The following is a 55,311-nucleotide window of genomic DNA, read 5'->3' as shown; positions in this document are numbered from 1 at the left end:
TATGTTGCAAAAAGAGTCAAATTTGTTGGGCAAATCATATTTCTTCCAATGAATCAAAGGCAGTTTGATGTTTACATTAGTGCATATAAATCTCAAGAGTTGAATTCTCTGGGCGAGACATCCTTTGTCCAACGAATGAGAACAAGTTTGAAAAGTTATAAATATGGACTTTGTGTCATTGTAAAAATAAATAGTCTTAGAATTAGTTTTAATTTTACTCTATTGTTATACTAGTGATAGAAAGCTTAATTGTTTGTCAAGTCAAAGACTTGTCAAAGTGGAGTTAGAAAAGGATTGACAAATCATCCAATGTCACTCTTTTTCTACTTCTTTTATCATGCTATAATCATTATTAGTAAGTAAGTTCTTGTTAAGGTTTGAATTGTATGTTATTACAACTCATATGCATTACATTTGATCACAGTGTTATGTCCAATTTAGTTATTCAATCATATTTGGAATTTATTATTTTGTCTAATGTATGTTATTTATTGAACATGTGTGTGAATATATCTGATGCTGAGAACCACTTTTAAGCTTAGATTAATGATAATGTAATTACGCTTAAATATAACTTGATCATTTATAATCTTATTTGTGAACTTAGATTGCCATTTGTACTTGCTAAAAAATACAATGAGAGATAACCCTTTATTCTGTAGGAGTATTTGATGTCTTTATGGTGTTTAGATTGCAGGTATGGCTAGCTAGCACAAGGTGGTGAGGAACTCTAAGTGCTATTTATGGGTAAAATTGGATATATCCCTTAATTACGAAAATGAAATATTTATAGAAGTGGTTGAAGACTCATTATCCCTTAATTTTTGGGGAGGTGGTTTCCTTATTGACTGACCTTTGGACATGTCATATCTCGTATATGTTTAGTAAGTTTGTATTAGAGTAATCTCGGGAACAATGCCTCAGGGTGACCTGCATTGCGTGTTTTAGGTAGTCTCTTAGTTCTTAGGATGCTTGGCCAATACCACTGTCCCTGGTTGTCTTACTTTCATATGAACTATCCTTTCTTAGGACCTAATTAAATTATATCAGTACATAGTCCCTCAAGCACGAGGGCTTGTAAAGGGTGTAGTAATTTAACCTAGGGAAATGTTATTTATTTTTGGGAGAGACTAAAATGGTTGAGTTCCTCAGGCGATACTTTAAGTCGAGTCCCTTATGAAAGAATGACTTGAGTATCTCAAGCGAGCCTTTAAGTTAAGTTCATCGAGCGAGACTTTTTTAGTTGAGTCCCTTAGGAGAAAATTTAAGTTAAGTCCCTCACGCAAGACTTTAAGTTGAGTCCCTTAGGCTATACTTTAAGTCAAGTCATTGTAAGGGAAAGCCTGTCTACCTCTTAGGTCCTTGCTTTGTTGCTCCTCTAAAGGAGATTCGTAACATCTCCCTCCGGGATCTCTTTAATGGTCATGTTCAGCCCGTGCGACTTTTTTCCTTATTTAGATTTCTTTTTGTAATTAACTTCAAAGCTTATCCTTTTATGTTGCCCTGGCTAAATTGATTTCTCACTTGGGGTGAGTTCCTCAAGCATTTCTTGTGAGCAAGTTGAGTCTACTTTGGCGAGCATTTCCAACATTTGTATCACCTCTAAGGGAGGCAAGATCTTCCTGTAGAGATTAAGTAATGGAATAAAGTGTGGAACCTTATTTTGTAGATGATACACTTTTAACAAGGACATCAACTTTTGATGATGATGACTAATGTCCAATAACAAGTCAAACACAATCGGTTACGCAGATAAATATGCAAACCTAAGTAGTAGGGTTTGATGGAATTAACTACCCGATGATGGCAATCAAGTGGAATATAATGTAAGCCTCATCTCAGGGGATCTCAAGCAAGTGTCTTCAAAAGAAAGTATCTGACAAAGTCTTGAAGCACAAAAAAAACCTACTTTAATTAGTATGAGTGAAATCTTTGTAAATGCAAAAAGGACATTCTCGTAAAAGTACATGGCTAAAAATCGCACACACACAAACATTTTTCAAACTAATTTTTTGCAAGAAAATATCTTGAAATTGTGTCAGATGAATTGGAAGCTGTCAAAATAGCTTTAGGAAAATATTTGACTCTGCACATCGATTAACACTTTTATCTAATCTGTTAGTTCAGCTAAAAATTTAGTCTCGAGCAACTAAGACAGTACATCAATGATGTGCAACGGCTAGATATCTTTTATTTCCTATTTTGAACTTACAACTGATCATTCTTTGAATGTCTAATTGATTGGAATCATGTGTTAATCGATTGGATTGTAATAAAAAACATTTATTTAAAATTCTTTTTTAGGCCAACCTCTAGCCTACAAATATAGTTCTCTTTCCTCACTTCATTTAATCCAGAATCGTGTTTTAGCACAACTCACTCTCTCCCCTCTCTCTCTAAACTTTTTGTTTATTTTCTCTCACTAAAATTATAGTCGAAGTGCTTCTACGAGAAAGTTCTTTTGTGAGTGAGAATACGTTGTAATTCTGGAAGGGTAGAATTGTAAAATACACCAATGATTTTTTTATACCTTGGTTGAATATTATCCATCTAAGTATTATTTGTGAAGAGAGGACAAACCGCTTCGATTCACCAAGAGAAAACGCACATGCGAAATCTATCGTCTTATCTGTTCTAGTTGGAAAGTCAACCAAATTTCCTTGTTCATGAGCATTACCTACTAAAAGCTCTCAACATTTATTGGATACTCTGAAGATCAATTCTTGGGAGAGGAGTAGGTCCGTTTTTGTTTTAACCAAACCTCTATAATTCTCGGAGTCCTTTCTCTTCCTTATCCTTTTAATTATTGCAATTTATATTTCTCCTTTTATTTTGGCTACTAATTATTTTAAAAAAAATCAAAATCATTATTTTATGAATCACACAATTCACCCATCCGTCTTGTGTGTTAAGTCTCAAGTCCAAAACGAAAGAAAGAAGAAGTGACAAAGAGAAGGAAATAAGGCGTAAAGAAAAAAAAGCGAAGGAAAATAATGAGATAAGTGAATGACAACATCAACCAGAGACTTATACAACTTTGGCCTGACCACTTGGCCTACTTTTGTCTTGAAGAATTTTCTCTTGAGAGTTCCACTAAATATGTGAGCTTTTCACATGTTGTGCCCACGAGCCTTCTTAAATAAACCAAAAAATATATATTTAAATAGACTAATCTCTAAACCAAAAAATAAATTATTTAAATCTCAAAATCTTCTTGTTGCGAGACACAATATTTTGATAGACTAATCTCTAAACCAAACTAGAACAACAAGATCTCACATATATTTTTCAGTCTCAAAGAATTAAGGCAACTTTTGTGAGAAAATAAAGAGATGGAGTAAAAAAGTGAGAGAGAATAGTTCTGAATTCGATTTTTGGTGTTATATGAACTTAGGATAATCCCTCTATTTATCGGAGGAAATTGGCTCAAAAAGGAAAAAGATTGTGTTTTTAATGACATGCTATATTAACCCCACACACACACACAGATATATATATATATATATATATATATATATATATATATATATATATATATATATATATATATATATATATATATATATATATATGTTAATTAATTAAGAGTTTTCAAATGACTACAACCATAATTCAAAAAGGAAACTCTACAAGGATTATGTGAATTAATCGATTAACAATATTTTTAATTAATTAAGGAGTCTTTTCCTTAATCTAATATATTTGACTAGGTCCTTAATCAATTAGGCAGTATACAATGCTTCCCAATTGATTAAGAACACTCCTTGGTCAATTGCACATATGTCTTGATAGTTTTTCCAGGCATTTTAAGGTGTTTTAGAAAATTGAGATAAGGTTTAAATTATTTCAAGTGTGCGTAATATGCCTTAGTAATTCGAGAGTTACTCTTATATATGTTCATTCAACTTATGGATTAAACACAAGACTAAACGAGTTTTCGCACTTTCTCTCATACACGACCTTGAAACCTCAAGTTTCCTTGTTTGATTCATCAATGATTTAACATTTCATATGGAACTTGACTCTTATAAACTTTTGGGTCTTGATATAGCATATTTTATATATGCCATCACTAGGGATTACTATAGAGGAGATCGTTAAAAGACTTCGCCGAACACCGTTTAACTTTAGGTCTTGTCATCATCGAATTTGGCTTGACATCTTGATCTCAGAAAGAACATCTTGATCTTTGCTCCTTCATGACATATAAAGACTTCACTTAATGTTTTTTAACATAGAGTTTTTTTATCATTAAAAATATCATGATCATCTAAGGGTTGCAGATAGTTGTACCTACAAGCATATAGATCCACATAATAGAGGTTGATAACTCGTGAGCAATAACTTCAGTTGTGCAGAAAGAAAAGAAACGTGAGTTCTCAAATTGTCTGCCATGATCAATACAAATGTGAATGATTTTTTCCAATCTCTTCCCCCTTTTCATGTTGTAGACGACGACAAAAAGTTTCAAAAATGGTGAACGTGCCAGTCATCTCATAAATAAAATCAAACCATGTGTATCTTGAGTAGTCATCAACGTATACAAACACAATCTCTTTCCTCCCAGACTATCAACTTGCATGAGAGCCATAAGATCCATATAAAGCAATTAAAGAACACGAGTAGTGGTAAGGTAATGCACCATCTCTTGTGACATATTGGCGGTTAGTACACTAATGCTAAAATACTCAGCTATCTCATCTTTCTTTTTCAAAAGATATGATTTAAATTTAATTAGTTTATCTTTATTTCACAATAATTAAAGGATAAAATTTATCATCCATAAAATCTTTGATTATTGTACCATTGTTACCATATTTTAACCAATATTTAAAATTAGAGTATGACATTGTAAGTTAATTAGTATTTTTTATTGAATCTTTGATCACGACTGATAACTAATTTGTGGTATTTCCTGGTGGATATGTTAGAAAAATACAATATTGTTGCCATATCACACAAAAGATAGTCTTAGTAAATAGTAAAAGAGCCATTATTTATAGATATCATTATTTTCTGTGTAAGCTTAAAAAAACACGCATATCTAAGACATATGACAAATAATTAATATTTATTTGACTTTATACACATAGAATTATAATAATGAAGTTCTCAATTTGTTTTAGGAAATGGAGAGGATTCTTACCCCTTTGATATATAATTACAAAGGACCATGATATACAATAATAATGGTATATTATAAGGCAATGTCGACTCTCGAGTTTTTTATTATGCAAATCTCCATACAGATTGGATCATTATCTGACAAGTTTGAACCGCCAATATTAGAAGATTTATATGCGTTAGCATTTATGATTTAGCTTTATTCTTATTTTTACTATTTTATGACCCTTGTATAACACACCAGTAATCAACAAGTAGTTACAAGTTAGTTAGACACTAACTAAATTTATTTCAACATCTTCCCAAACATATACAACAATTACTTATTTCATAGCTAAGCTTTCTCAATATAGGTAGTTATGGTTAGCAGTTAGTTAGTAAGAAATTGTCATCTATGACCAACTCTAGCATAGTTAGCATAGTCTCTCACTCATGTATAAATAAGCTTTGCACTCTCTTTTCACATTAATGAATACTTTACACTTTAACCATGATATAGTATATAGAGCCTTCAAGAAGAAGTTCTCTCCTTGATACTTTTTCTTCTCTTTTTCGATCCTTTCTTCATTCATTGATTCTGCTGCAAATGTAGTTGATTCCTATTGTTCATCTTAAGAATTCAATCACTTCAATGTTGTTGATTTACATAAGTGTTTCAGTTTGATGATTTATGATTTCATTTTTTCTCATTGTTGTTCTTTGTTCTTCATCTTTCATTCAATTGTTGATCCTTTTATTTGCTCCAATGCCACCTCGCAATGCATATATGATTCTTGTTCAAACTCAACTCAATTTAGTGTATTATGTTCACCCAAGTGATGACCAAAATTCAGTTACAGTTATGCCTACACTCGAACTTTGATGGTTAGAGTAGATCTATGCAAAAAGCTCTTTGTGAAGAAGTTGTTCATCATCAATCATAACTTGGTTTTGATGAATACAAAAGGCTATCTTAGAAAAAGAATCAAAGAAGAAAAAGATTGGAATCAAAGTATCAAGTGTGTATAACTTTTTGGATTTTAATGGAATTGGATCATAGCCCAAGGTACAACGTGCAATTTAGTTGTTATAAGGTTTATGTGTTCAAGAATTAATCATAAACTTGAGTCATCCTAAGCATAAATAATGAAAAAGCCGCAAAGCATTCGACTTCAATCGCTCCACCTTTTCTAAGGCCTAATACTTGAGGGACTGTCTAATGGTATAACTTTATTGGATCCTAAGAAGAAGGGTGTGTGATTGTATACACAAACTAATTGTCCCTGACACTGAGCGATTAACCAACACATTATGATAGACCGCCATAAATGAGGCACAAGGCCGCCAAAAGAAGGGCTCTAGTTTTCTCAAAGAAGGGCTAAGCCACCTTGTAAGGCTTAGGCTAAGATACCCAGTCCAATCCATGTTCCCTTCTCAATTCAACTAGCAAAACATGAGGCACACAAACACACACACACACATACACACACACACACACACACACACACACACACACACACACACACTAAGAAGACGATCAAAGTGAGGTGGAAAAATCATTCTCCCTATTAGTGGGGAATGAACTTCTCCTCACTAAAGAATTAAGGGGAAATATGGAGAAAATGGACTTGACTTTCTCTTTTGTCCAACCCATAGAAGCCCATATAAATACCTCGACTTTATAATTAGGGGATCTCCAATTTCTCTAAAAAAATCCACATACAGAACTTCTTACCACTTTGCATAACCCTAAATGCTGTCAAAATATCCTAACACCACAAACAACCCTATAAAACAGGGCTACCCTCATCGTATATTTTAGCAACGATATTAATAACAATAAAAACCCTTAAATAATGGATTAAACAACGATATTAAATTAAAAAATTGAATTAATAAGTAACCTTGTACATAACTTTGTTCTACAGATGATAAATCCTTTCTTTATCCTTAATTCTTCACACCTCATTCTTATAACTAACCACAACATTCCACTTATATGCATGCACATATATCTCATATCCCTTAACAAAATCTTGTTAACCCTCAAATGGATTCATCGAATGGTATGATAATGAATACATTGAGACTTTTCCTTAGTCATTAAGCCAACCATTGTTAGAATCATTTTAACTCTAACCTTGTCTAAAGGTTGGAAGCTTTACCAATTTGATGTCAACAATGTCTTTCACAATGACATCTTAAAAAAGAATAGGCACATGACTCACCTTTGATGTAAACCTATTGTAATAAAAAAATTTGTTTGTCTCTCCATTCTGATCAATACACTAGTTAATCCTCCTTCATACCTATCTTAATAACATTAATATATACAATCCTAACCTTTTTTTTATAGGATTTTCAACAAAATCTCTCTAGACACTCTATCATATTCATACTCCTTCTTTAAGTTAATTGCTCCATGCTCCATAAGAAACTTAACATATTAATATCTAATAACATTTATTAATTATTTTCTTATGAAATAATCGGTCAAAAAATTATTGAAATTCTAAAAACAAAATAAAAATAAAAATGAAAGTGTGTGTATGATTTATATATTTTAATTTTTTTTTCCAATAAATAAAAATAGACTAATGTTAAATTGTGTTGTGGCACAAGTTTGCAAGACCCACCAAAATAAAATAGAAAAAGATGAAGTAAGGAAGTTGGCTTATAGGCTAAAACCCTTGAGATAGAAAAAGGGCAAAATGGCCCAAATTTTAAACGTTCGTCACTTTCGCTTCTTCCCCTCTCTTCCTCTCTTCTATAAACCAACTCCCACTCATCTCCGAATCCTCTCAACCTTCGCCGCCTCTTCCTCAAAACGACGCCGTAACGCTAACATCCCTCCTCTTCACCTCCGCAGCAAAACCACCCTCCCAATGGAAGTTGAAGAGACCAAATCGTTCGGTAACCCTGGCTTCAACAAGAGAAGAGCAGAGGGAACTGACAAAGCCGATTTCCCCAAGAAGAATCTTCAACTCAAAGTTCGAAAACTCAATCCCATCAACACTATTTCATATGTACAGGTATTGGGTTGAGTTGAGTTGATTATGTTTTTTTTTTTTTCGCTTTCTGTTTTGTTTTTAAATAGCTATGGAATTTTAAAAATTGTATTTTTTTTTGGTTTGATTTTGAGTTTAGGTTTTGGGTACTGGAATGGATACTCAAGATACATCACCTGCAGTTATGCTTTTCTTTGACAAACAAAGGTTTATATTTAATGCTGGGGAGGTAAAGTGTGTTGCATCTACCTATTATATCATGTTATTATTAAAGTGCTGTTTGGATAAATAAGTTATTTTAAGTGGTTATATTATAGACATTTAACATGTAAGTTCTTATGGATAAGCTATGACTGTGTCTGAATTATCTTATTTGAGTTTATCTAGTAGCATATTTGAGTTTATCTAGTAGCATGTGTTTTGTGATAATGTTTGGGATAACTTATGAAAATTACTTATGGAAACAGCTTATACGAAAAACAATTTAAGTTTTTTTTATATCTTTGCTATAGAAATAGGTTATACAAAAGCACTTATCATGATAAGCACTTGTGCTATAAGTTGCGAATTAGCTATTTATCCAAACAGAGCCTATATTTCTATAACCAAAGAAAAAATAAGCTGTTTGGATTGACTTATTTGAGCTAATCTACTCATAAGTTTTGTGACACTGTTTGGGATATTTTATCAAAATAGCTTATGACATTTTTTATATATTTTTTTGAACTTATTTTTATAAATTCTTCAAAGATAGTTAGTGAAAACAAATTATAACAAATATATAAGCAATTTAAATGTATTTTACCTTTTGTTACAAAAACAACTTATGCGGGCTTATTCATAAGTGCTTGTGTTGTTGAGCACTTCTCTTGTGGTATAAGCTGCAAATAAGTTGTTTATCCAAACAGGCCCTTGGTTGTTTTTGGGCATGGTATAAACTATTTTTAGAAGCTATCCTTTAGAGCTTTAGGAAAAAGTTGAAAATAGCTTATTGACGGGTCATAAAGATGTTCCCATAAAGCTCTCACAGATAGTTTCCCAATTGCTTATGACTTATGACACTATATAAGCTTAAGTCAATCTAAATAAACTGTATCAACTTAATGCATTGGTTTATAAGATTTATTAACCTTGTATCATATTTCAATTCAGGGACTACAAAGATTTTGCACTGAGCATAGGATTAAGTTATCAAAGGTATCATGCATCTGAAACTTGTAACACTTTTTGGTTCCAGTGCGAGTTTTACTTATAGTTGACTTGTCATGAGATGATAGTTTTTAACAGTTTTTAGTTTCACACTCTTGCTAATTTTCATCTTTCTTCAGATAGATCACATATTTCTTTCTCGAGTCTGTTCGGAAACTGCCGGTGGACTCCCAGGTTTACTGCTTACTTTGGCTGGCATGGGAGAAGAGGGCATGTCTGTAAGTAGTAGGCTGACTTTGTATAGTCTTCCAGCTCTATCGAATGTATTTCATATAAATGATAACTTGTTTTTATTTTTTAATTTGTAGGTCAACATATGGGGCCCTTCAGATCTTAAGTATTTAGTAGATGCCATGAGATCTTTTATTCCCAATGCTGCGATGGTTCACACAAAAAGTTTTGGACCCACCTTCGGTACCAATGAGTCCCTTGCGCAGTATCAAAGTAACCCTATTGTTCTTGTTGATGATGAGGTGGTCAGAATATCAGCCATTATCCTTCAACCAAAAGGCCAAAATGACACAGTTGATTCCTCAAATGTCAAAAAGATTACAGCTGCTAAGCCTGGTGATATGTCTGTAGTTTATGTTTGCGAGCTGCCTGAGATTAAGGGAAAATTTGATCTGGAGAAAGCTAAGGCACTTGGTCTCAGACCTGGGCCAAAGTACCGTGAACTGCAACTTGGAAATTCGGTGAAATCCGATCACCAAAATGTTATGGTAAGCCTCAAAATTGTAGCACATTGTTTCCCCAAACCAGGGTGGTAGCAAATTTACAAATAGATTTCAATCGCAATTACATGTGATTTAGTTTATGTTTTGTTTGATGTCAAATTTCTATTCATACAAATTTAAAAATAGATTTCAATCGCAATTACATGTGATTTAGTTTATTTTTTGTTTGATGTTGAGTTTCTATTCATACAAATTTACAAATAGATTTCAATCGCAATTACATGTGATTTAGTTTATGTTTTGTTTGATGTTGAGTTTCTATTCATACAATTTATTGTGACTGTTTTCCTACCACAATAGGTTCATCCAAGTGATGTCATGGCCCCTTCTATTCCTGGTCCTATTGTTCTTGTTGTAGATTGCCCAACTGAATCTCACTTGGAAGCATTATTGTCTGCAAAATCACTAGCTACTTATGGTGATCAAGTGGGAAACCTGTCAAAGAGTGTTGCATGTGTAATTCATTTAACTCCTGAATTTGTTGTAAGTAGTTCAAATTACCAAAAATGGATGAAGACGTTTGGTTCTGCACAGCATATCATGGCCGGGCATGAAAAGTAAGGTGTTTGTCTCTGGAGAGTTCTCTTTATGTTTCTCCTAGTTGTTTTATTCATGATTACTTATGGTTGCCCGTGCTGTTTGCAGGAAGAATATAGAGGTACCGATTTTGAAAGCTAGTGCAAGAATTGCAACACGACTTAATTACTTATGTCCTCAGTTCTTTCCAGCTCCGGGATTTTGGTCTTGCTCAAATGAGAATGGCTCAAAACCTGGTTTTCTTGCTTCAAGTGAGGTTTGTCACAATGAGCTAAAAAGGGAAATTTGTTTTCATGGATAATGGTAGTTAAGACATAGATGTATCTAAGTGAAGTGTTTGATTTGTTTCTTTTGCAGGATTCTTTTTCAGCACTTTCTAATGTCATTCATGCTGAAAATCTTCTTAAGGTATGGAAGATCGACAGGCTTGAGTCTTAGGCTATTTGTTTTTAAAAAAGTCTAAATTTTTTGGAATTTGAAAAACTTGTGATTTTCACTCAACTGTTGATGACAATTATTGTTAAGTGCTTACAGCTTAAAGCATTACGATTATGATTTATGCCTTTTTCTGCAAGATAAGCTTAATTAACAACCTGATTTTCAAATTAACAATAGTAGCGGTGTTCTCGTCGAATGGAGAGTGATTTTCTCATGAACCTTGTGTGATTAAAAAAATAAAAAATAATTCAAGCAAACTTGCTGTAAATACTTTTGTAACTCTTTCTTTTCTTAGGTATTCCTCTGTTTTTGCATTTAAAATATCTTCCACCTGATCAACTTTTATCACTAGAGCTTCTATTAATTTTCTATCATGACTTTTTTGGGGGGCTTCTTCATCGTATTCCCTTTAATATTTTCTGCTTAAACTATCTCCCACCTAAATTTGTCACCTTAGGAGTTAGGACTTAGGACTATTATTTCACCTTAGGAGTTAGGACTTAGGACTATTATTTCACTTGTCCGTTCTTTGTTTATTGCTTTTTCCAAGTTGATATATTAATAAATATATTGCTCTATACTGTACAGTTTACTTTGCGTCCCTATGTTAATCTTGGGTTGGATAGATCTTGTATTCCAACTAAAGTGTCTTCCTCAGAAATTATTGATGAGTTGCTGTTAGAGATTCCAGAAGTTGTGGAAGCAGCTCAGCATGTCAGTCAGCTCTGGCAAGATTCCAGTCAGACAACGGAGAGTTTAATTCCCGTGTCTGATCACACGATGGTTGAGGAGCCATGGTTGTGTGAAGATGGTATTCCACCTGCTTGCTTGGAAAATATAAGAAGAGATGACTTGGAGATAGTGCTTCTTGGAACTGGTTCATCCCAGCCATCCAAGTATCGAAACGTGACTTCAATATATATAAATCTTTTCTCGAAAGGTGGTTTACTCTTGGATTGTGGCGAAGGATCTTTAGGACAACTCAAAAGAAGGCAAGTCTATACAAATTCTTATATTGATTATTATCGTACTGCACATGTTTTCTTCTTTAAATCTGACCCGTTGGTTGATATCTTCCCTTGGAAACAGATACGGTGTAAGTGGTGCTGATGATGTTGTGAGATCTTTAATCTGCATTTGGATCTCTCATATTCACGCCGATCACCACACTGGGTTGGCTAGGATTCTTGCTCTCCGCCGCGATTTGCTGAAAGGATTTCCTCACGAACCGGTGCTTGTTGTAGGACCAAGGAAACTCAAGAGATATTTAGATGCATACCAAAGACTAGAAGATTTAGATATGCTGTTTCTTGACTGCAAACATACCACAGAAGCATCATTGGATAATTTTGAGAATGACTTGCAAGAAAAAGTTAATTCTGAGGATCTGAACAATAACAGTGCGAAAATAAATGCATCGAAACTCGATTCAACTTTATTTGCTAAAGGGTCTCGCATGCAAAGCTATTTGAAAATACCAGGTAGTCCTGTTGATAAAGATGCAGTTTATCCCCTCCTAAAGAAATTGAAGGGGGTAATACGAGAAGCCGGTCTCAATTCCTTGATTAGTTTTCCCGTTGTACATTGCCCACAGTCATATGGTGTTGTTCTACAAGCAGAAGAGAGGACTAATAGTATTGGAAAAGTGATACCTGGTTGGAAAATTGTATACTCTGGTGACACAAGGCCCTGTCCAGAGCTAATAGAAGCATCTCGAAATGCAACAGTTCTTATACACGAGGTAAGTCTTTGCATCAATTCCTTCTGCAGTGATGTGTTTGCATAAACATCTTAAATAAACACTTAAAAACAAGTTGTTAATTAATGCAGGCAACTTTCGAGGAGGGTATGGTAGAGGAGGCTATAGCGAAAAACCACAGCACCACGAATGAAGCCATAGAAATGGGAGAAAGCGCTAATGTATATCGTATCATACTAACTCACTTCAGCCAAAGATATCCAAAAATTCCTGTATTTGATAAAGCTCACATGGATAAAACATGTGTTGCATTCGACATGATGAGTATCAATATAGCAGATTTGCCAGTTCTTCCCAAGGTTCTTCCATATCTGAAATTGCTGTTCAGAAATGACATGATAGTTGATGAATCAGACGATGTAGTAGATGTTGCCACATCAATGTCTTGATTAAATGATCAAATTTATTATTTATTTTTGTCGCATAATCTGATTATTACCATTTTTCCTGGATTGCTCATGCAACTTCCCCCACTTCCCCCAATATATAGCTTGTAATTTATTTTTTGGGAGGGGAATAGTTTAGTCATTTCAATTATTGGTTCATGTATCAAAATAATTTTAGTTGTTACAGTAAAGTTATCATATTGAATTTTTTAGGTACTATTTAGGGTTTATGTACTCTAGTGAATCACCATTTTAATTTTAGCCATTGAAATTGTAAGTTATGAGCAATTTAATTTTTAAAATTTAAGAAATGACAACTTAGGGTTCCATTTATTTGATTAAAATATTTTTTATTTTATTTTTTAAAATGTGTTCATGTTAACTTGCTAATAAAAAGGATACGAACTCCTTTTTTAAATTATTATGGAGAGAATATAAATTGTTAAAACAATACTTCCAAAAACTGTGAAAGAAAAGTTAAAATAAATAATGTGAATTAAAACATGAGTGTTAAATCGAAAAGTTAAAATAAATAATGTGAATTAAAACATGAGTGTTAAATCTTCCCTCTTAACAGAGGTTTTGGATTCAATTTTTGTCCAGGGCACGTAGGGAGAGCTTAGTCGCCTATAAGGTCTTGCACGCTTCGAGAGGTAAGTCTCTAGTTGTCTATAAGGTCCTGCATGCTTCGAGAGGTAAGTCTCACGCTTCGAGAGGTAAGTCTCTAGTCGCCTATAAGGTCCTGCATGCTTTGAGAGGTAAGTCTCTGCAGTTATGCGTAGAGTTATGCGTAGAGGATATTCCGATTTATAAAAATATACATCTTTTATCTCCATGTATATATGTTATTATTTTTAAAAAATAAAATAAAATTCAATATTAGTAACATTGAGCGATAGTTGCGGAGGTGAAATGAAATGGTCCAATATCCAACCATAAAATTGTACGGTTCTCCAACATTCATAAAACAAACTTACACACAACACTCTTCAATCCTTAACCACTCCATTACAGTTATTTTTCTCTTCATCTCATCTTAATCATCTTTCATCTTAATCATCTTTCATCATTTCCAACAATAACAAATCGAAACCGCAATCATGATGGACATGAGCCCCGGTGGGAAGGATGGACAATCTCCTCCCAATTCAAAGAAAACTTCCAAGAAACCTAAATGTATGTTTCATTTGTTTTCATCCATGATGTTTTTTTTTTGGTATGAATGTTACTCATAATTTTTGTTTTTAATTGTAGATTCGAAATTCTCGCAGCAAGAACTTCCTGCTTGGAAACCGATTCTAACACCTGGATGGGTATTATAACTTAACATGCAAGCAACATAGTATATATGAATTCATGTTTCTTAGTATATATGGATTCATGTTTTTGTCTTTGTAATTTTGATAGGTTATTGCTGCATTTACTGTCATTGGAATCATCTTTATCCCTGTTGGTCTTGCTTCATTGTTCGCATCGGAGAGAGTAGAGGAAGCTATATTCAGATATGATGACACGTGTCTTCCTTCGTCTGATGCTGGAAATCCAGTTGCATATATTAAAAACGATGCTACTAACAAAACATGCACTCGTAAATGGGTTGTAAGTAAATTCACTTCTCAATTTCACTAATTTTCATTTTCTTTAATACCTTATGCTCCAGTTTACCTCAAGTTTGCGTCACTGTGGCAACGACTACGAGATATTGTGTGAGAATCCTCATGACTTTGTCCTTTAGAAAAGATACGCACTTCGTTGGGTTGAAGTGTATGAATGTTGTATATAAACTACTCGTAGCCTCGATTCTCAAGCAATGCGAGACTATTTTGGTCAGTCTGGATTACCTTAATTGAAATTTTTAGTTGTAAACTTTACAGGTTGAACACAAAATGCAAGCACCAATTTTCATCTACTACCAGCTTGATAATTACTTTCAAAATCATCGCAGGTTACGCGCGCGATTTCACCATTATCAATTGCTGATAGCCATAACGATTTGTTTTGCTCCTAATATGATTAGGGATGATTGATTGTTACAGATATGTTAAGAGTAGAAGTGACAAGCAATTGTGGAATAAGGAAGCTGGAGGAGGGGAAACAATAAAAAACTGTTATCCAGAAGATAAAACAAAAGAAAATGAGCCAATTGTTCCTTGTGGTCTCATTGCATGGAGTTTGTTCAATGACACCTACAAATTCTCAATGAAGAACAAGGATTTAACTGTCAACAAAAAGAACATAGCATGGAAGAGTGACAAAGGTTCTAAATTTGGTCATGATGTTTATCCTAAAAATTTTCAGGGTGGTGGTTTGATTGGAGGTGCTAAACTCGATGAAAGCATACCGGTAAAGTCCTTTAAGCTATAACTGTTTCTATATCCTATTCTGAAGAGTTAATGGATAACTAACTAATCTATGTCTTGTGGCTTGTATCAGTTGAGTGATCAAGAGGATCTCATTGTTTGGATGAGAACAGCGGCACTACCGACTTTTAGAAAACTATATGGGAAGATCGAGTCTGATCTTGAAGCTAATGATGAGATAGATATATTAATCGAGAACAATTATAACACATACGAGTTCGGAGGTAAAAAGAGATTGGTTCTCTCAACCACAACTTGGATTGGTGGGAAAAATCCATTCATTGGAATGGCATACCTTTTTGTTGGTGGCATTTCCTTGTTATGTGCCATAGGATTCATTCTTCTGTATGTGATCAAGCCAAGGTAAGGGAAATATTGTGCTCATCTAATATAGTTCTATGATTCTATATTTACTTTTTAGCGACACTTTCTATAACACTAACTTTGAATACACATGACACTTCTGTATCGGGCGACGCTCACGAGTGCTTCACCAAGGTTGATATTGTAACATTGCTATATTGTTCTATTTGCAGACCTCTTGGGGATCCATCCTACTTGTCTTGGAACAGAAATCCAGGGATCTTAAAATAATGTACTATGACTCTCAACTTTTTTTTTTTGTGACACTTCACTATCTTTTGTCACCAATTCTCATTTTGGAATTGTTTATTTGTTCTTGACTAGGTGACCAACATGGAACATGAGTGTATATAAACCTTTATATAAGTATGTTACAAGTTTTGATCTGAAAAAAGATATCAATATTATATAGAGATGATATTTATAGAAAAACTATCGGCGAACTGTCGACCAGGTTTTTTGACGGTTAAGCATAACGGATTATGGATTGAAAGAGATATAAGCACATTTCGTGACAAAAACAAAATACATCTCAAATCCAAAGAGAGACTAAATGCATATGGAAATTATGAGGTCAAATTATTTCAAACCATTTGGTGAGCTACTTTTATGATTAAACTTGAAGGAATTCCATTAATAGACTTACAATTAATGCCATAAAATAATTCAGGAAACTATTGAAACCAACTTCATTCACCATGATGTAACAGTTTTAGAAAAAGAATCTGTCCTTATCAATTGATTCAAAAGAAATTCATATTTCCCTCAAATGATTCCTTTTATCCATTTGATTTATATTTTTCTCTAAATATAACCTTTCAAATTTATGATGAGTGTTTGGCCTTTCTCCTAAAGAAAAAGATTTTTTCACTCATACCCCTAAAAAATAGTTGTTAATGTAAAAATAAAAATATGATGAGTAATGTAAAGTTACACAAATATTAAAATCAAGCAAAATTGGAAGACTTATCATTTTTTGGTGTCCCTATAATCATAAACATTACATCTAACAACGCATTTGGTTTTCACTAAGTAATCAATCTTGACCGTTAATTTGAGATCAGGCGGTTTCAATAATACTTATAAAATCGGTTATACACGGATCTGACTGTTAATTTACAGTCGGATCTTGACTGTTAATTTAAAGCCGGAAGTTGAGATTAAAAAATGCATGATGCATTTAATGAGCAAAATTCAATTCCTCTAACAATAATGCTTCTTATTTCTTTAATACACATTATGTATTCAGCTATTGCAATAAACCAAGTTATAGCAAATATCTACCACCATTATATTTCATAACCCATTACACCAAACTTCATAACTCATAAGCCACAACTCATCAACATCATGAAGTAATCTTTCTTTAGAAGAAACACAAAATAAGAAAAAAAAAATCAATGGACTCTCCCAACTCAACTGATTTTGCTTTCACATCTTCAACCACAGTTCATAACAACAAGAACACTAACATCACAAGAAGCCATTCTACAAAAGAAACACCTTTCTCAAAACTCTCATGCCCGACATTCTCTCGCAGCCTTCAAAACTCTCCCATTTCATCTCCTCATCATCACTATTTTCCCACTAAGCTCTCCGATTCCGACTCTCCACAAACAACCTACCATTGTGCTTCATCTGTCCTAAGAAACGATGGACAAATCACGTCGATAGCTTTATCATCAACCGGTTTACTCTACACAGGTTCTGATTCCAATGTTGTAAGGGTATGGAAGCTACCAGAGTTCACTGAATGTGGACAGTTGAAGACTAAAGCTTCAAAAGTTGTCGCGATCGAGGTTTCCAATGACACTGTTTATGCAGCTTATGGCGATGGCAGGATTCGAGTATGGACAATAATTTGGGATAATAGTACTAAGGTTTTGAAACATGTTCGGTCTGCTACTATTCCTAAGACACTCGGCTATGTTCGTAGCTACATTGCAGGGAAAGACAAGACAGTAAGTGTACCTTAATTGAGTTTTGTTTTCTGTATTGTGTTTTATGTTTGAATATTTTTTCTCGAAAAAGTACTTTTAACTTGATTGTTTTCGGTTTCTTTCATCGTTTAGCAGACGAAGCACAAGAGACTAATAACATCCATGGCAGTAAACTCGGCTGAGGACATTCTATACACTGCATCTCTCGATAAAACAGTAAAAGTATGGCGAATCTCAGACCTGAAATGCATAGAGACAATCAAAGCACACGCCGAACCGATCAATGCGATAATTGTATCCGACGATGGAGTTCTTTATACTGCCTCGGACGATGCCACAGTTCGAGTTTGGCGTAGAAACTTCTGCAGCCATGATCAACCTCATTCTTTAACAGTAACACTTCATGCAAAATACTCACCTGTGAAAGCCTTAACACTAACCAACGACGGAGGAGTTTTATATGGCGGATGCACCGACGGCTACATACATTATTGGCTAAAGGGTTGGTTTGCAGGACAGTTGCAGTACAGCGGATCGATTCAAGGACACACACATGCTGTATTGTGTTTATCTAGTGTTGGAAAATATGTAGTCAGTGGCTCGGCCGATTCGACTAGCAGGGTTTGGAGTCGAGAAGAAGATGGACAACATGTTTGTTTAGCTGTTTTGGTTGGTCATAGAGGACCAATTAGGTGTGTGACAGCTTTTTTAGGAGGATGTTTTGTTGATGATGATGATAATGAAGATTGTTGCATTGTTTGTACTGGAAGCCTTGATGGTGTCTTGAAGCTTTGGCGTGTTACTCATACTAAGAATTTCAATTTGTTTGTCCCATCATTGGAACAAGTATTTTCATAATAATGATATTTTTGTAATTTGTACCCTAGTATTTAAATATAGTTTATGCCCCGAAAACGATGGTTGAATTTCATTACTTTATCTAAGCAAGCGATAGTGTCTTTGCAGATCTACCAACTAAACAGTTATTGTAAGATTTGGTTTGAAACATTTTCAAGTGGACCAACATGAACAACTAACTATGTAACATAACTAACATTTATATGTAGCATAAATGAAGCAAATTATACATAAGAATACACATAAGGAGCTCTTCTACTACATTGAATTTTGTTGTTCACCATTACTAGTAGAAGAATCTCTTCTCTTTAGGAACCGGTAAAGACCATAACATAGCAAACGTAAAACACAAAGAATTGCTATGGAGACCAAAGCTGATAGAAGATAGGCTACAATGGAATTGGACTGCTTGCATCCAAACAAAGCCCCTAGACACACCATGGAGGAGGAAGATGATGATGATATTCAGAACTATGCTATAGTTTTATATCTATTTTTTTTTCTCGCATACTTTGCATTTTATACATTGTTGTATTGTATAGGAATTTATTTGAAAAATACTTCTCATTTTTTTTTTTGAAAACATTATTTTTGATTAAAAATATGTATATGCTCCTTAAACTATTCTTGCCTTCAATTAGAATTGTTATGTTCCTTGTTTGTAACATTAGGAATAACTTGAAGTTCTATACCTTTTAAGGTATTCATAGAACCTTTCCAATATTGTTCCTTTTAAATAAAAATACATATACAAGTTTAAAAGATGTATTGTATGAAAAAAAGTCAAATAATGTCTCTAATTTGAATAGTCCATTAAAAAAAAGAATATGTATTCAATACATAGGCTTCTATTAGACCAGATCAGGTTAGTACTAATGATACAACTAAGTTTTGCTGGTAGCTTCTGTTTTGTATTATAAATCATTAACAGAATATTCTTAAACCAACAAGCCCGTCTAGCTCAGTTGGTAGAGCGCAAGGCTCTTAACCTTGTGGTCGTGGGTTCGAGCCCCACGGTGGGTGCTTGTTATGTTTTACCTTCCTTTCTTTCTTTTCTTATGATTCCTGCTTGGCATCTTTTTGTGAAGCATCTGCCACATTAAAGTGGTTTCACCAGTTTGTTATCTTTAGCTTCCAAAGGAATGAGTATCTTATTAATGCCAACCAATAAGTGTAGGAAACCGTTTCTGCAAAGCTAGATGTATAGCCTAGTCTGAGTTGAAGATGAGTCTTCCACTTTGGATTGCAGCTTTTGAGCTATGTGCTGAGGGAGTTGTAAAAATCCATCAGTTTTCCAACATTTGACCATTTGTGAGTCCAAAAGTTGATTTGAAAACCATTTCCAACGATCCAACTTGAGTTTGATAGCATGGTCTGAAATTGAGGTCTAACCCCCCATTTCAAATGGATCAGTAAATGCGATATTTGATGCAAGAGTTGTCCCGAATTATCCTATTTATAAGGAATAGTTCCCATTGATTGTTGGAGTTGAACATTTTCCCAGCAAAGCTTAAGCATTAAAGCATCATTGAGGTAAGTGAATGATCTAATACCTAAACCACCATCACTAATAGGAGAGTAGATTGTGTTCCAAGCTAGTGTGATGAGTTTCTTGCTGTGCAGGTCACCACTCCAAGCAAAGTTTCTAAACATTGTCTCAAGCTCCTTCAACATTGATTTAGGCCAGGCATGAATGGTTTAGGGGTAGATAAGCATGCTATTAAGGACAATTTTGATGAGTTGAATTCTACCAGCAAAAGATAAGAGAACAACTTTCCAACTCGCCAACTTAAGTTTGATTTTCTCAATTATAATTTGGAAGTGAACTCTCTTAGGCTCACCTTTGAAAATAGGCACTCCTAGATATGTGAAAGGGAGAGTGCCAATGCTGAAACCTAAAGATGTTGCAATGTGGTTCAACCTGGTATGAGAAATTGAGCCTCCATAAATTGTAGATTTCTGAGGGTTGATGATTTGGCCAGAGATTTCAGAATATCTAGTAAAGAAATTGGATAGCACTTGAATATTACTAGCGGACCCTGTATAAAATAACATACTATTGTCAGCATATAAGGAGTGTGAGGGAATATGATGGTTCCTTAGATGAGCTTTATCTGTTTATGTTGGACCAGTTAGGAAAGACCTATGCTGAAAACCGCATTCGCAAGACAAAAGAGGAGGGGAGAGAGGGTCACCATGCCTTACTCCCCTTGAGTAGGAGATGAAACCCTCAATCTTAGCATTGATAGATATTGAGAGTTTAGCAGAGTTCAGAATTGTTTGGATCCAATCGGAAAACTTGGAGCAAAAGCCAAAAATCTTGAGTACTTTAATGATAAATTTGCAGTCCAACATGTCAATGACTTTGGCAATATCATGATAGGATCAATTTAATATCTAAATAGGAAAAATAACAGAAACAGAATGATATAAGAAAATACTGACTTTTATTTGAAGTTCTCTAGAGTTCAAATGGGATCTAGGGTTACAAATAAAAGTAGAAAGCTGTAGAAAAAATGCAGAAAAGATAGAAACAGAATGGAGGCTCTTAGAGAGGCCTAGTCTCTCCCATGTGGTATATCCACTACTAATTTCTGCCTATCTAACAAACTAGCTGCTGCAATCATTTATTCAGAATCCTAGGACAATTCCCCCACTCACAGGCTGCCAGCTGTAAGCCAGCTGTGACAAGCCATGTGCAGCAAATCTACTCAATATTCTGTTCTCTCTCCTTCCCTTTTTGTCTTTTCCTAACATAGAATTTACCAAATCTACCAATTCCCTCCCCTTCAAAACTATCCTTGACCTCAAGGATAAAGTCTGGAAACTCTTCTTTTATCTTACTCACTAGTTCCCAAGAGTTTTCAAAATCTGGCAATGTTTTCCATTTGATCAACACCTCCAGTTCACCCTGCTTATTCCTCCTTTCTTCCATAACTTTCTCAGGCAAGGGCTCAAGCTGCCAGTCTTCATTCATGCAGGAGGGTAATGGTTGGGGCATAACAGAAGGAATTACAGCCTTCTTCAGCAATGATACATGGAAGACAGGATGTACCTTGGTGTCTTCAGGCAGTTTGAGCTTATAGGCTACAGCACCAATCCTCTTGATTATCTCATAAGGTCCATAATATCTTGGGCTCAACTTTTGGTTCAATCTCTGGGCCAATTTCTTCATTTTGTAAGGCTGGATTTTTAGAAAAACCATATCTCCAACTTCATATTCTACTTCCCTCCTATGTTTATTTGCCTGAGTTTTCATCACATCTTGAGCTTTGCACAATTGATCCTTCAGCTCCTTGATCATTATGTTTCTTTCAGCTGTGAGCTTATTCACCTCATCTACTACTGAAGGAGGAGTATCACCTCTGATTAACACAGGGGGGGGTCTACCATAAAGGGCTGCAAATGGTGTAGTTTTAAGTGAAGCATGATAGTTGGTGTTGTACCAATATTCTGCCCAGGCTAACCACTTGGGCCACTGCTTAGGCTTCAACCCTGTTACACATCTCAGGTAGGTCTCCAAACATCTGTTCACCACCTCTGTCTGGCCATCAGACTGAGGATGATATGCACTGCTGTATTTCAACTGAGTCCCAGCCTGCTTCATTTCACCCACAATCTTCTCTATCTCATTTGTTTGGTAGAAGGGATATCTATAGGGTCTCAGATTAGGAATAGTTGCTCCAGGCTTTAGGATGATAGCATGATCATGCTCCCTAATAGGTGGTAGCCCATTAGGTAGATGGAATACTTCTTCAAACCTGTCCAGTAATGTCTTCCATTCATCATCCTCTACTGCTGCATTTTCTCCTTCAGCTTGCACAGATTCTACCAGCATTCCTCTTCCTTTATCATTCAAGGCTTTCAACATTTCTTTCATAGAAGCTTGTTTGGTACTTAGTACAGGGTCACCAAAAATACAATGTTCAATCTCCTCCTGCTTCCATTTCAGACATAACACGCCAAAATTTGCTTCAATGCTGCCCAAACTGGCCAACCAATCCATCCCCAACACCAATTCAGCTCCACCTAACTCCATTAAGAAAAAGTGTTGATTAAAGTCAGCCCCTTGCACATTGAAACTCAGCCCTTCACAAACACCTTGATATTTAACCCTCTCTCCATTTCCCACCTCTATGACATAGGGAGGAGTCTCCATCAACTGTATGCCCATTCTCTCTACCAGCCTAGCATCAATGAAATTACTAGTTGCCCCTGAATCAATGAGGGTTATCAACTTCTGTCCTTGTACAGTAGCCCAAACCTTGAAGGATTTATTAGAAGTGAACCCTTGTTTGCTCTGCAGTGACAAATGTAAGGTTTTGAGTTCTGTCACTAATTCCTCCACTGCCTCAGTTTGAGTACTAACTCCCCAATTCCCCTCTTCTTCCTCACTACTAATCTCACACAGCTTGAAACTCATATGCTTAAATTTGCATATGTGCTCCCGATTCCATTTGTCACCACACTTAAAGCACAATCCCTTTTTGCTCCTCTCCTCTAACTCAGCAGGATTCAATCTCCTTCCTTTGTGTCTCTCATTTGCTCCTCCACTGATCTTCTCACCATCCTTCTTAGAGCCACCTACTTCTATAGGATCTTTGATTTTCAGCAGTCCTCCTCTATCCTTCCACGAGCTCCCATTCTTTTGGCAAACTTCATTTTTTTCTTCAATTAATAATGCTCTATCCATGAGGTCAGATAAACCTTGACTCTCAAAGAGCTTTAGTTCGGCCTGAATCTCCTCCTTCAAACCATTCAAAAAAATGGAATCTAACATTATTCTTTCCTCTCTTCTTAAAGGAGCTACTAACCTCTCAAACTTCTCCATATACTCCACAACAGACCCTTTTTGTTTCAAACTCAGCAGGGGGGCCATCGGGTTTTGCATCATACCCGGTTGAAATCTTCTCATCACCGCAATCTTAAATTCCTCCCAAGTCCTTAGTGGTGCTTGTTCTTCCCACCACTGATACCAATTCAAAGCTCTATCCTCCATAGCCAGTACCACTGCGTCTAGCTTGTCACGTACTCGTATCCCATTCAAATGGAAGTATCTCTCTACGCGAACCAGCCAACCAAATGCGTCATCTCCCTTAAAGATTGGAATTTCCAATCTTCGTTTGTTTCCCAAAAACCTAGACCCATTTCCGCCACCGTGACGACGAGTTCTGGGTCGAGAATCTCGTGACACAGTGCTTCTCTCACTTCCTTCCTCATCGTCGTACTCGTGCTCGCTCCCATATCTATGTGTCCTTCGTGGTCGATCCTGAAGCAGTTGGCGTATCTGCTCCATCGTGACTTGGGGTTTCGCTTGTTGTTCCAGAACCAGCAGTCTGATTTGATCCAAGGTTCCTTCAAAATTGTTCATTCTCTGCTCCATCGTGTCTACTCTATTTTCCATGATGCTCCTTGTATTGACCATTCACAAACTGATGAAACCAAGGCTCTAGATACCAAATTGATAGGATCAATTTAATATCTAAATAGGAAAAATAACAGAAACAGAATGATATAAGAAAATACTGACTTTTATTTGAAGTTCTCTAGAGTTCAAATGGGATCTAGGGTTACAAATAAAAGTAGAAAGCTGTAGAAAAAATGCAGAAAAGATAGAAACAGAATGGAGGCTCTTAGAGAGGCCTAGTCTCTCCCATGTGGTATATCCACTACTAATTTCTGCCTATCTAACAAACTAGCTGCTGCAATCATTTATTCAGAATCCTAGGACAATTCCCCCACTCACAGGCTGCCAGCTGTAAGCCAGCTGTGACAAGCCATGTGCAGCAAATCTACTCAATATTCTGTTCTCTCTCCTTCCCTTTTTGTCTTTTCCTAACATAGAATTTACCAAATCTACCATATCAATGTTGATTTCCATGGTACCTTTGGTAGATTTATGATGTAACTTGTTAATGGCCTATGATGTGAGACAAATGCAATCTTTGATTTGTCTGAGGTGTATGAAACCCTTTGCTCAGGAGAGATTATTGAGGGGAGTACTTGAGCTAGTCTATTAGCAAGAACTTTGGAGATGTCTTTGAATTCATCAATATAGGGAACCATGGTGAGCATGTTATTGATGTTCTCACTGATAATGTGAGGTATTACTTCATTTAATGAGACCATTATCTCTGGTTGTGGTATACTTGGTGAAAAGAGAGTTGTAATGGTTGATGATGTGACTGAAAATTCTCATAGGATCTGTGACAACTTCATTCTCAATTATGAGAGAAGCAATTTTCTTGTAAGCCTTCTTCAAGGTAGCTGATTTGTGGAAGAAGGTGGTGTTTCTATCTCCCTCTTTATGCCACTTGATTCTAGACTTCCTTGCCAAAAACTTTCTTTCATAACCAAAAAAATCTTCTGAGCTAAGGCTTTTGCTTTCTTTATTAAGGTTAAATTTTCAAAAGGCACCTCTAAGTTAAGGGAAGTTTGGAAAGAGTGTGGAGTGTTTATGTTATTGTCTAAATCCAAGGGGTCAATATGAAGGTCAAAGTTTAAATCAGCAAGGTTGGCCCATGAGTTTCGGAGGAAATAAGTGAAATGTTTAAATAATTATTTTAATTATGAATAAGAAATCACTATTTTTTAAATGATTGTCTTACATTTTTGTAACTTTACTGTAAAAATATTTTTTAACTATAAATAATAAATTGATATATTAGATCTTTTCAAACATATTTGAATTTTTTACTAAAAAAATATATTATAAATCTTAATAGACTAAGTATAAAAACATATTTATAAATTACGCAATATATTAAAAGACATAAATATAGATACAAAAATTAAAAATTACTTTGAACTTGACATTATAAATAATCCATCAATATAGAAGATAAATTTAAGTCATTTCTTTAGTGAGATATAGAGATTCAGAAGAAAAAAAAAATTCAGGACCAACATTAAAAACACGCTAGTTTACAGGAACCGCAAGACCATTTAAGATTTTTTCATCTTTAACTTCAAAAACTAAAGATCCAGCGAATAAATCACCTATATTTGTCGGCAAGGATCCCACTTAAAGATTTAGCGAATGGATCTCCTCTATGGACGACAAGGATCCAACTTAATGATCCAGCGAATGGATTGTCTTTATGGGCGGTAAGGATCCCACTTAAGGATCCAACAAATGGATCCCCTATAAGGACGCCAAGGATCCAACTTAAGGATCCAGTGAATAGATCACCTCTAAGGGCGGCAAGGATCCAGCGAATGGATTGTCTCGATGGGCGGCATAGAACTCACTTAAAGATTCATCAAATGAATCCCATTTATAAGCGACAAGGATCACACTTAAGGATCCAGCGAATGGATCGCCTCTATGCGCGACAAGGATTCAACGAATGGATCGCCTCGATGGACGACATGCATCCCACACAAGGATCCAACGAATGGTTCGCCTCGATAGGCGGCATGAATCTCACTTAAAGATCCATCAAATGGATTCCCTCTATCAACGAGAAAATGAAATATAGAGACTCAGACAAAAAAATTCAGAGACCAAAATAAAAAACACATCAACTTACAAGGACCTAAAGATTATTTAAGAAAAAATGAATAATTGATATATAATCTACTTATATTCTCATTAGTTAAAGAACAAGAAATATAATTAAAAACAATTATTATTTAAGGTTCTCACAAAACATATATATAATTCTTTATGAAATTCTGGTGTAGCAGACCCAGATGTCCTATCGGATGTTGAGATATCCAATCTGTCATGAAATACACAGACAAGATATAAACAATTTCACGCAGTTTTGAAAAGTAAAGAACACAAGTGATTGTTAACCCAATTCGGTGACAAACACACCTACTCTGGGGGCTACCAAGCCAGGAAGGAAGTCCACTATCAGCAGTATTAATTCAGAGCTAAACCACCCCGTTTACAGCTCTTCACTTAATTTCTACCCAATGACCCTTCTACCTAGATCCTCTTTAGATATGAGAAACCCCTCTCACTCCCAATTACCGCAGTAATGTCTAGTAATCTGCACCTCAGCCACTGCATCGACAACTTAGTCTCCTTGTGAAGACCCCACTCCATGACAACTCTGATCACACAGAAAACACCAATAAGAAGACACACTTCCATGACCATACCTAGCCAAGACTCTTAACTAAGAACAATAACTTAGAGTTACTTCAAATCTTCCTCCAAGAATAATACACCTCTTGCCTACGGGCTTTGAGGTAGACACAACGTCTCTTACTTCACAGCTTCGAGACAAACATGATGACCTTCCCACAACCCGGGAGGTTCACCTTCACAAACCCTATATTTCTACATCTTCAATTATTATCAAAATAGGTTACAAACCCTTATGTTTATATCCGATTATCAACTGGATTTGGACCTTCAATCACGGCTAATTTGTTGTTACAAATAAGCAGGAACTTCTGCTACAATCAAGGTCTTCAATTCCCTAGTTTCCGAATATATCTCCATATTAAGAAACTATGTAAATATGTATATTCTTCAAATATTTTGATTGATTCTTCTGACCTTTTAAATATATAACGCCTTGTATGATTACATCATATCTTTGAATATATCTGTGATTGTTAAATCATAACTGATTTAACTTACCCACTTCAGCACAAGCACGATATCTTGACATCTCATATGACATATTATTCCAGATATTGAAATAGTTTAACATAACATGTTCTAACATTCTGATAGGACTTATTGCTGTTCCAGTTCCTGTCTACAAATTAATTCAGCCTATCTACTAAATCTGCTTTATTTGTTTTACTAAAATAATTGGCAATTCAGCCTAGAGGGTTTTTTTATTGGGCCGCTCGAATTGGGTTGGTCTTATTGGGTTGTTGGGCCGACCCTAAAGAGTTTTCCCTAAGTCCTTGCTTTAGCTAGAGTTGTGAAGGAATATTAAGGCTGACTCTTTTGAGCGCCTCATAGGTCGTATGACGGCTATCGAGCATATATTTATTTTTTGGTTAGAGATGTAGATAATGGGAGTAGTTGCCTCAAAAACATGTACATTAAATGCATGATGCCAAAATGTTTTGCAATTAATGTTTTCCACGTTAGTCTAACTTTCAAGTAGGTGATCTTTCTAGAGTACTCAAGTGTTATGGGAGGATCAAGGTCGAATTCAGACCGTTGGTAGTGATAATGAGTTTTCCTTGATATTTGGTCATCGATCATGGGGTCGCCTCTTACAAATATATAAAGGATAAAAAGGGGCATCTAATCTCCTTTTGCATTCTCTACCTCGTAATTTCTTAAGGATTTTCTTGTTCTCCCTGTTGTGTTTGATCTCACACTTTATCGACTATTCCCCTTAGTTTTTATTTCTCTACTCCGAGGACTCTTTCGATGCTCAGACGACTCAAATTTTTGTGTACCAACAACTGTGAATATCAAAGTTAATAATCTTGAGTCCCTTTTTACTGTGCTTACTTGTCATTTGTCAAGATTCTTGGGGTGATTATCATGGGAAAATCAAAAGAAGGTGTTGTTGTTAAAAAATGAGGGGTTGGTTAAAGTTGCTTTGCTCTCATTTTACTACTTAGGATTTTGTTGATTGTCTTATTGGTTATCAGTTACTTTATCCTTTTAGTCATTAAGTCTCATCTCAATTAGACCATTGCACAACTCTTCAAATTGAGCATTTTTATCTAAATCGTATTTCGCATGCATAATTCAAAACCTTGTGTCTAAAGTCGATGCAAAATGGTTCAAGTTAATTAGTCAAAATTTTGGATAAAGAAACTCTTGAATGCATAGTTGCAATCAGACTAGCTCTCAATTCAATCATGAAAACTGCACTTTTCTCAGAAAAATTAATTCTGGAAGTATGATTTAAATAAGAGTTACGTGTGATTCGAATAATGACATAAATGTGAAAATCAAAAATTTCTTCTGTTAGAGTGATTCAAATCACAAGATCCCCGAATCGAATTAGGTGTGAGCTAGGTTCAAATCATATGAAAGATTGATACAAATAATGGTTGAGATTCGATATTTGGATTTTGCTTCTAGTTGTGTGATTCGATTCAAGGGTTTCTTTGAATTGAATTTCCTAATCGAATCATTGACTCGAATCAAAGGTGAAAAATCAAAGTTTTTAAGTTCTTGATTCAAATAATTCTCTTATTTGGCTGGAACCGTAATCGTTGCTCTTAACTCGAATTATAAGGGTCATTTTACTCATTTTTAGTGCACTATCTCTAACACATATATAAATAAAAAAATTTCCTCTCTAGCTAATAACTCTGAAAATCTTTAAAACCTTGAATCTTTTGAACCCCTTTTTAGATTAAAAAATTTCACAACATTAGATTGCATTTGAAATCATTCATCTTCAACCTCTAGTGAAATTACCATTCTTGAGTGGTTGCTTCTCAACTATGAGGCAGTGTGAGATCTATTGAAAGGAGGTTCATTAGGTGCTAACGTTTTGTAAAGTTTGAGTTTCAAATCAAGAATCAAGTTGTGGAGTTGTAGTTGGGAATGACAATTCAGAAAAAAGGAAAAAAAGAAAGGTTTTCTTCTCCGTCAAAGACTTCAGTATAATTAATATAAGGTTGTTATGGATGAATTTGAGAGTTTGTGTTTCTTTAGTTAGACCAAGAGCTTGTAAGGGACTTCTATTAGGGATAAGTGACGACTGTTGTCGATCGAGGCTTGGAGCAGATTTTGGATTTGGGAGGTGAACATTTAAGATGGAGTGAAGATCTTGTGAAATTCAACCTCGCGAGTTGTATACATCAGAAAAGGAAGATTCAAATTGAAGTTTCTTATTATTATTTTAATTTTCATCATTATATGATTCCTTGATTAAACTGCATGATGTAAAAGTTGTCAAATAGTGGAATACCAAAAAATTTCAATGGTTTTCCATTGGAGACTGGATAAGGTGCAAAGGAATGACGAACACACTGAACCAATATAAATATTGGTGCACTCTTCTCTTTCTCCCTCTCTCTCTCTCTCTCTATCTCTCTCTCTCTATCTCTCTATCCCTTATAATTATCCTCCTAATGACATGTCTCAAGAGGATGTATATTTGAAGAATAAGCTTTTGGTCTTATAGGAAGGTGTAAACTTTGTTGACAGTGTCGGGCCCTCAGCTGTTGTGTTAAGGAAATAGAAGAAACAATACATAGATATATATTTACTAGTTGAGGAGGATACCGAATAAGACTTCCCTATTTTATTCATTATTCCAAATTGGGCGTTTTATTGTTTTCACTTCATCTTTGATTTTAAAATAATATGGGTTGCTACAAAATGATGCTCTAGATGAGAAGGGCATCGAGAAATACACCTTCTTCCTCTAAGGTTGTATTTATGCTTACCTTATAGGAGGTTTATCCCTTGTTCACTTTTGATACTTTGAGTTTCCTAGCCCTTCCTTGCTAAGAGCAGGCTAATACATGAGACTCTTTTAATCGGCCTTCCAGAGATGATGTTCTCGGGGTCATCGTTGAGAGTGTACAGTGAAGCTTTGCACAAAATATGTGCTAATGGTGCTTCTTCAGATGGTGAGCCCATTTTAAATGGTGTCAAAATGGGGAGCCATATTCAGGGAAGTTGGGTCATAAAGACAATTTATTGTCAAACTCAACAAATATGTATCTATCATTCCTTACGCGTCTTGGTCCACGGACGTCTAAGAAGCTTCAATCTTTCATTTTTGGATAAGACTATGTAATTTTCACGAGTAAGACCAAAGAGGTTCACCAAGAAGATATGGTAGAAATGTCATATCAAATGCTTAAGGTCTGCACCATCTAGGGTTTTGGTGTTGCAGAGAAGGGTGAAGTATTGGAGCCTGAATTTATCCTAAAGGAAAAGAGAGGCCCGAGGAGCATCTTGGAGCACTTGTTATTGAGAGGGATCGAGGAGCATCTTGGAGCTCTTATATGGGTGTAGAATAGTCTCGAAGAGGGAGGGGTATGAATAATAATTTCCCCTAAAACCATTCTCAAAAACATTTTCTTCGAAAATGAGAGTTTTAAAAATAGAGGGGAAGAGTATAACGGAAGTGAAAGATAGCAGAGTTTTATAAAATAAATTGAATGGATTTCAGGGTTTGTATCAAAGATTACGACAACTGATAAAGATAGATTTGTTTTAAAAAGCAATGCCTTAATCAACAGAGTTCAATTTTCACACAAGGTTCAAATTGAACTTTGATTAACTGAATAGTCAATCTAACATTAACAATTTATACTGTCATAATCGTCAGAAAGTATATTCAAATGACTAAATCTATCACAGACCTACACTTACACAATAAATCACTATAAGTAGATAAAAACATATTAACATGTGATTCTAGAAAGCAGTAAAGCCTAAGTCATTCATATCTATACTGAAATGTAAAAGAGATTAAGAGATTGTACACCAGGTTTACACTAGTTCAACACATTCATCCTTGCTCTCTGCTTAATCCCGTCTTCAGTAGCGAACCACTAAATATTCATTAGGTATTCCACTATTTTGAAAAATAATGTACATGAGTTTTTGTAGCAACAGATAATTAATATAACACAAAACACTTCAAGCCAAAATATTGAGAAAACACAAGTCTAAATTTGGATTTCCCTTATGTTGTATCAGAACACTGAATAACTGCAAAATTCAAAAGATCTTCACTAGATCTTGAGCTTACTTTCTTTCTTGACCTAGAGTTTTGCTCCAAGATTCTGTTCTACATTGGTCTTCACTCAACCCTACTGGACGTCCCTTGTTTGAACCTTTGTTTGAACCTTTGCTCCAAGATTCTTTCTTCTTCTGTTGGTTTACCCTGTAAACGATTATTGTTTTGGATTGCAGCTTGCAGGCTGTAAACTAAGTTGTGAACTCATCACACATTTTCTTCCTTGAGTTGATATAACCATCAGGTAAGATTTTAAACCGCGTCATCATGGCCGCTCCTTTGAGGTCCAAGACAAAAAATTTAAACCTCACATGGCTCTTGGCGTGGCGATAGTCAAGCATGGTGTCTACGTGTTCAATTTGTTCACATGGATCTCTAATTTCGTCATAGCTATCCAAATTGGATGTTTTTTCCAAGGGATTTGGGGATCCTAAGTCAAGGATATACCTATAGAGCAAATCGCTTCTATGGTAAGGGGCCTGGGCTTCGATGCTCTGTCCATTCCTTCCCTAAAAATGACGCGGTAGAGATCTTTGATGACGGCGACCTTCATATGGGTTTGTGACTTTCACTTCTGCACTGTAGTCATGAGAATAAGAATGATGCGCCTGTGATAGACGGCGTTTTGGCGATTCCGAGATTCCTCGGTGGTGAGAGTTAGTGTCACTAAGAACCACCTGAGTCGTGGCTTCGAGATTATTGCCTAGTGCTGCTTCTCATTGCGAGTGACTTCAAGGTTGAGAAACTTGTTGATTCTCTTCTCCTCGTAGGCGCCTTTCAGCTAAGAGGTGCACATTTTGTTGTTGCACCAAGTTGTAAATGTTGGTGACTAGTTTATTTGCTCTTTGCATCCCTAGATTGGCTTGGAGTTGTTGGAGGATCTTGAATATCTCTGGTTCAGGAATTTGTGCTTGCGATTTATGTTATTTAGAGGTTGGACATTGAAGCTGTTGTTGGAAAGGTTGTAAGGTCGACAATACTTAAAAAGTGCCTCGACTGATGGGTGGAAGGATTGAGGCCACAAGAAATGAGAGGATTGAAGACATTATAAGGATTGGATAGGCTTCCCTCTGTGGGAAAAGGTGAGATCTCTTTTGCAGGAGTAAGGACTGGCGCAATGCCTTCACCTTCGACGTTGACGTTGTGATGCACATCTATCCGAGATGACTTGGAAACGTTATAAGGACTAGATCGACTTCCCTCTGGGAGAACGTGAGATTTCTTTTGCAAGAGTAAGGACTGGTGCAACGACTTCACCTTCGACGCTGACGTTGCAATGCACATCTATCCGAGATGACTTGGATGCTACCATTACCAGTGAAAAGTTAACCGGAGTATAAGACAAGAATTAATATAACTGTTGCGGCGATGCAACATGTAGGATTAAGTGGATTTTTGTGGAAATTTGTGAGAACCATAAATTTATTTTCATAAACAACACCACTATTCCATTGCAGAACAAAATATCACTGATGTAAAAAGAAAAAAATTCCTGATGCAATGGTACATACTGAATATAGTGTACGATCTTCTGTCTAGAGAATTCCTTTATTTGATTGCTCGAATTGAGTCGATTTTATTAAATCATTAAACTCACGCGAAACAACTAAAATAATAAACATTATCTATTATTATAATCTATAACCAAAATATAAATATCAATATGAATTATCAATATGCAAGAAACTAGTATTAAATCATTTTTTAAAATTCCTTTTAGTTATAGACAACTAAATAAATGAATATCTAGAATATAAGAGACTTCCATTCTCACATATAACAAAAATATGAGAATACTATTATTTATTATTATTATTATTATTTAAACTTCTAATCAAAATATAACTATAAGAGCTTAAAGATAGTGCACTGTAAGATAGGAGTGTGCAAAAATACAGTTAATTGAACCATATTACTAAACTGAATTGTATTGCACCACAAAAAAACTAAACCACTTGAATGGTTAATGAACTGAACCATTTATTTTAAACAGTTCTAATTCAGTTTAAAACTGGTTTAGAACCAATTTTTAAAAAAAATTGGTTTAGTTCAATGGATTAGTTTTTTTTTATGAATAACTTTTAGAACAGACTCATTTTTAAAATTGATTTTAAAAATTTCTTCCTCTGTCTCTCCCCCTTTCTCTTCCACTCTCTTCCACCCCCTCTCTCTTCTTCTTCTTCTTCTTCTTATTATTATTATTATTATTATTATTATTATTATTATTATTATTATTATTATTATTATTATTATTATTATTATTATTATTATTATTATTATTATTATTATTATTATTATTATTATTATTATTATTATTATTATTATTATTATTATTATTATTATTATTATTATTATTATTATTATTATTATTATTATTATTATTATTATTATTATTATTATTATTATTATTATTATTATTATTATTATTATTATTATTATTATTATTATTATTATTATTATTATTATTATTATTATTATTATTATTATTATTATTATTATTATTATTATTATTATTATTATTATTATTATTATTATTATTATTATTATTATTATTATTATTATTATTATTATTATTATTATTATTATTATTATTATTATTATTATTATTATTATTATTATTATTATTATTATTATTATTATTATTATTATTATTATTATTATTATTATTATTATTATTATTATTATTATTATTATTATTATTATTATTATTATTATTATTATTATTATTATTATTATTATTATTATTATTATTATTATTATTATTATTATTATTATTATTATTATTATTATTATTATTATTATTATTATTATTATTATTATTATTATTATTATTATTATTATTATTATTATTATTATTATTATTATTATTATTATTATTATTATTATTATTATAGTTACATGATATATTTATTTTCATTGCATTCCATTGATGTTGCAATAAATTATGTAATTTTACAGTGAGCGTTAAAGTTACTGTTTAGCTTTGATAATTCACAATACTATATGATACAGGGCATACATTCAGTAAATAAAAGCATTATTCTAATGTATCAAACCTCCTGATCATTCTTAAAACTAAGATTAATATTCTTAAAATTTAGATTAAATATCATTACATGGGATTGGCAACTCGATTTTCATGTAAAATTTGGCAGCCATAACAGTATTAATTGATATTTAACTTTTGTGTTTGCACTAATTTTCGAAATTATGTATATTGAAAATAGAATACTTTTTAAATCAAAATAGATTCTATACTCTATAGAATGAATATAGAATGCCAAAGAATAAAAAGTGTAACTAATATGCTTGATTAGATTGTTTAAGTTTGTGTAATATACTTTAAAATAAACAATTCTGAATTTATAATATAAAATTGATTTATAATAACAAATTGGTTTTGAATTGGTTTATAAGTAGAAACTGATTTTAAATCAGTTTAAAAATACAAACTAGTTTTAAACTGGTTTAAAACTGAACTAAAACTGTTTTAACAATTAATTAGTTTTTTATTAAAATGGTTTTCAAAAACTGAATTGGACCATTAATGTGGTTCAATCCAATGCAATTCTTAAACCATGAACACCCCTGCTCATCTCCAATGGTGCAACTTACATTTGAGTTCTTTATGAGACCCACTAAGCCACCTCATATTAAAAGAATTTATTTAATTTTAATTTTAATAAAAATATGATATAGGTCTCACAACTTTACCTCATAACTTGATTGATTGGGTACTACAATCTTTTACTTGTTGCATTGCAATGCAACTCTATTATGACATGACAAATTTTTTAAATATTTAATTATTAAATTAAGGGTACAGGTGGAGAACTCAATAGAAGAAACTACCATTGGAGATGGTCTAAAATATTTTACACAATCAGAGCATCACAACCATTGAAAAGAAATATTTTATATGTAATTTAAAGAAAAAGTCAAACTTCTATAAAATTAACGGTTATAATTTCACCAACAGGGTAAAAGTGTTTTACACTGTCGGTGTATTTCCATTAAATCCCATAACTATGAAGTTAAAGATATTGCACCATAAGTAAGCATCACAAGCCTTGAAAAGTTAGGATACTAATATAAAAGTTAATTTTAAATATAATTACATTGTTAAACTTTAACATTGTTTAAACACTAAATTAAAATTCTATTATTTTTTCTTTTGAAAAAATAATTTAAATATAAGTTTTATTGAACCTAGTTAAACTTTAAAAACTAATAAATGTATCCTTAACTTTGAAACATTTTACGTGGTTAAGAATATATCAAATGAATGACATTAATTTCCCCTAATTATAGATTATCAATAATAGATACGAATAAGAGAAAGCAAATTGTAACACTTTATTAAATTCAACAAAATGAAAAAACATCAAAGCATGGAAGAAGAAACAAAACAGTAATAACCAAATCGAATGTTCACTGTAACAATAAACACACTCTCAGAACCAAACCACCGCCCTTAACCACCGTCCACCACCGCCATGTTAGAACGAACACTCTCCTCCCGCCGTGGCAACTCCCACGGCGAAGGCGACGAGGACATTCTCAACGACGACGAATCCAAGACGAAGAAGCAACAATACATGCTCTTCCGCTTCACCAACAGATTCTCAACCTACCTTTCCCGAAATGGTAGCCACTGCGTGCCGTGTGTCACCATCGCGTTGATTCTTGTGTTGATTTTCTCGGTCTTCTTCACCTCTCGAAACTTTGTTTGCATCTCGACTTCCTCTTTCTTCAAACCAGCCGCTCGTGCTGCTTTCTTTGGGCTCGATGGTTTGGATTCCGATTTCGGAGCTCTTGGTGTGCCCTGCTGTAAGTCTCTTTGCGCTGATCTGATCTCTTTCATGCTTAATTCGTGTTTTTGTGGATCGTGATTTGGTTTGTTTTTAGGTTTTGTTTGGATCCAGAAAAAAAGCATAGAATTGTAGCTTTAGGAGTTTCTTGTATATGGAAGATCAAAATGAAATGGTTCTGGATTGGAATGTTAGATATTGTTTTTTCAATATTCGATTTATTGTTTATTTTCTGGATCCTGATCCCATTAATGCAATCAAATTTCCTTCTCTTTTTGCATAATTGGTTGATTTTGAACTGCTTTTCTTGGTTTGGCTTTCCATGTTCATTTGAATGCTGATAAATAGCTTTGAGTTTAATAATATAGTGTAAAGTGTAAAATAGTTTTATCCAATGAGAATATATCGTTTTGCGGTGTCATACAAATAAATTAAAAATTCCAGTCTGCCTTAGCGAGATACACGATGGTCATTGGTTGGCAGTATAAAATTAATTAACACTGTTGATGCATATTTTATTTTCTCAATAAGATATGCAACGTCAGTGTAAAATTAGTCTAGGTTGTCTATAGCGCGCTATAGCGGTATAGCATAGCAATAGAGGACCTCGGCGCTACGCTTTTGGCCTGCTAACCGCTATCCGCGATAACGGAAATAGCGGCTGTGTATTCTGTCAAATCACACATATAGTTTTAATGACATGGCAGACTGGTGGTTTTTTATTGGAGACAGGGCATGTGTATTGAACTCTTTGGGTGTATTATTTTTAATTAACAGAAAGTATCAAGTGTTTTGTGGCCAAAATAGTATTTATTTTACACTTTTGGGTACATTTATTGTCGGATCACACTTTTGAGTCGAGAGTAAAACGTTGATTGTAGCGGCATTTATGTTCATTCGTATTTGCGTCCCTTTCAAATGGTGGAGTTTAAAGTTGCACCACTTGCTTGACTGCACATGATTTGTGAGAATGATTCAAGAAGTGGTGGATTGACAATTTTATTTTCTCTTGTTTTAAATTCTTGGTTTGTGATTTTGAAATGATAAGTCATACTGTTTGTTGTTGTTGGATACTTATAATCTTATCCTTGGTAAAGGCAGATCGAAACATGGTAAAACTGTAGAATGGACATCAAAAGATTTGCTTAAGGGGCTGGAAGAGTTTGTTCCTATATATGAAACACGGCCAATCAAAAACAACATGTATGGGATGGGTTTAGACCACAGCTTTGGACTTTGGTTTATTGCCCGGTGGCTGAAGCCAGATTTGATGATCGAGAGTGGTGCTTTTAAAGGACATTCGACTTGGGTTTTGCGGCAAGCTATGCCTGATACGCATATTATTTCGATTACACCAAGGCATCCAGAAAAGTATCTTAAAAAGGGACCTGCTTATGTTGATGGTAACTGTACATATTTTGCTGGAAAGGATTTTGTGGATTTTGGGAGTATTGATTGGCCAACTGTGATGAGCAAACAAGGGATTACGGACCTTAGTCGGGTTCTTATATTTTTTGATGACCACCAAAATGAATTGAAAAGGTGAATTACTAGATCTTTGAGATGCATGATTCAATAGTTGAGTACTTATGATGAAATTAAATTGCTACTGCTTATCATAATTATTTTGTACGTCTCTTAATGAGCAGAATTGAACAAGCTCTGAAAGCTGGGTTCCGACATCTTGTTTTTGAGGATAACTATGACACGGGTACTGGTGATCATTATTCACTGAGACAGATATGTGATCAATTTTATATACGAGGTGTGTAAACTCTCACTTTGCTATTGAATTATCATATTTGGTTGAATTTTGTTTCTATTACCGGGAGAAATGCATACAAATAATATGCATAAATAATTGACGAGAAATGAATGGAAATCCAACATATGAAGCCAGATATTTGATGAAAAACACAACTGCTAGTTTGTAGTGAGACATACTTAAGTCTGTATAGTAACATGAAAGGTTCATATCCTAGAAATGGCAGCAAAAATACATTTTGGTTACCAGGAAACATAATGTAGGACCGTACAATCCTACGAGCTAGCACTCGATCTTGACCATATTTACTCAAACCATGATCGGGCTTATAAAAAGCCCATGATGTGAAACCCAAATCTTAAAACAGAAATGTCCTCTTCTCATTAGAATGTATGCCACTTGCTCTTACTGCTGCAACCGACCTCTATGTTGCATCTTGACATCTTTCTCTTATTTTGTTATATTTAATGGCAAGTTACTACTATAAATAAGTTGTTTATTTATATATTCATATAAATAAGTTTATTTTCTATTTCATTTATTTAAGCTTTTTGACACCTGTTAGACTAGCGAAATACTCGGCCCATTGTTGGGCAGCCCAACTTGGGCTTATAGCAGCCCAACTCGGGCTTATAAAAAGCTCTTTATGTGAAATGCAAACCCTAAAACTAAAATATCCTCTTCTCAATAAAACACTTCTCTTTTACTTCCGCAGTCCGCCGTCGCCCCGCTGTATCACTGCATCTTTCTCATACTTTCTCCTTTGTTTCTTGCTTCTTTGCATGTGAGTGTCCACTAAAAAAACACTAGATTGTGTCGGAAAAGTTTCAGAAGATCATTGAGGGTAAAAAGGGCGTTTGCATCGAATCAGTCATGAACAAATCAAAGGGTAGTAGCCTTCATAGTTGCTCTATTTATTGTTATTACACACTTTAACAAATTTTACAATCTCTACCTGTATTTCCTACAAAGGGACTTTAGTTGACGAAAACAATTAAATAGCGTCATTATGTGGCACAATAAGTACCTAGACTACGAGTCTACGACAGACAATCAGATTGAAGATGATTGTCCCCTAACCTCGGAAACTTATTTTTCCAGAGAAGGTGATTGTGTGATTGTATCAATTGCCAATTGTAGTCCTTTTGCACCTACACAAGTAGAGGTTTTGTAGTGGAATTTGTTAAGTTAATAACAGCAAATGCAGGAGTTGAAGACTATTATCATTTGACTTGTTCGTGACGGATTATGGGTTGAAGCTACTCCAACTATGTTTGCTATATATCCATGGGCTTCTCCCAGATTGTCAGTGTTTTTGAATATAAACTTGGGTGAGTGCGTGAGAAAAGTAGTTGGTGGCTTTGAGAAGTGGGTCACAACCCTAAGACTGGTAAACAGTTGCTTGCTGGCGACTAAATCTGTCTTTGCTGCCATTTCCAGGGGCTTGACATTTCAAATTGCTATAGGCTTATGTTTGTTCCACTGCAAAATAATAGTAGTGCATTTCATTAATTTGCTGGTTTATTATTTTTACACATTTTCGATCATTATATTCATGTACTTCACTTGTATAGGGAAATTATGCATAAAAAGATGTATATGGAACTGCACTTATGAATTATGCTGTAGCCAATGTCAAAGAGGATTTACTTAATACTAGAAAATTTCTCAATTGGGGTTTTGGTTTTTAAAATATAAGTGGTGTTTGCTCAAACTCCAGCATCCATTTGTTGGAAAATGTTTGTATGATTCCATGCAGCTGTTGATAATCTTCATACTGGTGGAATAGTATTCTAAAAGCATTGGAAAAGAAATTTAACTTTTGTTTTATTCTTTTGTTGATCTAAGGTGGGGGACACAGTTGCTTTAAAGACAGCGACGAAGCTAGGATCAGGTCAAAAAGGAAGGAATTCTGGGAGAAAGCAGTTGATATCGAAGACCTATGTGGGCCAGGGGAAGCATGGTGGGGAGTTAGAGGGTACATGCGCGACAACTTCAATCACAGTAATAAGCCAATATCTTACGCACAACACTTCCAGAATAGCCGATATGTTGAATCCATTCTTGATGTATACTGGGAACTCCCACCAGTTGCCGGTCCTTCCCTAACTCATCAAACCAGATATGATCCTGCGCGCACTCCCATTCCTATTGTGGAAGATGGGCGATATGGTTTGTTCCAGCGGCTTGGTTTGGGTAAACTTGACAATTCTGTATTTAATGGATACACTCAGATGGTTTATTTACAGATATCTGAACAATAATTTGCTTAGACAAGGGTATGATGTAGTTGAAGGAATTTTTGTATCTGTATTATTTGCAAATATTCAGCCTGATTTGGCTTAAGATATAGCTCTTTTATTTTTCTTGCCATTTTCCTTTTTCAAATTCTTTCAAATTCTTTACTCATTGATTGTTCAATTCTATCTAATTTTTGTTTAGTTAATTTTTATGTTTGGTGACTAAGTACTAACATGGTTGCCAATATGTTGTTTTATGTGTCAGTCTTCTATTACTATTTAAAAAAAAATGAAATTTTGTTAGTAATTTTTCATCTCAAAACTTTATTATACAGAAAAACTCATTAAAGTTGGTCCATTTTTTTCCCTAGTAATTATCTGATTCAATGAATGTGACACACACAGAAATGGACATCAATAATTCAGACCACCTTTCAGGTAGAAATAATGTTTATTTTGGTTTCAAGCTTGATCATTATGTAGCCTAACATAATTTTGAGTCAAGTCAAGTGTCCTACTATGAAAAAATGATGACAGAATTTGACACATATTTCACATCATAACTGTTGCATGTTTCCTTTCTATACTGGTGGCTGTAAACATTACAATCCAAAGAAATAGTAATGTTTTAATATCAAAATCCAAATACATAAGAAAAATTAATGAATAGTTGCAGATGAAATGCACAACAAGCTTCTTTTTATACATAAACAAGATTTCAAAGGTACACAAAACAGATCTGCAAACAAAACATGTGTATATATATTTATGGATATGTCTCAGTTAAATTCTACTAATTGAAGACTTGTCAGGCTCAGACTATTAATTCACAAAAACTGAGACACTAAATTACATATATTTTTGATTTGGAATATAACCATATAAACTCAAACTTTCTTGTAAAACTTCATATATGCATATCAGTGAAAACTCCACTTTGGTTTTCTGCATTACTTTTGGCTCCTAGATTTTTCCATGGCTCTTGGAGCTGCAAACAAGATAATTGATAACATAAAATTTTTTTCAACCAATGGTCAATATCAAAGATTAGGATGAAACAGAATAAGACATACCTAGCCCAATTGCCTCAGAGCCTTTCATGATCCTTAGTCTCCGACACGAGTCGGCGAACATCCTGCATCAACCAACAATTTTAAGCAAACCTTTTCAACCAAAAGGACTATTGTGATTTAACATGAGCTTCTGTAATTTTTGATCTAATGAAACAACTTATTACCGCCAAGGAACATCGCCGACAAGCATCCAATCTCCATCTTTATCTTCATATGTAAGAACATATTCAGATCCATCAAGAAGATCCCTCAAAGAGCTCTCACTGAGTCCATCTTTCCCAGGAAGTCCAGGAGAATTGCATTGACCTATTATTAGGACAAGAACATATACATAAGCACTTCTACGATCAGCGCTGCCATACAAGACCTTGATGTAATTTGAAGAAGATAGAGTTAGTACCAATGGTAAAGCATGTAAACATCTTCTCAAGAGCTGAAGAAAGATCCTTATAGTTGTTATAGATTTTGATATCAATCTTTCTGAGATAAGGTGCACCATCCATACTCACTTTCACATAAAGACAATCAGATCCTGGTTTTCCTTCATCTTCATCATTGTTCTTTGTCAAATTCGAAGCCATCGAGTTCTTTCGAAAAGATCGGATTGGTGGCCATCCTACAACCTGTGTCCTGTTCCAAAAGTTTCATATAATGAAGAACACATAACAAATATTTCATTAAGCAAAATGATGTAAAAAAAACAAAACATACTTTGAAGCAAGAACATTAGCATGTTCATTTGTTCCAGAAACATGTTTATTCTTTTCATGTATTGGTTGGTGAAGAACCTCTTTGATGTTTTTTGGTGAAGATTCATCAATAGCATCAAAGAAACCTCTTTTAGCTCCAACACTAGATACAAGGTTGTTCAAAGAAGAACAAACACTAATGTTGTTGTTGAAGTTAAGAGAAACTCCTCCAACTGGTTTTCTTTGAGGAGATTGAGAACCAGGTAGGCCTAGTCTGAGTTCTGTCTCCTTGAAGTTGAGAGATGAAGTCTCATCATCATGTTGTAATGGCGTAGACATGAAAATTATTGTAATGGTAGAAGAAAGTGAGGAAGAGAGAATGAAAGTGAAGTTATGGTGAGATTGATATAATGAAGTGTTGGAGAGGAGGTGGATGGTTTTGTTGATGCACAAAAGAACCTTCTTTGGTCTTTCTGTACCAAACTTTTTCTTTCATACAAGTATTTGTTTATTTTGACTTTATATGTATAGTAATAGTATATACTAATGTATGATATGATTATGTTTGTTGAACTTCATTTTTTTTTAGAGATTAATATAAAGTGATTCACAACTCTTTAATTTGTTACATCATGTTTGTCAACTTTCAAAAAAAAGTAGTTATATATGTATTCATTTGTTGTTTGTTGGTAGATTGTGATTAACAATTTCACACTAGTAATACTTTTTTTTATTTTTTATAATGAATAAAAAATCATTCAAATTTAGTTAAAATCTATATTTTCCAGTAGAAAATAATTGAATAGTTGGCCTATATTTTTTCTGGTAAATGTTTTCTTCGTTCTTTTCTATTTGTTATACTTTAGTTTTTATGCATTCAATATTGTTATTTTTAATATCACTATGTTGAAACTTAGACTATACTAGTGTATGTGTGAATAAAAAAAAACATTAATGTCTCGTCTTGAAAATGTCACATATTGGTTATCTCTCTCTTAACTTTATAAATACTAAAATTTTGTATTGAAAATTCGTTCAAGAACTACTCCTTGTTTTTTTTTAATTGTCATTTTTTAATTTTTTACAAAGGAAATAAATAAATATTATAATTTTTAAACAATAATTATCATTTGTCTATAATTTTCTTAATTTTTATTAATTTTTAGTTTTTTTTCGTATTTAATAAATAATTAGAAGTAATTTTGCCAAAATTATGATTAATTATATTTTAACTTTGAAATAATACTTTAAAAAACAATTTTTCTCTCTAAAAAGTGACACTAAAAAATTAATGGAGGGAGTAGAAATTGACTAGAAATTGAAAGATGATATTGTGAAGTTGTGTATTGTTGCGGTGAATTAGTACTTTCAATACGACAAACAAGATGAATCTATAAGGTTAACACTCTAACGTCCAAGTTAGTGAGATAAATTAAAAGTAATGTGAGTGACAATGAATTTGAATACTTGAAATGACACACTTTGCCCCTTATATACTACTAAGTGGTTGAAATCGTTAACATGTGATATGGCATACCATGCAGGACCGCCTGATTGAGTTAGATGATGTTTGATGCATTGAATGGGGGAACTTTTTGCTTCTAGTCTTGCAATGATCTATAGTTACGTGTGCCTTTTGACTTGAGGTTTGCTCTTAGGCTTTTCACTATGGACCTTGCGAACGACCGTTAACAATTGTTCCCAAGCCCTTATTCATATCCTATTATATAAGGGCTTTGCCATGTACGTCTTTAGGCTAATTGTATGCAAAAGTATTGGAAGCAATAGCATTAAATGTTTTCTCCTAATCAATGATGTTTTGCAAGAAAGTCCTGGCGCTTGTTCCTATTTCTGACGATAATGATACCCTATTTGTCTTAGGATACTCAAATACTTTGAATAATTCACGAGAAGATCTTCACTCTTGGTGGTGTGGTTGATGTAAGACGCGAGACTAACGAGGGCAGGGAGTGGTTGTCGGTGCATGAGGCATGACAATGAGACACTACCGAGATCGAAGAGGGAGATGAGTGGTTCCTGAATTCACATCGAAATGAGAGGGATTCTGAGGCTGTGTAGGTATGAGACTACATGATTGAAGGAAGGATTATATGGATTAATTAGTACTACCTATACCAATAAGATGCATCTTCTTTTTGGTAGCCTAACAGATAATAACTCCATAGTTAAACGTGCTTAACTTGGAGTAGTATTTGGATGGGTGACCTTCTGGGAAGTTTCTTGGAAAGCATGTGAGTGAGGAAAAAACATGCTGAAAAAGACATGTGTTGATTTATGGGGTCAGTCGATGATCTTGAAAGCAGTGTAAGACATTACAAATGGTATCAGAGAAAACCTCTCATATTACAATGTGGTTCGGGGACGAACTAAGTAGAAGCAGGTGGACATGTAACACCTAAGGCCAACGAGGACCGGGAATGGTTGTCGGTGCACGAGGCATAATAATAAGACACTCCCAAGGCCAAAGAGGACAAGGACTGGCCACCAAATTCACATCAGAATGAGAGAGATATTGAGACTGTATAGATATGAGACTGCATGGTTCAAGGAAAGCTTATAAGGATTGATTGATACTACCTATACCAACAAGATGCATCTTCTTTTTGGTAGCCTGAAAAATAAGAACTCCACATTTAAGTGTGCTTGACTTGGAGTAGTATTAGAATGAGTGACCTTCTGGGAATTTTCCTTGAGTGAGGACAAAGCGTGCTGAAAAGACCCGTGTTGATTTGTGGGGTCAGTCAGTAATCCTGAATACAGTCTAGGGCATTACAAATGGTATCAGAGCCAAACCTTTCCCAGTACGTTGTGGTTCGAGGACAAACCAAGCAGAAGCTGGTGGGAATGTAACACCCGAGGCTAACAAAGGCAGGAGTGGTTATCGGTACATGAGGCGTGACAACGAGACACTACTGAGGCCAAATAGGGCGAGGAGTGGTCTCCGAATTAACATTAGAATGAGAGGGATCCTGAGGCTGTGTATGTATGAGACTGCATGGTTGAAGGAAGGTTTATATGGATTAATTGGTATTACCTATACCAACAAGATGCGTCTTCTTTTTGGTAGCCTAACAAATAAGAACTTCATAGTTAAGCGTGCTTGACTTGGAGTAGTATTTGAATGAGTGGCCTTCTGAGAAGTTTTCTGGAAAGCGTGTGAGTAAAGACATAACATACTGAAAAGACCTCTGTTGGTTTGTGAGGTCAGTCGATAATCCTGAAAGCAGTTTGGGTTGTTATAGTTGACATTTCTCAATATGGTAGATTGCACTGTTCGCTGTTATAGAAGTGCATATAAGAAGTTACTAAACTATTAGTCTTCTATTTTTTTCGTCGCTTGATGGTTTATGAAATTCTTCTTCTCCTTGTTTGTGATTTCCTCCATTGATACCAGTCTTTTCGCATGTCTTTATCTTATACTTGTTTGGGCTCCCTCCTTTCAGTGCGCGAGTCTTCAATTTTTTTTATTAAGGTAACATCCATATATTCTTTTCTTTCAATCTTGTTTCTTTTTAGGGTTTTTGGAGAAGAGGTTCATGGGGCTTGAGAGAGAAAATTGTTACTGATTGGTGGTTTATTTCGCGTGTATTTTATCGAATGAGGCACAAATTATTATTCATGCTTAATAATTTTTTATAAAGAGCGTGAAATCATTCATAAAAGAATTACACCAGATTCGCCTGAAATGACCAGTAAAGCTAAAAAAAGAATATAACTTCCACAACTTAATTTAGGTGATGCATCTTATTGACGAAGGAAAATTTTACTAACTCTATTTTATGTGATCAATAGAGTTTTCAAATCTAAGAGAGAAAAATTTATTATGAACTCTAGTGTGTTTGGATGAATCATTTTAATGAGAAAATATTATATTTTAAGTAAATCGAAAATAATTTGGACAAAATTTATTGTTTGGTTACATAATATAAAAAATTGTTAAAATGATAAAAATTTATGAAGTATTTTGTCCAAATTAAATTTTATGATTTGGAAGTGATACCTAAGAGTGTGTTTGGATGAGATAATTTAAAATTTTAAAGAAATTTATAATTCTAATCCATTCAAATGATTCAATTGAAATTGATTATTTTTAAACTCTTTTATTTGAATATATTATTTTAAAAAATTGTTAAATATTATGGGTCATTTTAACAAAATCTAAATTTTGGAGGCAAATTTAAAATTTGAAAAATAGGGATTAATTTGCAATTTTAAAAATTTAAAGGACCAATTTGAAAATTAATAAGAACCATTTTATAAATTTTGGGGGTCAATTTTGAAAATTTGAAAAATATGAAAATCAACTTGCAAAATTTGAAACAATAATAACCAAATTGACGCTCACAAGTTACGGGGTTCGAGAGAATTTTTAAATTATTTAATTTTTGGTGTTAGTTCAAAATTTTAAAATTTACCCACAAATTTTTTAAAAAATTGTAAATTAGTCCTTGATATTTTTCAAAATTTACAAATTAGTCCTTTAAATTTTAGAAATTATAAATTAATTCCTATTTTAAATTTAAAATTTGGCCCAAAAACTTTAAAATTTATAAAAAATGATCTTAAAAATCTAAAAGTGGTTAGTCGAATTTAAAAATGAATAAATTTTACTTGAATAATTAAAATATCTTAAAAATTTCTAATTATCACACTCTTAATATTTTTTTAATCTAAAGTAACATTAGAATATTATTTGCACCGACAGGATTGTTTTCTGAGCATTGTCCGGCAAGGCAAACTTTATGTACCGTTTGTTGCTTGAGTATATATACAGTACTTACTGCATAAATTAATTAAGTAAGGTTAAAAATGGAACTACAGTAAAGTGAATGAAGCGTGTGTGATGTTAAAGAGAAACAATTGATAGAGTTATCCACGCGCGTATCTGATCGTATCAAAATGCAATTATTACTCCAAAAGTGGAAACAACGAAATTTGATCGGACGGTGGAGGTCAGTCTACGTGGTTGTTAGGGGACATAACGGGGTTCCGTTGTTGGACTCCAATTTGACGGATTATAAACATTCATCATTGCATTTCTTCTATATACCACTACAATACTTTTCTTCCGTTATTATAATGTCCTACATCAAAATGTATATAGTATAATTTTCAAATTTGTTTTTCTAGGAAATGTTAGCCAGTATTTTTGAGATCCTCTATAAGTAATTAAAGTGGTAAATTTTTATTAAATATGTATATTTAATTTTGAAAATATATTGGAACTTAAAATGTTAACTTTTATAAATAGACTACTTTTAATTTGCTTCATTATAAATATATCTTTTTTTTTTTCTTTTTCATCTTCTTTCCAATACATTATAAATAGTGAAGATGAAAAAAAAAAACAAAAGAGTTGAGAGATTAGAAAAGAAGATGTGTGATAAAAACGAAACTAAAATAAATAATATTTGCATAAAAATGAGAAGGTGAAAAAAAAAGAATATAAGAGAGTAGAGATTAGAGGAGAAGCGGGAAGATGTATGTGGTAAAGAAGACACGATAATGCCATTAGAGATTTGAGAAGATCGAGACTGAAATCATATGTGTGTAAGGATGAAAAAATTATTCATAATCATAATGCTAAGGTATAATAGGTTCAAGTTTGGATTAGATGTGAGTTAAGTAAAAGTTAGGTTGTAACATAATGCGGTTTGATTCGGTTTGGTCCGGTTTATAAAATACAAACCGCAAACTGAACCAAACCGTGCGGTTTTGTTAAAAGATGACTCAAACAAGTCCGAATCAAATACGATTTTTTGCAGTTTCAATTTAGTTTAATTTGCGATTTTCTATTGAATTGATTTGATTTTGAACATATACCCCTAGTTATACTATCTCTAATCTTAAACATTTCATCCAATAAAATAAATTAAATAATTCAAAAAAAGTTTAGAGAACTCTAAAAAGAATTTCAAGTTACCCTAATCATCTAGTAAAATTTATATATCACAAAGATGTCGTCAACTCCAATAGCACAAACAAATGAGAAATTGAATTAGTCTAACCTATATACAAAGGACACAAGACACTCTATAGATCAACCACTAATTTCCGTTAAAAAGTAGGTATTCAAAAATATAATTAATTGAAGATATACTCAGACGAGTTATCATGAGTTAATCGAAATTTGAACAATTTAAATGATTAATAAATTAAATCATATAATATAAACAATTCAGTGAATCAACTTTAATAATATATTATATTTATTATTAAAAAACCAAATTTAACAAATATTTTTATTTAAAAATAATAATAAAAAAATTTGAAAATAAAGATTTTTTTTTTAAAATGAAAAAATGATTGTCTTAAATATTATTTTTATTTCTGAAAGAAATTTTAAAAAAAATATAAAACCAATTTATAAATATAAACTGATTTTTAGTTGAATTAAAATTGTTTGAACATTTAACTATATTTTTATTGAAACAATTATCAAAAATTGATCTGAATTTGATTCAATACAATTTATGAATAAAAAACACCTACTTTTAATTTAAATAAATTCTTTTATTATAATAACTCAATCTAGTATTTACTTTTGTTTATTTAAATCAAACTAGTAATATACCCGTGCGTTCGCACAGGTAAAAATTATTTAGTAGTGTAAAATTATACTATAAATTGAGAGTTATGTTTATGTATGTTTTTAGAATCTAATTGATTGTGTCCCGTAACACTTCATAAAGTATTTCATTCACATTTTCAACATTAAAGACAAGTGCAAATGAGTGATAACTCAACACCTACTAAATAACAAATTATCTTGAGAGTAAGAATGAATCGGTTATTCAATCATATTACGATGAAAAGATTGGAATACATATTATTATTTAACATATTTCATCATTGAAAGGGTCAATTTATGTATATATTTTTGTCTAGATCTAATCGTGTCTAGTGTTATTTTATCAAGTGCAAATTAACATTTACATGTTTTGTTACTTGGATCTAACTTGTTGTATCCATAACATTAAAGACAAGTGCAAAATTATAATGAGTAAGATGTAATATGATTTTGAAATAGATATTGTAAAAATCTTAACAAAGCTAAATAATGATCTTATGTAGCAATGGATATATATATATATATATATATATATATATATATATATATATATATATAGAGAGAGAGAGAATTGTTATTCATTTTTGTATTTATATAGAATTGTTAATTAAAATAAAATAGGTATCATGTTGATAGTGCCCCGTGATAAAAATAGAAATTTTGACATTTGAAAATATTTTTTTTGGTCTCAAATAAAGACAATTGTTAATTAAAATAAAATAGATATTTTACTGATAATGCCCCGTGAAAAAAAATAAAAATTTTGACAATTGAAAATAAAAATTTTGTGTCTCAAATAAATAAAATTGTTAATTAAAATAAAAAAGGAATTTCGCTGATACTGGTCTGTTAGTAAAGTAGAAATTTTGGCATTTGAAAATAAATTTTTTAATAATCATAAAATAATTATATTTTTGGTTGAGTAAATTTTGACGTGTTTCTCTTCATTTTATTAAAAAAAAAATTCAATTTATTAATTTATTTATGTTTAAAAAAATAAAAGGGAAAAAAAATTGAGGGAGAAGAAATTAAAATAAAAGTGAAAATATTGGAAAGAGAGAGAAATGCAAAAGTGAAACATGTGAAGTGAAGAGAGACAAAGAAAAATCCAATGGTCAATGCACGTGGCGGTTGGACATTTGTTTGAAAGGTTGTAATATTAGCTTGGGTGCAGTTAACGTGCATAGATAAAAATCTATACACCATACATAGATTATTATGGACCTTGGATCATTGGAAGTAAAATCCTTATGCATATTAACCAAAGTCTATTAGCTTGATTATGAAAAGACAAAACAACCCTTTTGGCTTTGTAAATTTTAAATGAGTAAAGGATATTTTGGGTAGAATGGTGACATCTTTCATTAATAGCCAGATAGTAGACAATAAATTTAATCAAACATTAAAAAGTTTAATTTATTTTTTTTGGGACAAAAGCAAGCTCAACGCATTTCTTTCAAAATAAGAGATCGAATATAAGGAGGAATCAAGTTTATAACACTACGTCTAAACCAAGAATTGACCGTCTTCGCCAGAGATTGGGCAACCGAATTCGTTTGACGCTTAATAAACTTCATCTCAAAGTTGAAAAAAACATGTAACAAATTTCTAATAGGCATAATAATTAAACTAAACTCGGAATCACCCTTTTGATTGAAGTGGATGGCTTGTACCACCTGTTGAGCGTTGCTTTCAAAGATGACATTTTCCAAGTGCATAGCTATAGCACCCTCAATAGCTTTTTTAGTGACCGAAGCTTCCGCTTCAAGAATGAAGAGAGTATCAATATTCCAAGCAACCCCGCAAGAATGAAATTTCCACTTTTATCCCGCACACACTAACCTCTATTAGTTGTCTCCCATTGTTCTTTAAATCTCACATCCACATTGCACTTTAACCACCCTTCTGATGGCGGGTTTCAACTAGTGACATTATGATATTATCATTACTTTTTTAGTTCCTTTGAGCGATAAACCAATCTTATCAAATTTAATTTAAATTGAATAGTTTGTATCATTTATTTTTTAGTTATCAACAACATTTTCAATTCAAATATAAATTTACGACACTTTTCAAAAATAAAAGTATTTTAGAGCAAATTAAAAGAAAAGTTATTGAAGCACATGAATATCATTTTTCATGAAAAATGGTCCTAGTTTGATTTGGTCATATAGCTCACATTGTGGAAACCTATTTGTGTGCTAATTAAATTGTGTTATATATCATGAAGGAAATAATAATTGGAAGCTGATAACGACCAAATAGAGATTAAGACTTGAAAGAAAACAACTGGACCTACTTTTTTAGTGGGAAGAAAATTCTATCATGCATGCTGACTGAATCTTCTCTCCTGTAGATGAATAGGAAATTCTGGTTCATAAATATGTAGCAACGGAAGCATGTATATAGACAAGCTTTTATCAGTACCGACCTCAAGAAAAATTATCCACAAAGAATATGATGGATTCAACATATTTAGAGTGTCTAATTGCACAAAAGGAGCTACAAAAGTCTTCTTAATCACAATCAATTTGATTGATAGTTACAAGAAACAAGTGATTGCAGGAGCACGAGAAACCAATTAATTAGAACAAATAAAAATCAAAGCTAAAATTCAATATGTTGTTTTATGATTTTGAAAATTTTGTTACCGAAAAAATTATCGGATTGAATCGCGCACTAGGTCGCTCTCTTTAAGATGTTTTACGAGTTGTGACACTGTCTAAAATTATATAAAGCAGTCGAACTACTGTGTCGCCTCCAAGCTAAAACAACACAGTTTTATTCTTTATAATTACTACTTTGTACGATAAATGACCAGTCTAGAAATACATACTTTGATGGTACTAGGACCATTCAAATATTATATACATACCACGTAGTATCTGGTATAACGATGAGCCGTAATAATTTTTTAAATCAAGAGAAATTTCAATAATTTTACAAAAAGAATAAAATAATAATCATTTGACCACTCAAAATGATTTCTCATACAAAGAGAAATTTGAATAATTCAGTAAAGAGAATTCAAAAATTATACTTGATAATTTCTCAACTAAAACGAGGAGAAGTTAACATTATTCTTTAACGAGAATTCAAAAAAGTACTCGGAAAATTCAACAAGTAGAAAGAAAAGGGGAGAAGTTGGTCCTTCGATAATTCGAAAGATGAAGAGTTTAGAGAGCGAGGAAGGAAAAATTAATAAATAGTTTTTGATGTGTTTTAGAATGAAATATATGTGCGCTTCTTATATAGTAAAGTAAGCTAACAAAAACCGTTTCTATAGGCATTAGTTCCATTTTATATGATTTCTCTCTAGCTAATCCTTTTGTCAAAGGATTTGCTAAGTTTTCATCAATGTGTACATGATCCACTCTTACAGCTCCTTTAGAGATCAGGGCCGTCTTTGAGGGCGTGCAAGGCGGGCTACCGCACTGGGTCTCAATTTTTTTACGGTTAAACCATAACTAAATAGGGCCTCGTAAATCTCTTCCACTATTAAACCGAGGTTAAATAGGGCCTCTAATTATTTTGTCATGATTGAACCATGACTAATCTACACAGGGCCTCCAAAAAATCGAGACGGCCTTGTTAGAGATATAGTCTGTAATAGTGTTGTGCTTTCTTCTAATTTGATGTCTTTTACCATTATTATAACAGTTCTCAATTTTTGTAATAGTCATAGTACCATCGCAGTGGATTAACACAGTTGACATAGGTTTTCCCCATAAAGGGATCTTAACTAGCAAGCATCTTAACCAACTTGCTTCTTCACTAGCAGTCGCTAATGATATCATCTCAAACTTCATCGTGGACTAAGCCAATATAGTCTGTTTCTTTAATTTCCAAGATACAACTCCTCCAGCTATACCAAATATATAGCCATCAGTTGCTTTGGAATCATATGATAAGATATTCCAATTTGTACCATTGCATCCTTCAAGTATAACAGGAAATCTAAGATAAGTAAACATATATTTACTTTCTCTTTAAGGTACCGCATGACTCGCTCAATATCTTACTAGTGCTCATTACTCGGTTTACTAGTAATCATGCACAACAATTCCACGACATATGCAATGTCGGGTCTAGTACAATCAGTGGAAAATCCTTAAGACTTCTTATGATGCTCGCATATTCTATTTATCTAACACTTTCACCAGTGTTCTTAAACACTTTCACGCTTGAATCATATGGTGTGCTTGCAGGTTTACAGTCAAAATAATTATATTTCTTTAAGATCTTTTCTACATAGTGTGAATGATCCAAAGGAATTCCTTGCTTGGGTCTTGTGATCTTGATGCCAAGAATTACGCTCGCTTCTCCGAGGTCTTTTATATCAAAGTTGTTGCACAACAATGATTTTACATCATTAACGACATGAATGTTTGATCCAAACACGAGTAGATCGTCTACATAGAGAAATATGATAGTGCAAATGCGATTCTCATATTTGTAATAAACACTTTTGTTACTTTCATTCACTTTGTACCCATTCGATATCATTAAGTTATCAAAAATTTTGTGCTATTTCTTTGGAGCTTGTTTTACCCCATATAAAAACTTATCTAATTTACAAACCTTGTTTTCTTGTCCATGAATCACAAACCCTTCTGGTTGGTCCATATATATTTCTTCTTCTAAGTCAATGTTTAAAAATATTTTGTTTTAACATCAACTTAATGAGCTATTAAGTTATAAATAGCGACTATTGAAATTAGTACCCTAATGGTTGTAATTCGAGTAACTGGAGAAAAATTATCGAAGAAATCTATATTTTCTTTTTGCCAAAAATCTTTGGTTACAAGGCTAGGCTTGTACTTATCAACAGTTCCATCAGATTTTAGTTTATTTTTCAAAAATCATTTACAACCTATTAGTTTGCAACCAGGAGGCAAGTCTACTAAGTGCCAAGTCTTGTAAGATTCCAGAGAATCTATCTCATCATTATTGACATCTTGCCACAAATCTGCATCCAAAGACGACAAGGCTTCTTGAAGATTTATTGGATCTTATTCTATATCATAAGCCATATAATCGGTATCATAGTCTTCAATAACTCTTACTCTTTTACTTCGTCGAAGTTATGTTTCTACTTCAATGTTTCTTTCAGTGCTTCTTATCACAAGAATGTGATTCAATTCAGTGCCCCAACTATTTCTCGATTTGAAAGGAAAATTATCTTCATAGAATTCAACATCATTTAATTCTATGACCACTTTAGCATTTAGGTCTTAAAACATATATTCCTTACTGTTTGCTACATACACAATGAATACACATTCATAGGCTCTACTAACGATTTTAACTCACTTCAGATCCGAAATTCTGACATAAGCCAGACAACCCCAAGTTCTTAAATAAGACAAGTTTGGTTGTCTTTTTTTAATATGTCATAAGGAGAGATCTTACTTTTTGACTTGGATATTTGATTCAAGATATAGTAAATAGTCTATAAAATTTCCTCCACCAGTGAGGAGCAGCACCAGAATTCATCATAATTGCAACAACAAATTTAGTAAAAGTTTTATTCTTTCTTTCTGCTTTACCATTCATTTGAGGAGAGTATAATGCAATCTATTCATGTATAATTTCAGTTTGTTTATAAAATTAATAAAATAAACTGGAATTATATTCAGTTCCCCCATCACTACGAAGTCTCTTAACCTTCTTACTAAATTGATTTTCATTTAAATTCACATAAAACTTAAACATGTGAAGCGCTTCACTTTTATTCTTACTAAATTGATTTTCAATTTTTTAATAAAAATATCATTCTTAGCGATGATGTATAAATCTACTCCAATAGACTGACTAAATCCTACATTATTTAAAAGAAAACTCGAAACACGTTTCTTTCTAATTTCAAGAACATGCATCACGTCTTTCAAGATTGATGTATTTTTGGAGGTAAAATTTAGTTCCATGTCTCCAATTCCAACAACATTAGTGGTGTGGATATCTCACAACAACACTTTCTTATCTTTAGTATTTGTGTATGTTTTAAACATAACACGGTCATAATATACACGACGAGAGATGCCGATGTCCATCCACCAACCATCACATCCATCTGTTGATTTTAATGATCTTAGCAATAAATGGCCCATTAGTCAGCACCAAGTTCAAGTCTGCTTCTACATTCCTTAGCTATATGACTTGGTTTTCCACAGTTAAAACAAAGGGGAACCAACGTCATTTCTTTGAGGTGGTGGTTGTTGCCTAGTTGGAGAAGTTGGGGCCATAAAAGTGTTTCCATTCTTAATTTGTTTCATAAAATTGCGGTTCTACTTCTTTAATGGTTTGCCAAGACTTTTCTTTTTAATCGTGTCGATGGGAATCTTCTACAATTTAAAGGCGAATAATCATGCTCTCAATTAAAAATTCTTTTATTTTATGGCGAAACAAAATTTTAAAAATTTTCTAACTAGGGGCAATTTGTCAATATTAAAAGCAATTTAAAATTGTTCATCTAAATACGTAATACATTTATTGACGATCTCATGAGCAATATTTTGAAGTTCGTGATTTTGAGTCTCCACGGACCTTTCATCTACCATTTGATACTTCACGTAGCTGCTATAATCATTCTTCTGTTCTCTAGCTTTTTCAACGTCATACTTGTTTTCAGAGCCCTGATCTTTCTCGCGGGCATTATCTCAACATGGCACTCGAACAGCCAGCCAAAAACATTCCTATATTCTTTATGTAATGAAATAAATTAACTAAAAATATGTAATTCAAATAGTGTGAGATTTAGATTTTTTTTAATATAACTAAATAAACTATATGTGTGCTTATA

General features: G+C 33.4%; 5 protein-coding genes and 1 non-coding gene across 9 annotated transcripts; 5 read left to right on the top strand and 1 right to left on the bottom strand.

Moving 5' to 3' along the window:
* The first annotated feature begins 7,743 nt into the window (after positions 1-7,743).
* LOC131654153 (tRNase Z TRZ3, mitochondrial) lies at positions 7,744-13,485 on the top strand. 2 transcript variants are annotated; one of them, XM_058924577.1, is made up of 11 exons: positions 7,744-8,135; positions 8,251-8,340; positions 9,264-9,308; positions 9,440-9,538; positions 9,629-10,039; positions 10,355-10,611; positions 10,700-10,847; positions 10,949-10,999; positions 11,618-12,021; positions 12,119-12,770; positions 12,860-13,484. In XM_058924577.1, exons 1-11 carry the CDS (start codon positions 7,815-7,817, stop codon positions 13,175-13,177), a joined length of 2,796 nt encoding a protein of 931 aa, XP_058780560.1. In that variant the 5' UTR covers positions 7,744-7,814; the 3' UTR covers positions 13,178-13,484. The 2 variants fall into 2 exon arrangements, with proteins under 2 accessions (XP_058780560.1, XP_058780561.1); XM_058924578.1 differs by lacking the exon at positions 7,744-8,135 and having other exon boundaries at positions 8,249-8,340; positions 9,444-9,538; positions 12,860-13,485.
* A 639-nt stretch (positions 13,486-14,124) lies between these two features.
* On the top strand, positions 14,125-16,632 carry LOC131648414 (ALA-interacting subunit 1-like). 2 transcript variants are annotated; one of them, XM_058918175.1, is made up of 8 exons: positions 14,125-14,350; positions 14,429-14,487; positions 14,582-14,773; positions 15,049-15,119; positions 15,211-15,517; positions 15,608-15,897; positions 16,071-16,129; positions 16,222-16,619. In XM_058918175.1, the coding sequence occupies exons 1-7, from the start codon at positions 14,275-14,277 to the stop codon at positions 16,126-16,128; spliced, it is 1,053 nt and encodes a 350-aa protein (XP_058774158.1). In that variant the 5' UTR covers positions 14,125-14,274; the 3' UTR covers position 16,129; positions 16,222-16,619. The 2 variants fall into 2 exon arrangements, with proteins under 2 accessions (XP_058774158.1, XP_058774157.1); XM_058918174.1 differs by having other exon boundaries at positions 16,071-16,632.
* Positions 16,633-17,112: 480 nt separating this feature from the next.
* Positions 17,113-18,790, top strand: LOC131648413 (protein JINGUBANG-like). Of its 2 annotated transcripts, none has more exons than XM_058918172.1 (2): positions 17,113-17,858; positions 17,970-18,790. In XM_058918172.1, the coding sequence occupies exons 1-2, from the start codon at positions 17,298-17,300 to the stop codon at positions 18,693-18,695; spliced, it is 1,287 nt and encodes a 428-aa protein (XP_058774155.1). In that variant the 5' UTR covers positions 17,113-17,297; the 3' UTR covers positions 18,696-18,790. The 2 variants fall into 2 exon arrangements, with proteins under 2 accessions (XP_058774155.1, XP_058774156.1); XM_058918173.1 differs by having other exon boundaries at positions 17,116-17,858; positions 17,973-18,790.
* An 855-nt stretch (positions 18,791-19,645) lies between these two features.
* Positions 19,646-19,718, top strand: TRNAK-CUU (transfer RNA lysine (anticodon CUU)). Its single transcript has one exon. It is a non-coding gene; the product is annotated as a tRNA-Lys (tRNA).
* A 15,965-nt stretch (positions 19,719-35,683) lies between these two features.
* Positions 35,684-40,283, top strand: LOC131654151 (uncharacterized). The gene is made up of 4 exons (XM_058924574.1): positions 35,684-36,169; positions 37,248-37,692; positions 37,800-37,915; positions 39,764-40,283. The coding sequence occupies exons 1-4, from the start codon at positions 35,836-35,838 to the stop codon at positions 40,177-40,179; spliced, it is 1,311 nt and encodes a 436-aa protein (XP_058780557.1). The 5' UTR covers positions 35,684-35,835; the 3' UTR covers positions 40,180-40,283.
* A 535-nt stretch (positions 40,284-40,818) lies between these two features.
* LOC131654152 (auxin-responsive protein IAA8-like) lies at positions 40,819-42,406 on the bottom strand. The gene is made up of 5 exons (XM_058924575.1): positions 41,940-42,406; positions 41,629-41,858; positions 41,393-41,534; positions 41,229-41,290; positions 40,819-41,143 (listed from the first exon to the last, which is right to left on the bottom strand). The coding sequence occupies exons 1-5, from the start codon at positions 42,254-42,256 to the stop codon at positions 41,106-41,108; spliced, it is 789 nt and encodes a 262-aa protein (XP_058780558.1). The 5' UTR covers positions 42,257-42,406; the 3' UTR covers positions 40,819-41,105.
* Between the last annotated feature and the right edge of the window lie 12,905 nt (positions 42,407-55,311).

The sequence above is a fragment of the Vicia villosa genome, linkage group LG2 (assembly GCF_029867415.1).
Source record: "Vicia villosa cultivar HV-30 ecotype Madison, WI linkage group LG2, Vvil1.0, whole genome shotgun sequence".
NCBI lineage: Eukaryota > Viridiplantae > Streptophyta > Magnoliopsida > Fabales > Fabaceae > Vicia > Vicia villosa.
The sequence above is the reverse complement of the archived record's forward strand: the minus strand, read 5'-3'. Positions and strand labels throughout refer to the sequence as shown.

What these genes read in the sequence shown, in the direction of transcription:
- LOC131654152 (XM_058924575.1), bottom strand. Translation starts at nt 42,256, where the DNA reads ATGTCTACGCCATTACAACATGATGATGAGACTTCATCTCTCAACTTC. An exon ending in GCTAATGTTCTTGCTTCAAA is followed by an intron (nt 41,859 to 41,939) that starts GTATGTTTTGTT and finishes CTTTTGGAACAG; the next exon opens with GACACAGGTTGTAGGATGGC. An exon ending in GTTTACATGCTTTACCATTG is followed by an intron (nt 41,535 to 41,628) that starts GTACTAACTCTA and finishes TCCTAATAATAG; the next exon opens with GTCAATGCAATTCTCCTGGA.
- LOC131654153 (XM_058924577.1), top strand. Translation starts at nt 7,815, where the DNA reads ATGGCCCAAATTTTAAACGTTCGTCACTTTCGCTTCTTCCCCTCTCTT. An exon ending in GTTTTCTTGCTTCAAGTGAG is followed by an intron (nt 10,848 to 10,948) that starts GTTTGTCACAAT and finishes TTTCTTTTGCAG; the next exon opens with GATTCTTTTTCAGCACTTTC. An exon ending in ATGCTGAAAATCTTCTTAAG is followed by an intron (nt 11,000 to 11,617) that starts GTATGGAAGATC and finishes TATACTGTACAG; the next exon opens with TTTACTTTGCGTCCCTATGT.
- LOC131654151 (XM_058924574.1), top strand. Translation starts at nt 35,836, where the DNA reads ATGTTAGAACGAACACTCTCCTCCCGCCGTGGCAACTCCCACGGCGAA. An exon ending in CACCAAAATGAATTGAAAAG is followed by an intron (nt 37,693 to 37,799) that starts GTGAATTACTAG and finishes CTTAATGAGCAG; the next exon opens with AATTGAACAAGCTCTGAAAG. An exon ending in TGATCAATTTTATATACGAG is followed by an intron (nt 37,916 to 39,763) that starts GTGTGTAAACTC and finishes TGTTGATCTAAG; the next exon opens with GTGGGGGACACAGTTGCTTT.
- LOC131648414 (XM_058918174.1), top strand. Translation starts at nt 14,275, where the DNA reads ATGATGGACATGAGCCCCGGTGGGAAGGATGGACAATCTCCTCCCAAT. An exon ending in CGATTCTAACACCTGGATGG is followed by an intron (nt 14,488 to 14,581) that starts GTATTATAACTT and finishes TAATTTTGATAG; the next exon opens with GTTATTGCTGCATTTACTGT. An exon ending in TACTTTCAAAATCATCGCAG is followed by an intron (nt 15,120 to 15,210) that starts GTTACGCGCGCG and finishes TGATTGTTACAG; the next exon opens with ATATGTTAAGAGTAGAAGTG.
- LOC131648413 (XM_058918172.1), top strand. Translation starts at nt 17,298, where the DNA reads ATGGACTCTCCCAACTCAACTGATTTTGCTTTCACATCTTCAACCACA. An exon ending in TTGCAGGGAAAGACAAGACA is followed by an intron (nt 17,859 to 17,969) that starts GTAAGTGTACCT and finishes TTCATCGTTTAG; the next exon opens with CAGACGAAGCACAAGAGACT.